Source organism: Anolis carolinensis, chromosome 6 (assembly GCF_035594765.1).
Source record: "Anolis carolinensis isolate JA03-04 chromosome 6, rAnoCar3.1.pri, whole genome shotgun sequence".
Taxonomy (NCBI): Eukaryota; Metazoa; Chordata; class Lepidosauria; order Squamata; family Dactyloidae; genus Anolis; species Anolis carolinensis.
The window spans coordinates 34,061,443-34,115,983 of NC_085846.1; the positions used below are offsets into that span (position 1 = coordinate 34,061,443).

Here is a 54,541-nt window from a genome sequence, read left to right on the forward strand (position 1 = left end):
GGCGTTCAAACCACTATATCATAAGGACTCTAATAATCAAGGTAATTCTAGTTTGATATTGTTCAGAATGTTTCCATAGCAGCTAGTCAATAAACACATATGGTCTTACAGAATGATAGGTTTAGGATTGTTTGTAAAGAGGTATTAACAGTGCAAAAGCAAAGGGAGGCCAGGAGAAATAAGGTCCAACATTGACATTCAATTCAGAACTGCTGTAGGGATACTGGCAGTAAAATCCAGAGTGAACCTGTCCTGCTGCCACATCTGGTATCAGCAGAGAAGCAGAAGTTACTCTGCTTGAAGAGGAGCTGCAGTGAAATAGTGCTTTCCCCCATCCTACTATCTTTTGTTGAACTGCTTTTTTAAAACTAAGCCTTACAAGTGACGAAAATTGAGCAATCATCTTAAATTGACACATACACCAAGCCACTGAGGTTTTTCTTATTAGATTTTATTAGATTAAGTCACAAAGATTTGATGCAAAAGGCATATGTGTTATTCAAGTGGCTTTTCAAATGAAACGGGGAGATCCACTCCCCACGCATGTCAAGGAAAAGTTAAGATTCACGAAGTCCGCAAGCTTCTTTTCACAGTCAGTCTGGAACGCTTACCGACTACCCAAGGCGATTTAACAATAGGATCTCCTGCAAGTCTCTCATGGTGGCAAAAAATAATAATAAAGGCTTGAAGGTGAATAGTTTGAAGACATTGATCCAAGTAGTGAACTTCTCGTTGTCTTTTCCATGATTGGAAGGTCATCACCATGTCTTACAGCTTTTGCCATAGTGGGCAAAGGCCAAGCTAACAAAGATCCCAGATGGTGGGAAATGTCCTAGCTACAAACCTCACTCTACATAGGGTGCAATTCCAACTGTCCCATGCAAATCGTAAAGGATGGAGGCAGGGATTTCCAAGGCTGGGAGATATAGTAGAATGCAGAATAAAGGATCCTGAGTGCTGAAAACAATCAGCCCTAAAGCTTGCTGGGGAAATCTGGTAGGCTTGATAATGGCCTTGCTTTGGGGAAGCTAATCATACCTCACCTAATAAATCTACTTTCTTATAACTTTCTGACTTAGGACTAGCCTCGTGGCCTAGAACTGCACTAGAGTGAAAGCAGAAGGCAGGCTTGTCCCAGTTCAAAATACATATCTGAATTTGAGTGACATTTTAAATTTTATCTAGCTCAGGAAACCCCTCAAATGGTCAAACCAGCAAAACCAAAGTCATCCCTGGCTCCTCATTCCCATGTTCACAGCCTTTGCAAATGTGCAGATACAGTAGGTTAGTTTGGTGTGTCAGGGATATTGCACTTATTGAAACCACAAGCATTAAACTGCTGTCTGAAGTTTTCTCCTTCCCTCTCCCCTTCACAAACCAAACTCTTATCCTGAACCCTACCTTTTTAAAGGTGCTGAAATGTTGTGGCAAATATCTAGCAATGACACACAAAGATCTGCAGAGACTTCTATAGCCCTTGCACCATCACATAATCTGTCTACCTAGTAATAGGAGTAGGGTTAGACAGAGAAATAATACTTCAAAATTAAACTTTGCTGGGTTTGCAAATGTGTTTGTTGGACAATGCAATTTTTCAGACAGGAAATAAATGTACCAACAAGTTCAAGCAGCAGATGAGGGCAATTTAGCATGTTTTGGTGGAGGGGGCAAAAGGAAGGTCTAAACTGCCTTCTGAACACTTGCTTTGCTTATGGCTCTGACCTAAGTAAACTCCACACATTTGGATGACATTCCCATCCCACAGTGAGGGACAAGAGGAAGAAGCAGACAAGGTATCCGATGAGAAGTTTCTAAGAAAGCCTACTCTCTCACACACACTCACGCATACAAACTATAGTTAAAGAAAAGGGGCCTTAAAATTGTGGATCTTGGCATTTGTTTTCAAGACAATTCTGACAAAATAAAATTAGGAACTCCAGGGACTGTTGCCACTGTATAAGGTTCACTTTAGGCGGAGATACTTGCTTCACAGTCTTTGTTGTGCAGGGGACAAAAGACAAATTAGAAAAAAAGTATTGTTGAACAATACAATCAGGACAGATATCAGCCTGATGTCCCTTTGAAGTTCAGGTACATGACTGGGAGCAGATATTCCTTCCACTAATTGTTTCCTCTTCAAGTATATGTCCAACAAACTATGTCCATATGTTTGGGTAATTGATCCTCCAAGATGCAATGGTAAATATGCTGAACAGATAGCCCTTCAGGAAGGATGGAGTTTTGACACAATAGTGGGCTACAAAACTGGCTCAGAAAGCAAACCTCCGACCTTTGCACCTTAGCCACATCATGGAACGTGCAGGATTACCTGATGCCATTCTTCTGTTATGGAAGGCATTTGAATAATGTTATGAAAACACAGCAAGGACAGCATGATCATGCCCAGGGAGGCAGGGGTTTTGAGGAGATAACAAAGGCAGAAATAGGACTAGAGAGGTGAGTACACAGCAGATTCTGGAAGCATGTTCATGAAGGAATTTGGCACATCTTAATCCAGAAATGGCTTGACTTCTAGTAGCAATGCTATCTATGATCATCACAGAAAGACCTGAAGAGGTCTCCTTCATGCTTCTAATTTGTACTGATTCAGAATTTGGACCATCAGTGCTCTTGCCTTCTGCGTGTCCTTTGATCATCTTTCCATCCTTTTCATTGGTCAGTCTCCTGAAGACAATTCAAAAGCTCTTCAGTTTTACCCTCAAGATCAGCTGTAAGATACAATCTTCCCATCTCAGTTGGAAGAAAAGAGAATCCAGTTCTTTGGACCTTGTTGGTTTGTTTGAGCATGCTCAAAAGGCAACGTCACAGCAAGCTGCTGAGAAGCTAAGACCGTGTCATGATCTCCATAACCCGCTTGCGTAGGTGGAACACAAACTCTGTCATGGTAGCAGACAAACTTTGGTTGATAAGGTACCGGGGGAGCCGACCCTACAAGAAAAAAACAGAGGTAGTCGTCATGTTACCATATTATATTGTTTATGTTTTTAACTGTGTCTCTTTGCACCTCGTTTATACTGAGTTTGGTCCCCATGTAATCCCCCCCCAGTCCCTTTGGGGAGATGGTGGCAGGATATAAGAATAAAGTTGTTGTTGTTATTATTATTATTAGAACCAACTTCGTGTTCAGATGAATCTTACAAGAACATACTGGTGTATTTAGCCTAGTATTGGATACTTTCACTTATAACTGTTTTTGAGGGCCTCAAAGAAGAGATATGTCTTCTCATGCTCTGCTTCCTAACACCATTTTCACTGGCAATACCATGGACTAACACTTTAGAAATTTGGCAGGCAAAGGGGTGTGTGTGTGTGTGTATGTGTGTTTTAGCTACCTAACAATGAATGTTTTGAAGAGGATGGAATTTTACTAAGGAAGCCAAAGGAGGTTAAGAAAGAATGGAGGGGGGAATTAGAGGAGTTGAAAAGAACGCTGAAATTATCTGCCAGTCAAAAGAGCAGCATAAAAGAGATTTTCGATAGGAAACTGAGGAGATGGAAGTAGGAGAAAGTTCAAAAGGAGGACTTTATGACCTAGAGAGAAGGGAGGGAGAAGAATGCAGGAGGGAAGGTGGAAACTATTGTGGAGAAATGGAATGAGGATAGATAAGAGGTGCCAAGAGAAGAAAGACAAAGGAAGCAGAGAGGTGTGGATGGAAAGAGGGAGCTTAAATGCATATGTTTTAGAAACTTTAAGAACCTGTACTATAAAAAGGCTCTCTATGATGGTAGAAATTATTTAAAATGGTAGCCCCCATATAAAATCATAACATTATTTTAGAAAAGTGAGGTTTTTTAAATGAACTGCATATCACCCACTCCACATTTCATAAAGCATTTGTGGTCAGAGAACACCACCTTATCACTGAACCCTAACAAGAGTCTGAAAATTTGATTTTTTTGACTACAGATCCCACTTCTTCTTTGTTTCAGCTAAAGTTCAAAAGGGCAAAAATTGCTTTACCTTCAGGTCTGTATTGAGAATCCAGAACAAAGTGCAGATGTTTGGATTAGTGGGGCATTTCAAAGCGACAAAACCTCCAGGACCATTCTCCGCTCTGGGAAAAGACAATGGCAGAAGAAATGGTGAGAGAGAAGTCACAACAGAAGCAAGGAGATGATCGAAGTAGTTTATTGTGGCTTTTAAGTAATGTAGTTATTAACCACAAAATCTTGGTTTCGGTCCTTAAGAGTTGTGGCTCAAGGTAAAACATTACAATAATGAAAACATAAAATACAAATACTATTTTCCTGCCTCATACATCTGGGTGAGTATTTTGAAATGTATTTGTAGTGCCATTGTTTTAGAGCTATGCATTAAAAGTTCAGATACCTCCCACTTCCTCCTACTTGAAACCCAGCTAAGGCCCCTTTCTACACTGCCATATAAAATCCAGATTATCTGCTTTGAACTGGATTATATGGCAGTGTAGATTCATATAATACAGTTCAAATGCGATAATCTGGATTATCTGATTTGATAATCTGGATTATATGGCAGTGTAGAAGGGGCCTGAGACTGTTCTTATGATGGCCCACCATAAGAAGAGCCTTTAAAGAATAGGTTGCCAAGAAGAAAGGGACTCACATACAGATCTATTTATGGGGAGATTGAATTGTCATTAACACATTGAACTGAGTTTAGAGCACTAGGAATTTTCAAAGTTATAAAAGACTGTGTATGCTATGGAGGCTGGTGGATGAATGTCTTGGCTCAAATTTCCAACTTGGTGCAAGACTGACTGTTTGCCATGTTTGTATTTTGTTTTGTACAAAAAACAAGTATTGAAGCTTTAATAATTTTCCATCTTTCTGTTGGAACTTGCCACAATAGGGAACAGGGGAGAATGACAGTATCTCACCAACAGCCAGGAGTAAACTAAATTCTTTCCCGGAGCTTGTTGGGGTTAAGAGCTGCCTGCATTTGGTTTCCTACTCCTGATGTTACATACAGAACACTTATTCTCATTTCTCAAGTATTTCAAATGCTATTAATCCAGTCTCCTTGAAAAAGACAAGGAGACTAGACACACCATATTTCATCATGTGCTCTGATGTGAAAAAAGGACACTGCCCTCTTCACAAATTTTCCCAGAAGCTGCATTTTCCGTGAGCTAAAGGCCAATGAGTTTTTAATGTTATTACTGAGAAAAATGAAGATGGTAAGCAAAGACCCACCCTGGCAAGTCACCAGAGGCAAAGGCTTTGAGAACAACAAAGAGACCTTGTTGTTGGGAGATGCTAGGCAGAAGTTGAGCTTGTCACAAGATAGCAGCTAGAAAAGACCAGATACTCAGTAGGCATTGCTGGAGAGAGATCTCACTGAAAAGCAACCCTTGGTGGATATCCCAAAATCCTGTACTTCTCTAGGATCAAGGCTTATTAACTGCTCAAATAAAAAAAAAAAGAATATTACAATCATAGACGAGGCTACAAAGGCCATGCAGGAATACTCAATCAAAGCACTGCTGACAGATAGCCATCCAGCCTCTGTTTACAAACCTCCAGAGGACGAGGCTCCATCACAAGCAAATATTCCACTGCCAAACAGCTCTTACTGTCATAAGTTTCCCCCCCCCTAATATTTTAGGTGGAATCTCTGCTCCTACGGTTTGAATCAACTGCTATGGGTCCGATTCTGAAATTCTCAAAGACAATGAGCATTCAATTACATGTGATGAACAGTTTCTGGCTATGGACATGTGCAGATAGAACATAACTATTACTCTCTGAAAAATGTATCCCTAGCCTAATCATTTTGTAAATATTTATATTGATTTTTCATCTGTTGTCGAAGGCTTTCATGGCAGGAATCACTGGGTTGTTGTGAGTTTTCTGGGCTGTATGACCATGTTCCAGAAGCATTCTCTCCTGATGTTTCACCCACATGTATGGCAGGCATCCACAGAGGTTGTTGAGGTCTGTTGTAACCCAGGCAAGTGTGAATGTTTCAATTAATCACCTTCATTAGCATTGAAAAGCCTTGCAACTTCAAAGCCTGGCTGAGTCACACTTGTCTCCAACAGACAAGAGTTCTTTCTCCCAACCTGGACCTTCCACAGATATATAAATCTCACTTGTCTATTCCCAACACTTCTTGAGGGTACCATGTTTGGGGAAAGTTGAATAATCAAAGAACTGAAGTTTATAACAGTGAAAAGAGAGTAAATAATGTTAGTTTCTTCAACCTAGCAAGCATCCCATATTTTGATCCATATGAGGATAAACTAGACTGATTTCAGCCTAGTATTACTCTTGTCTGTTGCTCAAGTATTGTTCTTCCACATAAAAAGCAGTGCAGTGTTCTTTTTATTTTATTGATGCAATTCTATTGTTCCAAGCACCTCACACCCCAATCAAAGGTAAAGGTTTCCCCCTGACATTAAGTCCAGTCATGTCTAACTCTGGGGGTTGGTGCTCATCTCCATTTCTAAGCTGAAGAGCCGGCGTTGTCTGTAGACACCTCCAAGGTCATGTGGCCAGCATGACTGCATGGAGCGCCGTTACCTTCCCGCTGGAGCGGTACCTATTGATCTACTCACATTGGCATGTTTTCGAACCCCAATCAAAACTACTGCTAAAACCAAACAAGGTCAGGAAAAAATTCTGAAATATGGGACTGGTGGGTTTCACTTATCTCGACATTAATCTATATATATAAAAGAGTGATGGCATCACGGCAATTCACAAAACAACAAAAGTACAGGCCCCCTAACCTCAAAATTTGACAACACAACCCATCATCCACGCCTCAAGGTTGATACAACAAAAAGAAAAGAAAAATAAAGTCCTAATTAGAGGGAGAGCAATAATTTTTTTTATCCAATTGCTGCCAGTTTAGAGGGCTAATCTCTGCCCACTTGGTTGCCTAGCAACCAAGGGACAGCCAGGTTTCAGTTAGGGGACAGGCAGATTTAGGCCTCACTTAGACTTCTTCCACAGATTATCTAATTTGCACTGGATTATATGGCAGTGTAGACTCAAGGCCCTTCAACACAGCTATATAACCCATTTATAATCTTATATTATCTGCTTTGCACTGGATTATCTGGACTCCACACTACCATATAATCCACTTCAGTGTGCATTTTATACAGCTGTGAAGAAGGAGCCTCATATAATCCAGTTCTGAGCAGATAATATATGATTATCAATATACAGTAGAGTCTCACTTATCCAACATAAACAGGCCGGCAGGATAAGTGAATATGTTGGATAATAAGAAGGGATTCAGGAAAAGCCAATTAAACATCAAATTAGGTAATCGTTATACAAATTAAGCACCAAAACATCATATTATACAACAAATTTGACAGAAAAAGTAGTTCCATGCGCAGTAATGCTATGTAGTATTTACAGTAGAGTCTCACTTATCCATCACTCGCTTATCCAACGTTCTGGATTATCCAACGCATTTTTGTAGTCAATGCTTTCAATATATCGTGATATTTCGGTGCTAAATTCATAAATACAGTAATTACTATATAGCATTACTGTGTTCTGAACTACTTTTTCTGACAAATTTGTTGTCTAACATGATGTTTTGGTGCTTAATTTGTAAAATCATAACTTAATTTGATGTTTAATAGGGTTATCCTTAATTCCTCATTATCCAACATATTTGCTTATCCAACGTTCTGCCGGCCCGTTTATGTTGGATAAGTGAGACTCTACTGTACTGTATTTACAAATTTACCACTAAAATATCACAATGAATTTAAAACACTGACTACAACAACATTGATTATGAAAAGGCAGACTGCGTTGGATAATCCAGAACATTGTATAAGCGAATGTTGGATAAGTGAGATTCTTCTTCAATATGAAATAATTACTGGGATAGAATAATGCAGAACAATATAATCTCTAAAACCAGGACAGTAAATAAACAGGGAAATTCCACACAGGAAACAATCAGGGCCAGCTAACACCTCCCAACAAAGTATTCCCATCATCAAAGTCTGGCAAATCCTGTTTTCTCAGGGCCACAGACAGTAGAAGCACATAAAATATCGCAAACAACACCACTCTGAAAACAAGGGAATTCCAGACAGGAAACAATCAGGGCCAGCTAACACCTCCCAACAAAAAATTCACTCAGGGAGGAAACAGTCATGCTTTAAAGCTGCAAGGCCATTACATCCTAATCATTTTTCCTAATTGCAGCATTCATACTTGCCTCCAACAAACAAAAAAAAACCAATCAGAAATATTGTATATTCACAACCTTTAGGAAATAATATCCCCTGATGGCGCAGCGTGTTAAAGCGCTGAGCTGCTGAACTTCTGGACCGAAAGGCCACAGGTTTGAATTGGGGGAGCGGAGAGAGCCCCCACTGTTAGCCCCAGCTTCTGCCAACCCAGAAGTTCGAAAACATGCAAATGTGAGTGCATCAATAGGTACTGCTCCGGTGGGAAGGTAACGCCGCTCCATGCAGTCATCCCACATGACCTTGGAGGAGTCTACGGACAACGCCGGCTCTTCGGCTTAGAAATGGAGATGAGCACCAACCTCCAGAGTAAGACATGACTGGATTTAATGTCTGGGGAAAACCTTTACCCTTGACCTTAACTACCACCAATTCTTCAATACTTTATTTCCCATACCACCATACTTCGCCACAGCAACGCGTGGCCGGGCACAGCTAGTTACTTTATATAAACTGGAGGTCCACCAGTAGGCTTCAGGAACTGCTATGAGCACCTTGTCTGTTCACATTACATTAAAAAAGGCAGTAATAGTACAATTCTTCAGACTATTGACAGAATTGATTGAAACTCTTTATGGTTCTATTTTTCCTGAGCGAGGTGCCTAATTTATTCTTGTCATTGGCTTTCTCCTATCACTTGTTTTTAATCCTGTGAGCTGCCTCAAAAGAGTGTTATCTTAAAAGATGACAAACACATTTTGAAAATATGCAGATACATACCGGACGTATTTGGAAGTAGGTGGACGTGAATTGTGAACAGTTGCCATTCCTGATGAAATGTATCGATCTCTTCTTCTCTCTATCCGACGTACATTTACAAAATCCCTTGGAGAACAGAAAAAGAGGTCAACCACTCACTCAGAAAGAAACTTGCCTGAGATGTAGTCCAAATAAAATCAGGACTCACCTGGGTGACACAACGCCGCCTGCGGCCCCAGCTGCCACATCATAAGATATCGATGTGTTATCATCAACTCGTTGCAAAATCTGAAAAGAAAATAAGTCTCTGCTGATACAAATCAATGTGGAATGCAAGAAATTCAAAATCTGTGATGATGCCAGAGATCTGACAGTCATTTTCTATCTTCCTCACTGAAAGGATCTCCACTTACGGGGGGGGGGGGGGGGGGGGTCATGACATTTGTTAATTATGGCTGCATTTCTGGACTACAATTCCCAGATTCACCAGTTACCATTGCCAGTGAAGTTTGGTCTAAAAGAAGTTACATTTTGCAAACTCTATTAGACTTTACCTGAAAATGTATAATCAAATTAGATAATACAAAAGGCAATTATTCCTGCTGGCAGGAACTCATGAGTGCAGAATGAGAGCCAAAAACAACAAGAAATTTGAAGTCAAAATGATGATTGCATTTATTCATCAAAATATTTATATTTGTAAACCCTTGCCACATTTCACTTCTATTTCATCTTGGAGTGCAAATATTTGTCCTCCATAAGTATTCAACTTCCCCAAAAACTGCCAAAACCATGTCTTTATATAAATCTAAGGTACGATCATATCTTGAATACTGTATACAATACTAGTCATCACATCTCAAAAAGGGTATTCGAGAAGTGAAGAAAAGGTCAATCAAAACGACTGAGGGCTCATCAGAGGGGCCCAAAGAAGATTTACCATGTCTTAGCCTTACAACTTAGAAAAATAAGGCTAATAAAATAGAGGTGAAACTTGCATCATGCAGTTCTATTGGATAATAGCATCCAGAGTCATCCTATAGAGCTGAATGGTACAAGATTTGAAATAGATAAAAGGGAGTACTTCCTCACATAGGACTGAATTAAACTATGCAATTCATTGCTGCATGAAGCAGCAGTGGCTGCCAACTTGGATTGCTTTAAAAAGGAATTAAACTATGACAGCTAAGACTATCAATGACTAGTTCATATCATAATATGATATGAAAATACTTACAATAACTACTAGTCATTGATGATCTTTGCTGTCATAATTTAATTTCCATTATTGGCGGTAGTATACCGGTAAAAACCAGTTGTTGGAAGATGGGCATAACATGCTATGCTATTGCACTCATGTGCTGTTTGTGAGTGGCCACTGGCATTTGGCTGGCCACTGTGAGAATGGACTGTGAGGAAAATGAGGTGTTAAGGTCTAAAGCCAACTATTTACAACTAGAGTAGATTGTTCAACAGTAAGCCAACATTTCTATGATGATTCAATGAGTCCCATGCAGTTTCTATGCTGTTCAAGAAAGTAAATAGAAACGGAAAGATAAAGAACCAGCAATAAAAGCCCTTGCGTGCCAACAGTTATCTCCAAAACAGAATTAAATTTAACTCAGCACTTCCTTTCTTGCAGATAACAATTCAGAGAAATGGAAGTCATGTACAAAAGTTATGGTTGGAGGCTCGGGCCAACTCATGCCAGAGGTAACTTTAGCAGAGGAAGACACAAAGGAATTCAGTAGCACCTTTATCAATGTGCAAGAGATGTTTAGAGCTATTTACCTGGCATGCCAACAACGTTTTATTCCACAGGACCATCTTTTCTGGCTGGAGGATCATCTCCTGGTAGATGATCTCAGGAGGACATTGTAGAACTGCCTGCAAAGAAAGGAGCATTGTTCACTGCAAAAATCTTTTAGTAGTTCTGTCTAAACACTTCTATAGGACTGATTTAAAGAAACACACTTCAACCAAGTACCTTTCATATGTAGTGGACTATTACTGGTTGGGAATAATGATTGTGGAAGTCCAAATTTGCCTGGTTTATAGTTTCTTTAGAGAACAAGACCCAAAATTTCAAAGATTCCTAAGAGGGAACTGAAGTTGATTCACCAAAGCCAATGGAAAATGAACAAAAAGCCCTGGTTAAATATCCCATGCCAGTAGCCTATAATTTTCCAACAGTGACAAACCTTCCCTCCCCCATCCCGGCAATTAAAAAGTAACTTAATTTTAAACCCCTCAAGCAAAAGCTTGAACATCAAGAACAGAGGGAGTCTCAAATGGAGGCAAATTGACATGTTTTCAGCCACACTGCTCACCCTGGAAAAGTTATCAGACAATGAACTGGCAGCGAGAAGCAAAGTAACTTTCTTACAAGAGGAGAACACTGTTTGGTTAAGAACCAAGCACCAAACATTCCATCCACACCATTCCCTCACCTAGAGACCCAAGCAAAGTGTTTTTAGACTTATTTTTTTAATAAGTTTTAATGTTTATATTGGAAAGTGCTTATAAAGGTTGTATATTACTGATGTCATGGCCTATGGCTAGTACAATAAACAATTCATTCTATTCAAGTGTTTCTAGACCTTACTTCATAATCTGTCTGTCCCAATTACCTACTCTTCTCACTTAAAGTGACAGGAGATGAGAAAGAAGAAAAAACAATCGTGGCTTCAGAAAGTCATCTGATTCAGGGCAAACTCTCTAGAAGAAAGGCAAAAGCCATCCAAGCACCTTACCTTGAGAATAAAAATCTTGCCATGGTATGGCATTTCAAGTGAGTGAACTGTGTCACCAAATTCCTGCAACAAAAAACATGGAAGGCGTGTTGAGTGCTACAGGGCAGAGCAGCTTCTCAGTATCATTTTAATGAAAACATGCAGGGCTATATCACCTTGCCTTTCCCACATTCTTGCTATTTCCCTGTGTTTTAGGATTTCCCCCCCCCCTTTATTATTATTTTTTTTAAAAACTTGCAGAGTTATTATTTCAGCCTATATAAGTTTTGTAATCAAAATTCTGCCAAGTGCTAAAATTGATGGGTGGATGGGATCACCCAGAAACCATCAACTTCTTCACCATTTTTCCTTTTCACCTTTCATATAACTTCTTGGGCTCCATGAACCAACTTCCTCCTCCCATTTAAATTTAAACTTTAGGGTTGTGGAACAAGCAGCCTAAGATAGCACTGGAAAGCACCTGGTGTCTTAGGTCAGGCTGCGGTGCCAAAATGGATTGAACCCTATTGACCTGAAGGTTGGCAGTTCAAATCTGCAGGACCGGGTGAGCTCTCGCTATTAGCTCTACCTTCTACCAATGTAGCAGTTTGAAAACACACAAATATGAGTAGATAAATATGTACTGCTTCAATGGGAAAGGTATAAAAACGCTCCAAGAGGTTGTGCCGGTCACACGACCAGGAGGTGACAACGCAGGCTCCTCAGCTTGGAAATGCAGAAGAGTACCTCCCCCACAACCAGAGATGAACACCGCCTCCAAAGCCAGAAATTAAAGGAGAAGTCTTAGCCTTTGTCTGTGTATGTGTGTCTCATTGTATTGTAACAAGGCATTGAATGTTTGCCTGTATCTGTTTATACTGTAATCCGCTCTGAGTCGCCAAGGGGAGAAGGACGGAATATAAATCAAGTGTTATTATTATTTTAAACAATGGTTGGGAAATGAAAAAATGCCTCCACAAAAGTCTAGTTCCTCAGTGCCACTTCATGACCCAAACAGCCTTAGCAGGTCCTGCCTAGAGCTGAAGAAGCCTCGGTTTCCAGCTCCAAATATGAGTAAAACACAGGTCAAGATCATGGAAATTTTCAAGCTATCTTTGTATCATAAATAATCCACTTTTCTATCAGGAAAAGAAACAATCTGTAACATGAAAATCTTTTCAAAATCATCTTAGGGTGAGATTGGGTTGAGGAGTAGACATACATATCCAGAAAGATTGGAACAACCCCTCTCATTCTCTGGTTCAACAGCATTTATTAATACTTCCATTCTTAAATCATCCAGGAATCACAAACTTACAGTGCACTTCTCAAATGTCCAGTTCTCTTCCTGAGCTAAAATTTGATCCATCACCTCCATTGAGACCTTTCCTTGCCGAACATATTCCCTCTCCTAGGACAAACCATGACATACAGTTAAGCATTACCCAGTACCAATTCCAATATATTTTGATACCTCAGATTTCATAGACTCCATGTCTATTTTGTCTCGGAGGACAGGGAGGGAGGAGGTACTGTGATGCTTGTTAACATTTACACAAAAGTTACCACTGCAGGTTTACTAAAGTACTGTCCTCAGTGCAAATAATAACTTTATGGGGGAAAGGGTTTTAAGCAAAAGCTATTTGGCTAAGAAACATTAATCAGCCATACAACTTTGTCAGGTGATTAATTATGTTTGCAAAAATAGAAAACAGTGCTCTACAGGGGAAAAAACCCAAACATACTTTATTTTTAGAAGTTGCACAGGAGGATAAATTCCTTTGTCTCGTATAGACTGCAATGCTTCTTCCAAAATGGTGATTGCTTTATGCAGTACCTAAATGTGTGTGTGTGTACACATGCTAACCTACTAACTGGGAATACTTATTAAGCAGGATATTTGTGACTCCTGATACAAGTTGTACCATTGTTTCTGCAGTGAAGAAGTAATGGAGGATACAACTACAGTGAAGGATGCAACTCAAGCTCTTGACACTAGAAACAAAATGGCCCTTTCTGAACATAGCCAAGCCCCCAAATAATGGCAACACTGGCATCTCAACTTATGATACAGGGATAAAGCACCAATGTAGCAACTTTGAGAAGATTACAGTCACTAATTTAGACTGCGGTGGAATTATACTGCCCCCAAGTGGCAAACAGGATGGCAACAGCTCAAAGAAAGGTGAGCATACTTTTCAGCCTCTTGAACTGGCCAAATAAAGGCATATTTATTCTGTTTTACGAAGCCAAAGACCCAGATTTCAAGGAGGGGAATAGCACTGAGGATTTTGCTGCAACCATCACTTTCCTATAGAATTTCAGATCTTGTGAAACATTGATACAATCAATATTTTATAATAGTTATGCCGAGGGCATAAACAAATCACAAGAAGCCATGGAGATTTTCCCTGGAAGTTGTCTAGTTCAGAAAGCAATAAAGGAAACATTCATCCTTTGTGTGCAAGTATAATAATGGATAGTTATTATGCCTGCAGTTGTATTAAATTATGAATCCAGCGCGCACACTTGTACAGGCTTATCGAAAGTTATTAATTACAGGAAGGGAGCAAGAACAACATCTAACTAATATCAGAATCCACAAACAGGGCAGGTTTTCAGCTTGTAAGCATCAACTTGGATGCCATGGATGCCAGGGAAATCAATAGTGAATCTGTAGTTTGCATGTCAGGCCTCTTATTATCAATGCACAGACGTTTCAGAGAATACAAATATCAAGATAGGGTTTTGTGGATGGCTACAGTTAATACAATATTTACTGATGTCTGGACTCTCTGCATCTTCTTTTCCTTAATCTCATTGCTTTATATTTGCTATCTCTTCAACCAGGAATACACTCATGCATCTGGTAAAGTGGAATGAGGACAGCTAAAACTTATATTATCATGAATGCTTTTGAAGACATAGCTATGATTGTCTACATCAGTGTAAAAAGGAATAAAGACATTCTGTAGCACCTTTAGAGACTAAAAGAGAGAAATGAATTTCTACCATAAGCCTGCATGGATCCCTGCCCACTTCATCACTGATGAGGCCATACATGCTTATGTTAAAAATTGTTTTCTCTGTTAATTTCAAGGGTTCTACAAGATTCTATAGTAAAGTCTAAAAGTGCTGCAATATATTAAGTTAACTTTGTTGTGTGCCTTCAAGTCATTTTGAGTTATTATGACCCTGGGGCTGAGAGTGTGACTTGCCCAGGATCATCCAGTGGGCTTTCCTGACTGAGAGTATTTCAAATCCTGGATTCCAGAACTGTAGTCCAACATTCAAACTGCAATGCCATGCTGGCTCTCTTGATTTTTGATATATATGCAGCAATTTTTGTAAGGTTCTAAATGCTACATATCATATTACATAGTTACTTATTTCATTAAGGCAAGTCAATATTATACCTGTATTACAGGTGAAAACAGATAAACAGGCATTTGACATATCCTAGTGTTTGTATAGCTAAGCTAAACTTTTAACTAGGTATTCCCTGGTTCACAGCTGACGCAATATCAATCTTACAGCATTCCTCACTTTAAGAGAGACTGCAAGTCAGATTGGTGATTAATTTTGTTTGGACAGTGTTTGAATGTATATCTTTCACTGTCAATTTTAGAATGAAAAAGAAATCAGGCTCTCGCCTTCTCCTATACCCAGAAGTAGGGTCATGTTTCAGCACTCCTATGCCTCATATAGAGAAAAAGATCTAAGGTAGGCTTGGGGAAATTGTGGCCTGGCAGATATCAAAGAATAACCCCACCATCTCTCACCAACAGTAATGCTGAGTAAATCTGATTGGGGATAGCATCCAGTAACACGTGGAGGGTCACAGCTCCCACAGTCCTATGTTCAAAGTCAAGATATTAATTTTCAAAGGATATTCAAGGATCTGCACTTCTGTTTTCTCACACCAAGACCCTAATGCTTTGGTTAATTATTTTGAGGACTAGCAATAGTTAATGTTCCACACTGCAGCCTGATTGGAAGGAAACACAAAAGGGTCTTATTACTGTTCACTTGAACATACCTCATCAGTTAACGCCCTTTTACCCAAAAGTTCATCATCTGAATCATCTGATCCTGTAGATGGAGACAAAAGAGAGAAAAGTGTAAAGTCAAGAGATATAGCTTTTAGAATTCTAAAGTTCAGTACAATTGCCAGCAGTTCTTTATTTCTGAAATCTCGTGACTTCTTGGCCACTCAAGAAGTCTTTAGGCAACAATGAATTGCAGCTATTTACTGCTCCCCTAGTTGTTCCACAGAAAGGGCTATCAAATGATGATTTTGTTTTAGAGTGTTACTCACCCTCAGAGGAACCAATTCTTTGTGGTTTCAGCATGTGTCACTGCCCCAAAGTAAAGGGGAAGGCCAGAGCAAGGACTAAGAAACAGCACCAAACTTGCAGTATGTGGGATTTTAGGATTTTTCTAGATTGACTAAAGGCAGAAACATGTCACAAATCTATTCATTCAAATTAACTTCTTCTGAGGTCAGGTATGGTAATAAGAGTGTTGAATCCCACAGAGCAAGGGTGGGGAAGTTGAAGCTTGCCAAATGATGTTGGATTGCTAAGCCCCAGCAATGTGGCCAAAGGTGAATGGGGTGGAATTAGTAGCCCAGCAACAGCTGAGAGGCCATCGTCTTTCACATGGGGATATAGAGGACAGCTTCTTGTGCACTTAAAGATTTGGGCCTTTAAAAAGCTTTTAATTAATATATTCCTTCAACTCTCCAGTATGCTGCAAAAAAGCAGTTGGCTATGACTGATGTAACCCTTTGCTTTCTCTCTGGTGAATAAAGGAATGACAGACACATGAGTACTGCAGAAACAAGGCAAATGGGCTGATGATTTATGCCTGTTCCTTTGTTAATCATTTCACCAAGAGAAGAGAGCCTGCTCACATCAGCTATGACAACAGACTTCTTTGACAGTTCACAGAAGAAAGCTGTAATGTCATATAAATAAATCTGCAGCTTCCTTATCACTCTGCTCTGAATGGCTACTAAGTTCTTCTCCTAACTTGTAAGTAATTATGGCAACTGATTGCCAAATACATCAATATGCAAGCTTGCTAGTATACCCTCTTCTGCCCTGGAGGAAGAAATACCTGCAACAGATTCTGGAGGAGAGTAGAACTGGCCATCAGAGAGTGCTCCTGAGAAAAGACGTGGCCCACGGGCCACAGCAGCCTGAGCTGCCAAGTACCCTGGAAGAAAACAGCACAAAGAGTTGGTTTTATTCAAAATTACATTACATCCCTCATTCAGCCTGTAAGTGGGAAAGTTTAATAAGGAAAACTTTCCTTGAGGAAAACTGGCCATAGTCTTAGAAATTGCACATCCCTATACAAACTGGGAACAACTGTGATGTTGCTGAAGCCAGGTTCGAAACCCTGCTTAAGAAAAGACCTCAGATTGACAGATTATGGAGGCTCAGTTGACTGCACAAGGGCTGGAGAAAGACAAAAACTGATCTTATGTCTGGGATTTTAATGTCAAGATCTATCAGTGTTGGGAGGAAAGCATAGTACAGAGAGAAAAAATACAGATAACACTTGGCAGCCTTTCAGACTCAACAACTGCAGTTAATAGATTCTCAACAAAGAGCAGTCTGTATGAAGATACTGGCCAGCATTCTGGAAGATTTGGTAACTTCTAATCTAACATTTGGAGTGACACCTCAAAAACAGAGTGTGGTCTACTTTTTAGGGTGCCAAGTTGCTAAACTCCTATTAATTGTGGTTTGCTCCTACTAGCTGTGGTAGAACAACAGGGATTTTTCCTAGCTTTTTCCAGTAGCTTGGGATAAAATACCCTTGTCCGTATTCAAGCATTTTATCCTTACAATAGGTTAGGTCAAGCACACAGTTTATAAACATTACTCTAAAAAAAAAAAATCCCAGAACTCAGAATCCCTCAGCTAACATGGCCACTGGCCAAGTTAGTTGCATGACTTTCAGGAAGTTGTAGTATGAAAGAGTTACTTTTACCGCCAAGGAATCTACTGTCTGGCCTAAGATCCTCCAGGGATCTTGATGGTTTTAGGTCTTCTGTCTGGGTCTCCCCTATTCAACCTATGGTTTCTCTATATATTATGAAACTGCAGATGTTGGACTGCAGATGTTCCTAGTAGCCCTAGCCAGCAGAGTCAATACTGAGGAATGTCAGGAGTTACAGCTCAACATCTGCAGGGCTATACCACGTTCATCCCGGTGTGTTCTACGCACTGAACTACAATGGTATTTCACATCAGAATGCTGCTTTGGTGGGTGGAAAGAATGTGAAACACATAAAGGAACAGAGGACCTTGCAGTTTTCTCCAAACTTATACTACAAACTTCCAGCCTTCTAGTCTTCAAAGGCAGTAACCTTCATTTTCACAAAAGTACACTTGGCCCTTCCTTCATCTCCTCAACCCCTTCTGCATTTCATGCTATTGCTAATCCGCACAACAGAAATAAAATCATATAAACTCCAAAGAGACCCAGTTAATACAGGATTAATTTGGACAGCAACACAGGATGAAAGTTCCTTGCTGCTCGAGACAAGCAAACACCTTTGCACAGAAAGCCTTCTTATCTCTGCCCCGTAGGGGATCTGGCCAAGCTGTTTACTTCAGCCTGTTTGAAATGTTTTATCTCAGTAGGCCAATGGCCTCTTTACCCATCATATCTACAAAGCAATTAAGCATCTGATGTTTTTCTCCCGTAAGCAATCCGGACTGTGCTCCTAATTTAATAGCAGTTTTAAAGTGCTTGCTTAGTTCTAACATACTCGTCACATAATCTTTTTTTTTTTTGGAGGGGGGGGTCAGGAGTAAAATGTATTCTAGGGCTGACAAAATGCCATTTAACATTAAACAACCCTCTTTTTTCAAAATGTGGAATTCTGGGTACTTTCAATTTTTTTTCTATTTTCTGGAGTCTGTGAAACCCCTGTAGAATTCTCAAAGCAGAAAATCTGTCCCAGGTGTTTCCTTCCTGTCAACAACCAGAACATTATACATGTAAGACTGTCCAATGCCAGGTGAGAGGGGAGATTCATACATGTTCACTCAAGACTCACATTGTTCTTCCTCGGACTCCTGAGGCAAGACTTTGAAATCTAGGAACCATGTTTCTAGCCAGGCTAGAACAAATGAAACAATAGGCAGAAGGTAGCCAAAAGCGCCTTTGTTCAGCAGCTGTTGGAGGGGTAAAAAACAATTTTAAGTTTCAAAGCACATGACAGAAATCACTGAAGATGGACTAGATACTCCAAATGCTCTCAGAACACCACTGATAAGTGAAGTTTGTGCCCAAAAGGTACCAAATCAACCTGAACAAATTTTACAGGAATAGAAAAATGTGCTGAGGATTCTTTTGCTATAAAATGCAATTTTTCAAGCCATGTTCTGAAGTGATAAGAAACAATTTGATAGTTTTGATCTGTACATAATATTCTACTCCTAGCCAACAATGTGCTGTCACCTATAACTCATTTTCCAATTTTGGGGGAATTTGGTACCTTTTGGAAACTAATTCTGCATATAGCTTACAGACTGAAAGCATCTGTAACCACACTTCTATTCTCACAAACAAACAAGTTGCAGTGTAAATATTTTAGAACATTATAACATTTGCTAATATTAACAACTGCAACATGAAATCCCACATTTGTTTTTCAAAAATGACCACAAATTTTCGACTGGATGCTACATTACCACAAACTTACCTCTGAGAAGATAACTTTCAGTATCAGGAAGGCACTACATATGAGTGTAGTGATCTTGAAGAAATAGGAAAGAAGAGGGAAGAGAAGAAAAAAATCCATAAAAACCAACATCAGAAACATCTTTCTAACAGCTAAAAATGTCTCTTTGGGTGTAACTGAATGACAAAAGCAAGTAGTCTCTTACCGCTATCACCCACCAGTGACGGAGTCTTAGGACAGCATATCCGAGAAGCAGCAGCGAGAACCGGAAAAAAGCCAAGATCTTATATAAAAAATACAAGACCATGAAGAGACAACAGTGAAGTTTTCCAAGATACACAATAGTTTAAATTCTTTATAAATCAAGCACAATTATAAGAAGCATACACATTTTTCAGAGCTTCACAGAACTATGGCAAAGACAGACAAAGGGTTTTACAAAACCAGCTGATTGTTTAGTTTTCTATCCACCCACATGGAACTTTTCTGATCTTTTACCTACTTCAGAAACATCATTTTTCTCTGGTCAAAAAGGTTTTTTTTGGGAGGGGGGGGAGGAGAAGAAAAGTTTACTTCAATCTACTGCTATGCAATACATCTTCATCAGAATACTTACAAATATGTCAAAAAATGATGTTTTGAAGTTGTATTCGACAATTTCTTTTTCTAAACTCTCCTTGATACTCTGGGATGTCTGTAAATAAGCAAGATTAGAAACAAGGGCATTAAGAAAGAAGGAAAATAGCTAATTAAACGTTAACCTAGGGCTTTCCCATGTTGCATGTGATCTGGTGAAATCAGGAAAGGCTTCCCCTTTCATGGCACCCACTGCTCCTAAATCAGCTGTCCTTACCCAGTGACTTCCACCTGTATTTGACCACAACTCCTGTATCTTCAGACAACGTGACCCATGGCCATGCTAGTTAAGGACAACGAACACTGTAATTCAACACATGGAGAATGCTGATTTAAACTGATTTAGAAAACAAGTTTTAGATTCTTATTTTTAAATTTAGAAAGGAAAGTCAATTCCGAAAAAAAGAAAAACTACTAAGACATGATAGAAGGCTGTGAAAAATGAAAACTTTAGAACTGAGGACTTCTTTGTGTGTGTGCCTTTATGTTGCCTGTCAGTTTATGGCAACCCCACACATTTCATAGAAGTTTCTTAGGCAAGGAATACTTAGAGACAGTTTTGCCAGTTCCTTCCTCTGAAACAGACCACTTGGTATGTATCAGTTATCTCCCATCCAAGTACTAAAATGAGCTGGCCATGCTTAGCTTTCAAGCTCAGACGAGATCTGGTGCCTTTAGGGTTAGATAAGTCCAAATACTACTAACACTCACTTTCGGGTATAGATCCTTACGGCAACTTCACATAAATCATTGCTTTGTGCCTTTTAGGAGATCAGTTACTCATTTGGAAAACTGATAGGTAAAGACACTTTTGTACTTTGTTTACCATTTGAAAGAAAGCCTCTTCTAAAAACATCTTAAATATTTTTCATGGGTGGGGAAAGTATGGCTGTGGACTGCATGATGTCCCAGAGCCTCAAACAACAGCCTGCACAAGGATCTTTTACTCACAAAACATTTGCCTGCCTTTTACTTAGGGAAATTTCTCAATATTTCCTCTCCAACTACAGTAGAGTTTCACTTATCTAACACTCGCTTATCCAACGTTCTGGATTATCCAACGCATTTTTGTAGTCAATGTTTTCAATACATCGTGATATTTTGGTGCTCAATTCGTAAATACAGTAATTACTACATAGCATTACTGCGTATTGAACTACTTTTTCTGTCAAATTTGTTGTATAACATGATGTTTTGGTGCTTAATTTGTAAAATCATAACCTAATTTGATGTGTAATACGCTTTTCCTTAATCCCTCCTTATTATCCAACATATTTGCTTATCCAATGTTCTGCTGGCCCGTTTATGTTGGATAAGTGAGACTCTACTGTATTTAAGTCCACAAGAAGGCCCTTTCTAACTATGGAGCAATCTAGAAGTTAAAATGTGGTTTTCTTCCAGGTTACAAAAAGGGTCTAAATTAGCTCAAACACACCAAATGTACCAAATTAAACCAAACCTCTGGCAGTTGGCCCTAAGTAAGCCCTAAAGTCAAGGTAGTGGGCCTTGCCAGAAGAGATTGGGTCTGTATTCAGTTCATCTCTATTTCAGAAATCAATTGGTCTGTTGACAGAACCACCTTAACCTCATTCGCTGAGATCTGCCCATGACAAGGGAACTGTGCGAGGCTCTTTTACTCACAGATCACCATCTGCCAGCCCAGAACAGAAAATCAAATTAAATGTATAATAGGCTGCATATGTCAGGCAGGATATAAGCAAAGACAGGCCAAATGTTACCATGGCAGCCACAGAACCCTATGCTATACATGACAAGGGGACTGCAGCTTGAATGTTGAACTCCTTCAGAGCAAGAAGCGTAGAAGGTCTTCACTTGAGTATCTTTTCTTTCTGTCTATTGAGATGGGCACATCTGGCAGAGATTTACTTGGCAATGCCTGCCAGTTCTGTGGACTCATCCAGGATTGAGTCCTGGAGTACTGCCCATTCACCAACTTGGCATGCAGCAGTGGAGCCTTAAAATGCGTAATTTGCTGAAATGCCCAGTAAATGTTCCAAAAATGATTGGAAGACGACAGATCCCCAATATCTATCATACTCTTTTCCAACCAGTATGTTAGATGAGAACTCTCCGAAATCCTTGCCTAGATTGAGAGTCTCAAATAATTATAGTGAAACACACTTGGTACGCACCCACTGGAAAGTATGCCTAAAATAAAGAGGAGATCAGCACACAGGCTATTCTGCCTCCTCTGCCACCACATTTTCCCAAACCTGGAACTTTTCAGCTATAGTACTAGGTCATACTCATGACCTACCTGCTTCCCTCCTACATTATCACATGGAAAACTCAATAAAACCAAAAACCAGTATAACAGTCAAGCAAAACAAACACTAGGCATGGGAGGCACAGACAAGGTGCAGTAACAATAAAATCCCACTATAAAATCTACATAGCTTATTTATAGTTATTATATATAGTGCATCATGCCATAGACACCATTTAACAAAAATCACTTTTAAAATATCTGTAACACCTGTGATCTAAAAGGTACATTAACCAACTTTTGCTCTCATCTAAAATAGTTGTTCCACCTCTGGCTTGAGAGGCAGGTTTAGTTGAGGGTTTAAAACAAGAACTCACAAGACAACAGCTGCCTCTAAGCTTGAAATTGATGGCTGGCAAATGACCCATAATGTGCTTCCCCTGCTCCACAACTCCATCTATTCCTGTGTCCTGCTCTGTACAGTAGTAATATGTGGCTTCTATTCCTTAATTCTCCACCCCCTTTGGGGAGCACTGGAGCTGCCAATTTCTATCTCATGGTTCTTTCCTAATGAACTACCAGTGAGGATATAGACTGCTTCTTTTGCTCATGATGCTGTTGTTTTTCACTGTTGCTTATTCTTCTCTTTGGCATAAAAGCTTATTTCTGTTATAAGCAGGCTATGTAAAATAAGGACATCTGCATGTGCTCAAATACATTTTCCTCCCAAAACAGTTATGGAATAAAGGCATTTAGATGTCAGACAGCGGCAATTTATAGCCTTGACAACCTGAGGCATAGGAACATGCAAAACCTCCTCTGCAAGGATTCCTAGAACTATGAGTTTTCAGGTTGATCTTGTCACAGTAGTTTATATAATTGAGCAACAGCAGCAGGCAACATTGGGGCTGTTTTGGACAAGTTCTATTACCCCTAAGTATTAGCTATATCAATTGTGCTGATTGGTGCTACAAGGTTGGGGCTAGCCAGCTCTCTCAAACATCCTGGTAACAATATTTTTCCTAACCCAATTGCAAGTCTGAATGCTGGTTTATGTCTGTTGTGGGGAAGAGTGTAAGCACAGATATGTTTGGCCTTCACCATATGTGCAGAATGGATCTTACTATTCTGGGCTATACAGTAATTACAGCTGGCATGCCCATTGCATAACTGGCATGTCTTGCCATCTGGTGTAGATATGCCTGCTTTTTTTAAATACTTCTATTGTGTTTTGAAAAAGAAAGTTACAAAGTGAGGATGAAGAAAAGGGAGTGAGCTATAAAGAATAAGACTGAAAACTGGGCATATAAATTAATAAGATAACCACAAGTCATTGTGCTTTTTTCTTTATAATATTGTCAAAATTGGCTTTTTCTATCTGCTTCCTCTGCAAAGACTTTAGTTCATGCCTTGGTCATTTCCTGCCTTGATTGCTGCAATCTTGTTTAGACTGATCTGCCATTACATCATCTTAGCCATCTGGTTTCCATTCAACATTCTGCTACTAAGATTATCTTTTTGGCCCAATGGGTTTTTTAAATAGTGTTATTTCACTTTTGGTAGCTCTTCATTGGGTGACTATTCCTTTTAGGATTCAGTACAAAATAATTTGTTTAATTTTAAACCTTTATACAACCTAGCTCTCTCTATATTTGAGCCTTCATTTCTCTTCATCAGACTGTTCAGAACCTGCACTCTAGGATTCTCATCCATCCTTGCCTTGGATAACTTCCTTTTCACTTTCTTTTTCATAACTCCTGGAATTGCATCCCTGAACATTTGTGGATCTCACTTTCCTTTCTTGTTTTTAATTCTCATTTTAAACCTTTCTTGTATTCCAAAAGGTTTGGAATTTTCATTTAACATTGCTTTACTATCTTGTATATTTTTATATGTGTCTGTCAATTTACTTTATATTTATTGTATTAGTTTTGTATTTCTGCCTGGATAACTTATTTTACAATTGTACTGCATAGTTTAATATTTCTATTACTCCTAAATTTTTATTTCAGATGGGCTGAGCATCCTTTACCTGACATCCAAAATACTCTAAAGTGGCCCACATGGGTGACTGAGAGAGTGACACCTATGCCTTCTGATGGCTGAATGTACTCAAACTTGTTTTCATGCACAAAATGATTTAAAACATTGTGCATAATATTGCCTTCAGACTATGTATATATGGTGTATATGAAACAAATATATCTGAAAAAGGCCTGGGGCAATGATAAATTGCTGTTGGGGAGGGCACATGTCTTGGGGTTGTAACTGCCATTTGGGGGCAATTTTTCAATAGTAGAAAATCGAGGGAGGCAAAAAATGACCCTGGATCAACAGACACAGCTAACCCTGATTTATACTAGTTGTATTACTACTACCAGCTGCTGCTGAGACATTTGCTTGAGTCATCGGATCCAGGGGATCACAACCAGACACAATGAAGACATCTGCCATTGCGCTTTGCTACTCTGCTGCTGAATAAGCATGCCCAGTGTGGAATACATCTCACCACATTAAAACAGTGGATGTGTTGCATTATCACAGGATGTCTATGCCCCACACCACCTGAGAAATTATACTGTTTAGCTGGCATTGCAGCACCTGACATCTGCCGGGAAGTAGCAGCCAACAATGAAAGGATCAAATGCAGTGACATCTCCAGCCCATCCCCTGTTCGGATATCAGCCAGCATGCCAATGCCTTAAATCAAGGAATAGTTTTCTAAGATCTACAGAGATACTCGCAGGAACACCACAGCAAGCGAGAGTCCGAAAGTGGCAGGCTAAAACCTGGAAACTCAACCCACAGCTGATATCAAAAGAGAGACTCCCTCCTAGGCACACAGAAGACTTGGAAGGCAATGAACAAACTGCACTCTGACACCACGATATGCACGGCCAACCTTAAGAAATGGGGCTCCAAAGTGGAGTCTATGACATGCGAGTGTGGAGAAGAGCAAACCACAGACCACTTACTACAATGCAGTCTGAGCCCTGCCACATGCACAGTAGAGGACTTTCTTACAGCAACACCAGAAGCACTCCAAGTGGCCAGCTATTTAGTATATAGGACATTTAGTATAATACCAAGTTTTTAAAAACTAAATACATTACAACTTGTACCCTCGATTCGCTTCTGACACGATAAACAAATCAGATCACCTGGCCCACACAATTCCGGTCTCAGCCTTTTGTGATTATTTTAACTGATATCAATAACTTGACTACATTTGGTTCTGCTTTAGCCGTTTTAGGTTGAAAGGAGTCAAGAATGAAACAAAGCAAAAAACTCCCAATAGGAAAACAAAGGGCTCTTTTCTTTCATTCTATGATAAGCCATTGTGTAAAAAGGGACAGATAATGGGCAGGCTGCCAAATTTCTGATGGCTTTGTAAGCTTCCCCCTCCCCCTTTTTTTCTTTTTGCAAGTGGGAAAGACAGCTGCTGGTCCAGCACCTATTGTGCAAATTGGCCAACATTAGAAAAGTTTAAGAAAAAAACAAGTGCAGGAATCTGCCAGCTAGATAACAACTGGTAGAGGGATTCTGGAATTCGAAGTCCAAAAAATAATACATTTCCATTTTTTTTTGCCAAAGCAGCATCAGTTCATGAGCAGTTATAGGTAGATAATAATGCTGCATAGGCCAACACAGAACCATCAGGTTTTGGTATCTGACTGGCAGGGAACCAACCAACAAACTTAAAGGAGTCTAGGATACCGCTATTGTCAGAAGAATGCCTATTCTCTACACAAATTCTGCTCTTCTTAACAATTTCTGGGCTCTGAATACATTAGTTCCTCTACACTTGCAGTTTAGATTTTTCCTGATTTGATTATTTGTAGATTTGTTTACAATCTACTCTCTAGAAATCTCTAGGTCTTCAAGTGTGGCTATACAGTCAACCTCTTCTCATTTTGCTGGAGCAGCTAAAGAATTCTAGAGAGAACACTTCTCTAACTTTATTGTAACAATGGGAGACAGACAGGCTTTCCTGTTTGTTCAGGCAGACACTAAGGACAAAGGCAGCATCCAATTTCCAATTTCTTCGAACTCACATTAAGTTCAATAATCCAAAGAAGCGAGATGAAGAGCAGGTCAAAAGTCACAAAAAGGCAGAAGGTCCGCCGCACATCAGAGATGGCTCTTCTTCTCTCAGGGGAGAAGTAGTGGTGCGGAGAGAAACCCTGCGTGTATGACAGTGAGGAAGCAATGGCAGGAAGGCTCTGCTCCAGGTCACTGTTCTGCAAGCTCAACGGCTTGCTCATCCTCAGACAGAAGGGGTGAAGTTGTGGGCCCTCGCCTGCAGACCTGTCATCCGTGACCTTGTCAGTGGTTCATCTGTATGGATGAGAGAATAAAGAGGAAATAACATGTAGATGAAATCACAGAAATGCTTAAAGACATCCTTCGTTCCAGGCTACTAAGAAGAGCACATGTGACGTTTACCTTGTTTTATGCTCAACAAGTGCATCGGATAGGTCAGTCTGAGACAAGGTGATTTAGTGAGCTGACATGTCATACCATTAATGCAGAAACACAGACCAGAGCAAAAGCTTCTAAAATAATATGGAGAGCTGGCACGGTGTAGGACCTACAGTGCTGGAACAAGACTTGGGACTTTGGTTACAGCTTCCACTGAACCATAAAAACCTCACTGTGCAACTTTTTCCTTCTCTCACTGTAACCGACCTCAAAAGGCTGCTGTTTGCAGTGAAAGAGAAAGGAGTTCTGCACAAATACATGAGATGAATATATGATGTACATATAACAAAGAAACAAATAATTAAGCCTAAGTACAACCACCTCCATGTCATTCTTACTTTATCTATACATAGTAGGAATCAAAAAGTGTGGCTTGTGGCTACATGTGGCCGTTCAGGTTATTTTGTGTCTATACCACTCAAATATTTTCCATTTTTAAAATAAAATGCCCCCATGCTGGTTCATATTCTTGTAAATTTCTGTTCCTTGCCTGGCTTTGGAAAAAAGATCTCCACTGGTTCTAAAGCAACCTAGGGAAGCCCAAACACATGGCATATTTTCTCGCGTGATTCCTGGGCCTACAGAGAGGACGTAGTATAATTTAGTATAATATTTCCAGCCCTTCAATGTTTTATGAGAGTTGCCTGTTCCTGATGTATATGGTTGCAAGTTGGCAGCTTAGTATTGCCTCCTCTCCTTCTTTCCTGAGAGAATAGTGGAAGAGAAAGCAAAATGAAACCAAGGATGCTATCAGAACCTTGGATACCAAATATAAGTAACACTTTTGGAGAATTGGTGAAAGTAGATTACCTCTTTCAACTTAACTGTGGCTCATCTTTGTTCTATATGCACTATAAACCAAATAGAAAGCAAATATGAAAAATGCTGGGCCTCCTTATTCCAGGTTTTATTCCTTGAAGCCCAGATGGGGACTGAGAGAACAATGCCTCCCTCCCCAGTAGCAGCAACTGTTGTATCAGATGGTGCTTTGTAGACTTGGAAGGCACCAAAGGTCATATAATCAAATTCACTATCCAAAGACGGCAGGGTTGGAGGACTTTTTCCTGCAGTAACTAAAACTCAGCAACAGACCAATGAGGAATCTAAGCTTTTCCCTGCCTGCCCCCAAAACATTACACCAGCCCCAAAAGATCCTCATTCTCTGTTGTCTCCATGGAGTTAGGTTCTAGAAAGGAAGTAGCAATGATTCCATCCACATGAAAGGAGAAATGACAAAAGTAGATTTGAGGAAATGGTTCTCAAAGTTCAAAATATACTGCAACCATAGTTTCATTATTAAGTGATGGCTTTCACCTGTCTAATTTTGACCACAGCAACCAAGAGAAGAGAGAACTCTATTTCTGAGTATTTTTCAAGGTAACACCACAGTCCGTACATATCATCATTCATTACCTGCTTTCCTCACGGCCCTTGTGTTGTGTATGTGTTTCATATTTCTATTGATGATTCCTAAGCAACATGCAACAAACAGAGCACAGTATTTTGCAAACATGGGAAAATCACATTGTACCACTGGAAAAAAATGGGGATTCCACTTCCTAAGGGGTATGAAAACCTAAATTGAAGCAGTTCAACTATCTGTGATCATCCAGTATTGCACCTCTGCCCATCTGCTTGCTATGTACTTAAGTAAGTCTCACAGTATCTCACAGTATCTTTCAATTATCTTATACTATCCTGGATTGGAGAATCGGCAAGTTAAAACCCTAAAAGTTTCCAAGTTCTGCTAATTAAACTACTACCCTTGTGTAGAGAACAGCATTTCTGGATGATAATATAGAGTTTTTATGTAATCATAAGGAGGAGAAAATAAAGGACATTCAGACCTCCACATGTGTGGATTTGATTTTTACAAATTTGCTTGTTCCCAGATTTGGTTAAAATGTTGTCTTTAGGTATCTCTAAGGACCCTTCTACACAGCCATATAACCCAGAATATCAAGACAGAAAATCCCTCAATCTCTGCTTTGAACTTGATTATCTGAATCTCTACTGCCATATATTCTACTTCAAAGCAAATAATGTGGGATTTTATTCAGCTGTGTGGAAGGGACCTTTGTCCTTTAGTGCAACTTATTTAAAATAGTATTATTCAAAATACTTTTTCACAAGAAAATGATTTTGATTACAACTCTATCATCTTCAGTCTGTATGGCCATTATCAGGCTGGAAGAATCCTATTCTATATTGTGAACAGTAAGATTCTATTTCAAAGGGAAATGTAGGTAAATTCTGAACAAAACTGGGATTAGAAAATCTCTTCTTTCCCTGCAGGTCCATTCATGTAATTTCAAACACTTACAGCAATTATTATGTTGTAGCTTGTAGAAAAGTTGATTTCCAGCTTTCTAATACAGTACTCTTTCTCCTATAAGTATATGTTTTATTTTTTTTTTCTATGGCAACCATTTCCTAAACAATTTAACAATGATAAGGCAGCAAATCATAAGCTTCATTCACTATTTGATGACAATTATAGCCATTTGGCCATAGCATATTCAATGTGGTGGGAGGTCCAACAAAGTTGGTAGAATGCCACTTCATTTATCTTTCCAGAATGATTCACTTCACATATCTGATTTGCTCTTTGGTGATTCAAGCACCATTTACACCACCTTATACTGGATGGCTCTCAAAGTGGATGATGTACAAAACACGTCAATGAATTTATTATTCTTTTCCAACCTCTCATACTGAGAAACAGTGTGCCTGTATATATCCTCACCATCACTCCAAACAGTCTGTAAAAGAACTGGCACATCTGACACCTAAAAGTGTAAGATTGGCATCTATGAACTGTGACTGTCCCCTGCGTCCCAGTGAATTAGTGCTGAATGGTGAACTGTACCATTTCATATAGCAGATGCGGAATCACGTTTGGGGCCTCTCCCATCCAGTCATGAAAACTTGAGAAAACAGCTAGTCTACCAAGCCAAAAGGATTCTAGGCTAACCACTAACATTTTATGATTGTGCATGTGGTTACAGTGAAAAAGCGCAGCCCAGATACAAGTTTACCATCTTGCTCATGAAGGCATGACCTCTAAAATACAAATCTGTCTATTCCAATTCCTACAAAAGCTTTTAAAAAATACACAGTCTTGCTACCTGTCTGAAGGTTTGAAAGAGTGAACCTGGTTACACAATGAATCCTGGAGATCATTGCAAGCTTGGATGGTTTTGGATGAAAAAAATGGACAAATTATTCCAAGCATATCAACTCCTGCCAGGATTACTTGCCATGATAACTTAACAGAATGTCGAAATACAATTCTGAACATTAACTGCTGGGATAATCAAGAGAAGGCGAACACTTTCGTGTCTTGTTTATCTGTTATTGGAGCCCAGAGGAGAACCTCGGGTCCTGCAGATCTTTTTTTACTTTAACTCCCAGAGAGCCTGGAAGACATGGTTACCATGAACAGTTGGTACTTCTAGCAGCACATGCTACCAATAGTGGTAGCATGTGCTGGACTAAGCACTGGGCTAAGTATAGTAATGTAAATCTTTGTGTGTATGATCTCAGGTTCATAAGGGATTTCTTTCTGTGAACTGTGGGCCCTTCCAGACATGTCCTATATTGCAGGATCTGATCCCAGGTTTTCTGTTTATCCCAGATTATCTGGCAATGTGAACTCATATAATCCAGTCTAAAGCCGAAAACCTAGGATCGGGGATACAGGGCCTGTCTGGAAGAGCCCTGTGTTAAAAAAAGAGTGAGTTTGGTTAGTCATTTTAATTTTCTCCCCTCTCTTTCTTGACTCTGTTTAGTCCTCTTTGACACTGGCCCACATAGCCAGTATTTTTAGCTTATGATTTATGGCGATTTATATAATAAATATAATGTCTAACAAAAAGGGCTGTTATCTCTAGTTTACAAGATGGAGTGAATGACAGAATTCCTTAGAAGCTGGAAACAAAAAAATCTATCTTTTTTTACTCTCAAAGTACTTGAACAACAATCCAGTTGCTGTTAGGACAGAAAAAAGGGATAAGTCAAGAACTGAGTGACTCCCTGAAAAGAAAAAAAATAAGGTTTTGTTGGGTGGAATACAAGAAAAAATAGTATCTTTTTATGAACCAGGATAAACCTCAAGTTTGCTATTTTATATTAGGACAATGCCATCAGGAGTGGATGGAGAGCAGAAAAGACACAGGTACATTAAACGTCAGTTGACACATACAGCATTTCTGATGAATCCCACACATAAGAACATCTGGGACTTCAATGTTCTTTTGTTATCATGGAGAAAGGACTGTGGAAATTGAAAATGCACTCAAGTGTGATAGCTACAACAGGACTGACTTTACATTTTGGAACTGTCCCACTACAGAGGTTATATATAGTGGGGGCCAGCGTGGTCTAGTGGGTAGTGATGGTTTGGATCAATGGGTAACTGTGAAACAGTCACTCTCTGTTAGCCTGATCCACATGGCTGTTGTTGGAATCAACAAAGGAGAAGAGCCAGGTAGATCACTTTGGGCTAACTAGAAGAAAGGGATAATATAAACATAGCTAATAAATACAATTAAGTAATAGTGTACATGCCAAAGACAGATAGCATGATGTAATGATTTGAATATTAGGACCTTGTTACAGTACAGTTAAAGAGTAGGTAAAGAATGTGCATCCCACTTGAAACCCTGTGGCTGACTGCTGAAGAATTCTGGGGTTTGTAGTTGAGTGGGGCCCAGGATCTCTCTGGCTGAGCATTTTAAAGGTCCCTCCCTATTGTGTCAACTATATAGGTAACATTTCTGCCTAAGCAACTGTAGTACAAGAAACACAATGATACCTCACTTGGATCTAAAATTAGGAAGGCTGAAAAGATAGGCTCCTCTCTCACACGTCTTCATCCTCATCATGCCACTTTCCTCTCTTATACAAAACTCAAAGCAACATCACTTCCTATTTTACTTATTTTAGGTTCTTGTAAGTCTCTGAAAATTCAGCTACCTTGTGCTCATGCTTCCAACATCACCTTCCCATTGTTTTTCTTTAGGGTCCATAGCCTTTCGAAAAGGTTTCAAGCCATGGAGAAAAAACACAAGTCCTTTCAATGTTCTTTTTTCTTTTTCTTTTTTTGGAGCGAAAGATGAAAAACATGGATTTATTTTTAAGCACCCTTTATAGATACAAAACCACTTTGTTCTGTCAGGAGCATAAAATGTATTATGCATGACTTGATCTGCTCATTAAATTATCATGTTTGGTATATTAAATCTGAAATATAGCTTAGTGAGACAATAATTGCAGATTTACTAATTGGAATTACCTTTAAATGCTTTAAATTCTAGTTAGAAATGAAGCTACAAGCAGTTGAACGCTAAGTAATGTAGCAGCTCTTAGGTTTTTGACAGTTTATGAGAAGCAGCCTGTGGGCAATACCCAACACTGGTGTTCTGCTGGTGCAATGGTGGGATATAGCAAAACTGGAAGACTGACCCCCTCACCCTCCCCACTGCAGCCCCATTACCAGCTCTATGGAAATCAGAATCCTACAAACTCTGTTTGCAACCCCAGAGAAAGCTCATAAAAAGAGGGGGGAAAATTTATTGCAACTACAGGAAAAACTCTTTATTTATCACGGAAGAGTCACACTGACTGCTATTATCAACATTAGAGTAACAAAGATGTTACTTAATACCATATCTCAATGCCAAGCAAACACTAAAAGCAATCCTCATTTTCGCAAAATGAACTGAGAAAAAAGGGAAACCTCTTTCTAAAATTTGTTGAATATTATATTCATTTTAGTGTACAAAATGTCAAGTAATCACTTTCATTTTCTAAGAGATCACATTATCACCACCAGCTGGAGGAAGGAACACCAACAATATAAGATATGCATATGACACTATACAACTAGCAGAATCATAGAATCATAGAACAGTAGAGTTGGAAGAGACCACATGGGCCATCTAGTCCAACCCCCTGCTAAGAAGCAGGAAATCGCATTCAAAGCACCCCCGACAGATGGCCATCCAGCCTCTGCTTAAAAGCCTCCAAGGAAGGAGCCTCCACCACGGCCCCGGGGAGAGAGTTCCACTGTCGAACAGCTCTCACAGTGAGGAAGTTCTTCCTGATGTTCAAGTGGAATCTCCTTTCCTGTAGTTTGAAGCCATTGTTCCATGTCCTAGTCTGCAGGGCAGCAGAAAACAAGCTTGCTCCCTCTTCTCTATGACTTCCCTTCACGTATTTGTACATGGCTATCATGTCTCCTCTCAGCCTTCTCTTCTGCAGGCTAAACATGCCCAGCTCTTTAAGCCGCTCCTCATAGGGCTTGTTCTCCAGACCCTTAATCATTTTAGTCGCCCTCCTCTGGACGCTTTCCAGCTTGTCAACATCTCCCTTCAACTGTGGTGCCCAAAATTGGACACAGTATTCCAGGTGTGGTCTGACCAAGGCAGAATAGAGGGGGAGCATAACTTCCCTGGATCTAGACGCTATTCCCCTATTGATGCAGGCCAGAATCCCATTGGCTTTTTTAGCAGCCGCATCACATTGTTGGCTCATGTTTAACTTGTTGTCCACGAGGACTCCAAGGTCTTTTTTGCACACACTGCTGTCAAGCCAGGCGTCCCCCATTCTGTATCTTTGATTTCCATTTTTTCTGCCGAAGTGAAGTATCTTGCATTTGTCCCTGTTGAACTTCATTTTGTTAGTTTTGGCCCATCTCTCTAGTCTGTCAAGATCGTTTTGAATTCTGCTCCTGTCTTCTGGAGTGTTAGCTATCCCTCCCAGTTTTGTGTCGTCTGCAAACTTGATGATCGTGCCTTCTAACCCTTCGTCTAAGTCGTTAATAAAGATGTTGAACAGAACCGGGCCCAGGACGGAGCCCTGCGGCACTCCACTTGTCACTTCTTTCCATGATGAAGACGACGCATTGGTGAGCACCCTTTGGGTTCGTTCGCTTAGCCAATTACAGATCCACCTAACCGTAGTTTTGTCTAGCCCACATTTTACTAGTTTGTTTGCCAGAAGGTCGTGGGGGACTTTGTCGAAGGCCTTACTGAAATCCAGGTACGCTACATCCACAGCATTCCCTGTATCGACCCAACTCGTAACTCTATCGAAAAAAGAGATCAGATTAGTCTGGCATGACTTGTTTTTGGTAAATCCGTGTTGACTATTAGCAATGACCGCATTTGTTTCTAAGTGTTCGCAGACCACTTCCTTAATGATCTTTTCCAGAATTTTGCCTGGTATTGATGTGAGGCTGACCGGACGGTAATTGTTTGGGTCGTTCTTTTTTCCCTTCTTGAAGATAGGGACCACATTCGCCCTCCTCCAATCTGCTGGGACTTCTCCCGTTCTCCAAGAACTCTCGAAGATAATTGCCAGTGGTTCTGAAATAACTTCCGCTAGTTCCTTCAGTACTCTTGGGTGTAGCTGATCTGGCCCTGGGGACTTGAATTCGTTTAGAGAGGCCAGGTGTTCCTGGACAACGTGTCTCCCTATTTGGGGTTGGATTTCCCCCAATCCTTCGTCCATTCCGTGTTGCTGAGGTTGAAGATGGCTTTCTTTTTCTGAGAAGACCGAGGCAAAGAAGGTATTGAGCAGTTCTGCCTTTTCCCTGTCCCCTGTCGCCATCACCCCATCTTCTCCTTGCAATGGCCCTATCGCCTCCTTTTTCTTCCTTTTTCTACCAACGTAAGCAAAAAAGCCTTTTTTGTTGTTTTTTATGTCCCTGGCAAGCCTGAGCTCATTTTGCGCTTTAGCCTTGCGAACCTTTTCCCTACAGGTGTTGGCTATACGTTTGAATTCTTCTTTGGTGATTTCTCCCCTTTTCCACTTCTTATGCATGTCACTTTTGAGCTTTAGCTCAGTTAGAAGTTCTTTGGACATCCATTCTGGCTTCTTTGCACTTGTCTTATTTTTCTTCTTTGTTGGCACTGTTTGCATTTGCGCCGTGAGTATTTCACTTTTGAAAAACTCCCATCCATCCTTAACTCCCTTGTTTTTTAATATCGGCGTCCATGGAATGCCGCTCAGTAATTCCTTCATTTTTTGGAAGTCAGCTCTCTTAAAGTCCAGAAAGCGTGTTTGAAATTAGCAAAGATCCGTAATGATTACTAAAGAAAGTCAAGAAAGGAAGTACAAAGGCAAATTTACAGTTGAACATCAAGAAAAACAATAACCATCAAAGATTATACACATGACTTTCAAGATTTTCCAAAGCCTGGTTCAGTCATTAGTCAGACAGGAGACTGCAGTCAAGAATCCAGAAGGAGACTAGGATTTGGAAGGGCAGCTGTGAAGAGTCTGAAGTGTAAAGATAAATTATTGAATGCAAAAGTTAGAATAGTCCATGTCATCTCACTTCCCATTTCTATATATAGCTGCAAAAGGCTGATCAATGAAGAAAGCTCATAAGAAAAGAAAAAAAAACAATTCATCTGAAATGTGATGCTGGAGAAGAGCCCAATGGATACTATGGACCATTAAAAAGACCAAAAAAAGGGCCCTAAAGCAAATAAAGCCTCAGCTACCCCTAGCCAACACAACTAAACAGAGACTGTTGTTCTTTGGTCATATCATAAGACAGGACTCTCTAGAAAAGATAGTAATGGATGGCAAAGTAGAATACAGCAGGAAAAGATGAAGACTGCATTCCAAATGGATAGACTCAACCAAGGAAGTCATGATCCTGAGTTTGCAAGATTTGAGCAGAGCAGTTGATGACAGTGTAACAGAGAACTGTCATTCATAGTCATAAGTAAGCTTGAATTAACAGCAGTTAATAACATCTCACTGAAATGTCTCATGAGAAGCAAGGATTACTTTTTTGTCCTTCTCGCCACCTTTTGTCTTCCCTCAAGTCTGAACAACATCACACATTTCCTTATCATTCTGCTTTGAGGAGGTGCTGCAACCTTACTCTTGCAAGTGAAATTCCTCTTGTATTATCTTGAAAACAAGTTCTGAGCTAAAATGTTCCCTGAATTGCCTTTGATTTTGATTTTAAGGCACACTTAGCCTGACTGTTTTATATGAAGGGGTCTACTGCCATAAATACCTGCACTGAGGTAACAGCCAACTGGTTGATGGAAACAAATTTTGGCACAGGGTACTAAAAGCGCTTGATAATTTGCAACAAAATATGAGCAAGGGTGGTCTTCCATAAACTAGTGCCTGTCAGATTTCCTGATCTTCAATTTACACCAGCCTCAGTCAGCAAGACTCCATACCACATTTTGCCAAATGTCAGTGTAAATCTAAAAATGTGCAGTTGCATCTAAATCCTACAGTTGTTCTTGGAGTTTTCCACCAAGTGCAGGAGTGCTAAATATATATATATACAGTAGAGTCTCACTTATCCAACACTCGCTTATCCAACTTTCTGGATTATCCAGCGCATTTTTGTAGTCAATGTTTTCAATACATTGTGATATTTTGGTGCTAAATTTATAAATACAGTAATTACTACATAGCATTACTGCGTATTGAACTACTTTTTCTGTCAAATTTGTTGTATAACATGATGTTTTGGTGCTTAATTTGTAAAATCATAATCTAATTTGATTTTTAATAGGCTTTTCCTTAATCCCCCATTATCCAACATATTCGCTTATCCAATGTTCTGCCAGCCCATTTATGTTGGATAAGCGAGACTCTACTGTATGTATAACGTAGGAGGAAGTTTACACAGTTTGAAGAGCATGACATGGCTTTGTACTTTGCCCAGGCACCAACGGTTATTTTGCCCTTTCATGGATTTCAAAGGTTATTTCCAGCCCCAAAAGATAGCATTCTTTGTGCACCCTGCAACTAAACTTTGAATTTGAGATTCTGGAACAGAAAGTTGCACTGTGCCACCTAGAATAGTGTCATTGAGGTGCACACACTGAAGTTGGTCCTATCTATGAAAGTTCCTTCTTGTGCTACATCTCTCAAATTCTTCAAGCTAACATGGCCCCTAGCCATGTTGCCTTCCGGGAATTGTAGTCTGAAAAAAAAATACTGGCAAGACTGACAAGCAACCCATCTTTAGTGCTCAAGCTCTGGTGCTGGCCCAGATTAGAGGTGGGGAATGATTTAGGACTGGATGGTAAAGATGCGACAGTGAGATGAGGACAGAGATATGAATGGTTTTGATAAACAAAATGGGGCTGGCATTTTGGGTGAAGCTGCTGTTAACAATCTCAAGTATAAATAAGCTAACAATTTAATTTAATAAGAGACAGAAAGAAAGGGTGGGGGAGGGAGGAACTGTGCAGAACTGGATGCATCAAGGATGAACAAGTCATATTCAAAAACATTTGCTTTCAGAACATAGAGCATGATATTAGAATGGAAACTCCCCGTCTCAGGCAGGGCTGTGTAGACCTAGAGCATGACAGTTGGAGAAGAAAATAATACTCCTGCTTTAGGTGGCAGCAGAAAAGCAATCCATTCTGTTTGGAATGTGAGAAAGAAACTGGGGACCACTGCCCCTGGAACGAGTCTAGCATAGTGATATGATTATAACATTCAGTAATGACATTTTGTTGAGGGATACAAAACAGTGTCAAAGACGGACTTGGTGCTCTCACAATACCATGTGATGTATGGTATCGGCAGGGATCAGTTCACCAGCTTTTAGGATTTCTTTGGTTCACCAATATGTCATCCATTAATATAGATCCAACAGTTTAAGCCACTTAAGATGCTGTGGTGACTCTATTAACTAGTTTGCAAAAGCTGCTATGGGACAATTTCCTCTTGTTGGCTAAGATGTGACAAGTGTGTCACTTCTCAAGCCAGTCAAGCATCACATTGGGATGAGGAATTCAGATGCTAGCAATACTGCAAGCCTCAATCATAGATATGAAGGAGCAGAAGTACAGCATCTTAAGAGCATGTCCAGTGGGTACAATACAGCTTAACCAGTCTCAAGACTTATCTGAGTTCAAGTACAACTGTCAAGTTTGCTGATCAAGCAATGACAATGAATTCAGTCTGGGTCCTTAGGATGTTTAGCACCTAGGCCAGTGGTTCCCAACCTGTGGGTCCCCAGGTGTTTTGGCCTACAACTCCCAGAAATCCCAGCCGGTTTACCAGCTGTTAGGATTTCTGGGAGTTGAAGGCCAAAACACCTGGGGACCCACAGGGTGAGAACCACTGTCTTAGAAGATAGAACAACCCAAGTCAAATTGAACAACCAGCTGGCATAGAGGCAATTTAAGCCAATTTTAGCTTGCTTTCAACAGAGCACAACATACATTGCATAGTAAAATGATCAACATTTGCCTAGGAACTAAATACCCTAAAGGCACCAGATCCTGTCTGATCTTAGAAAGCTAAATTGAGTCCACCTAGGATAGTACCTGGATATGAGACTGCCAAACAACACCAAGTGTTGTAGGCTATATTTCAGAGGAAGGAACTGGCAAAACCACCTTTGGTTATTCCTTGCCTATGAATTTCATGAGGCCACTATAAGTCTTCAGGTATTTGACAGTTGTGGCAGGCTGTTATCCCAAACATATAGGGATATGTTGGCTTTTTCAACATCCTGAAGAATTCCTCACTCTTGGGTAAGGAGTGCTCAGTGATGAGGCTATGTAACTACATTTCTCAGTGCACCAAAGTTGATTGAGTGTGACAAGAAACTTTTGATAAAACAAGCCCTGGAACACTTTTGTTGTTAGGTCTTCTGTGATCAGCTTCATATTTTACAAACAGAAATTCATCTGAGTGGATTGTATCCATTTAACAAATCCTTTCCTTTCACTTGATGTTTTTTGCCGATTTAGTGCTCTTATCTCCTATTGACTTTTTCTACTTCTCTTTTCTTTCTGGTCAAAACAATTTGCCAGATTAACTTTCCCTACCCATTTTAGCTGAGGCGGCTCACAGGTCATCCAAAATAATAAAAGAAAACCAAAATAGGCAAAGAAAGTCCCCCTTTGCACTGCTAAATAATCCAGATTATCAAAGCAGAAAATCTACATTATCGGATTCCAACTAGATTATCTTAGTCTACACTGCCATATAATCCAGTTCAAATCAGATAATGTGGATTTTATATGGCAGTGTAGAAGGGGCCTAAGAGTTAAATATAAACTAACATACAATGTAAACACCATAATAACAGCCAGGGAGCAATCATGTCAAAAGTAAACACTCAAGACACCAAAGAAGCTGAAGGCCTATTGGAACAAACAGTCTTCAGCTTGGAACAAAGTGTCATCAGATATGAAGCAAACTGAATTTCAGAGCAGAGCATTCAACAACAGAAAAGTCACATGCTTCTGCCAAACAAGCCTCAAATACAAGTGGGAGGCATAACAGAGCATTTCCTCCAAGGAACTCTGGAACCAGGCACAATAATATGGTGGGAAGCAGTCCAGGCAACCTGGTCGTAAATCATTTAGGGCTTGTGCAGCATAATCATACATCTGACAGATTCATAAATTAGTTCAATGGGACCCTCTCCTAGATAACTATATACAAAATTGCTGTCTAAATATAATAACCTGGTCTTGGAATTCAGCTCAGATATAACCAGTGAAAACAGAGCAGGGAGGTCAAAAGCTTGCTGTGAGCAGCTTTAACTAGACCTCATGTACACTCAAACCACTCACCTGGTTAGGACAGGCTTACAAGGTGATAGTAAGTTTAGATATTACTACTATATCTATTTTTCAGTCTACTACACAAACCTTGGTCGTTATAGCTCTATCTTTCCATCTGTGGCAGCTTCATTCCTCCTTAAGTACACTTTTGTAATTCTTCTTTACACAACTAACTTTATACCAGAAATTATCTTACTATTCCCATGGAGTTAGTACAAAGTGGCACTGGAAAAAGCAAGAAAGATAGCTCGTTTAGCAAAATTTTAAGAATTGGTAATATTACATTCCTTCATTTTTATTTTCTCTATTTTTTTTTCTTTTGGAACCTTTAGTTCAGTCAGTCCATGGGTCACATAAGACACTTTACAGTATGCAGTTCTATCCTATGAAATTCTGGGATTCGTAATTTAGGAAGGGGCACTTATAATTACCAAACAACAAATTCCAATATTCTAAATGATGCAACTATGGCAGCTAAAGCCAAATCATAGAACTGTATTATAATTTTATATTCTAAAAGTGCCTGATGTTAGCTCCTTAGGATGACTTACAATGAGAGAACAGATATGATATAAAGATTAGATTCCTGTACGGAGGTCAGAGAGATCTAGGTTCAAGTGCCAACACAGTTTGATTCTATATTAGATTCTGTCTTTGTAACCTACTGCATCTGGCTTTTCTGAGGATAAAGTGGAGTGCAATGTAGGCTGCCTTGAGCTCACTGGAAGAAAGATACACACTTAAAAGCTAAATATAATAAAAGGTGCTACTTCTCACAACAATCACGTCCATAAATTGCTGCTCACCTCAACATAAAACATCCAGGCCACAGATCTTGCCAAGATCCCCTTATCACTTCCCTCTCAAACTCTCAGAAGTTTTCAGTTCTTCTTACACAAAATTCCCACAAGTCAAAGTATGAATCAAGGTCACTCAGGAATGGAAACCAATGGTCCCTGGAGAATTTTTTTGAGCAATCTAAACTTTTCTCTCTAAATTGTCTCAAGTTGATGAAGACCAGGAAATTTTAGTGGAACATGTTGTATTTATTGTGCTGTATATGACATATATAAGGAGCCCTGGTGGCGAAGTGCGTTAAAGCACTGAGCTGGAGACCGAAAGGTCCCAGGTTCAAACCCCGTGAGCGGCTGCTGTTAGCTCCAGCTCCTGCCAACCTAGCAGTTCGAAAACATGCCAATGTGAGTAGATCAATAGGTACTGCTCCGGCGGAAAGGTAACTGTGATGACTCATGGGCCTTGTAGTCCTGTTCCTAGTACTATTGTGGCAGACGAAGAGGAAAACATGGGATTTCCGCCGTTTCAGCCAGAATCGGAGCCTCTCCACCTGGAGGATGTTTGTCCTCAAGAATGTAGCCAAACAGGCCTTGGGCAGAATTTCCCCCCGTTTTCCCGGAGGGACAATTATAATAGAGATAGAGGAGCCAGGGAGGCTAATCGCCGGAGCCTGAGAATCGCTGCCAAACAACTAGCTGATTAGGTCTGCTTCCCTTGGGAAATTCTAAGGAGTCATGCATCTGGACAGAGTTGGGTTTCGCTTCTCGTTCTCTAGGGAAAGTGTTCTGTTGGCGGGAAAACGAGACCTAATATAGGTGCTGGCCGCAAGGGGAACTTTGCGGAGTCAATTGTTCAGCTTGAGGAGTGAGATCGTGTGTGGACTTCGTAACCCCAGTTCCTTGTTTCCCGGATCAAGTTTCCAGCCTTGCCTTGTTTCACGGACTTCCTTGGACTCTGTTCATGTTTCATGTTTGCCTCGTTTCAAGTCTTTGATCTAGCCAAGAATCAAGTTTATTTTCCAGCCTTGTTGTCAAGCTACATTGGACTCTAAAGACTCAGTCATTCCCCACACTATTGCTTGGCAAAGTGTGTGTTTCGGTCAAGTGGATTATAACTTTGAACTCTAATATCTTATATTGGACAATACATTTCTGGACTATATTTGACCTCATCTGAAAGGTCTGCTTCTGAACTATATTCTTCACTTGTTTTTATTGACTTTATATATTTCTATAATAAAGATATTAGATAGATTCTGGTCTCTGCGCATGGTTATTGGTGCTCTGCAGCCTGGGTCCTGACAGTAACGGTGCTCCATGCAGTCATGCTGGCCACATGACCTTGGAGCTGTCTATGGACAACGCCGGCTCTTTGGCTCAGAAATAGAGATGAGCACCAACCCCCAGAGTCAGACATGACTGGACTTAACGTATGTAGATGGGTATACATAGAAATAATTGTAGTAACAAGAAATTCTTGATAGGATTCAGTTTGTCTGGTTATGCTGGTTTGTGATGACAACTACTGTACAATACATAATAAATGTTCATTTTGTTTGTTTGTTTGTTTATTTATTTATTTATTGGACTTGTATACCGCTACTCCACTTTGTTCAACAATAAATGTGAATTCTTCTTCATGGAAAAGTAAGACATTGTCTGAAAATAAGACCTAGCACGTCTTTGGGAGCAAAAATTAATGTAAGACGCTGTCTTATTTTCAGGGAAACACACGTTTTTATTTTGCCTATTCTCTCACATTCACTTCCAGATTCTCCTTGACTGGACTAGACACAAAGACACTAGAAAACAAGAAATAGGAGGTAGGAGCAATTGATTATTTAGTATATGCAAAAATGAAGAATGATCTGAATAAAATAACATCCAGATCCCTTTTTGACACTTAGAGATTGATCTTTTAAAAACAAACTTTCTGACAGGTGATCAAAGGATTTCACAATAAAGCAGGAAGTCCTCATCCTGCCTTGAGAAATCTTACCTCTACCAGGCCAAGGCAATGAATTCCCTCTGCCACAATTATTATCGACAGCCTTCCTTCCTAGGCACAACCAATTATGATAACATCCTTCTTGTCACAACTTCATTTACATCTGCCCCTTGCATTTCCTAAAATGTTTTTGCATGCACGGATTATGACTCATTAGATAATCTCTGTCAACAGTGCAGTTCCATGTTGCTTTTAAGCAAATCAGTAATCTCTTCTTCCAGTTTGTTTAACCATTATTCTCTTCCTCTTTTCCCCCTTCTCTTTTTATTGTTAAAGGTACATGTGTCAAGATAATTCAATTGACCTTTCCCTCTAAGTGAGAGATTCTCATAACAGAAAAACATCCAACTGTTCAGAAAGTACCACCATCTTGAAAACAGCATCATTTGACATGTATTATAAAGTCAAACAGATCTATGAAACACAAGGTCCTATTGTCAAATTCTGATTCTGTCACAATCTTCACTAGTTAGATACAAGAAAACCACACAAGTCATATAAAAACTTAGGCTACAATAAATCCTTTATCTTGAAGATGTTGGCAGACTACTGCAGACTAACAACCCCTTTAGAAGTTACAAATGTAGAAGGCTGTATAAAATTGCATACATAAAATACTCTCAGTACACTGAAACATGAGTAAATATACTATTTATCTTTTGAAATATTAAGTAACAGACTTTTGTTAGGCAGACTTTTGCCCTAATTAGTGGGACTTTGTATAAGAGACACACAGTATACTACGGCCTTTCCACACTGGCCCTTTATCCCAGGATGTGATCCAAGATTATCTGTTTATTCCAGGTTATCTAGCAGTGGGGACTCATATATTCAGGTTTAAAGCAAATAATCTGGGATCACATCCTGGGATAAAGGGCAGTGTGGAAGAGCCCTCAGTTAACTAGAACTCAAGCAATGGAAACTCTCAAATATCTGGCAAAAACAGAAGAAATCATAAGAAATAAAATTACATGATTTCAGAAGAAATGTCACACGAGGTTAAGTTTGTCTTTATTTGATCTTAATTACTCCATTTCAATATTGATATTAAGTCAAGACAGGGTTTATGCTATGAGACCATATGGGGTATAGTATTAGAAGCATCGACCCATAGAGTTGGAAGAAACTGTGGCTCCTTCCACACAGCTGAATAAAATCCCATATTTTCTGCTTTGAACTGGAATATATGGCACTGTGGACTCAGATAACCCAGTTCAAAGCAGATATTGTTGGATTTTCAGCCTTGATATTCTGGGTTATATGGCTGTGTGGAAGGGCCCTAGAAGGGCCATCCAGTCCAACCCCCTGACATACAGAAACCCACAATCAAAGCAAAAATTGTTATTATTATTAGTTAATTGTTAATAGTTAGTTCTATTCTAATAGTAACTCTCAAGTAACCAAAAACAACATTTTTCCTGCACCTATCAATCCCTATGGGAGCCAGTTCACTGGGGGTCCTTCACACAGCCATATAACCCAGAATATCAAGGTAGGAAAACTCACAATTTCTGCTTGGAATTGGGTTATCTTGAGCCCATACTCAGAGAATGTGGGATTTTCTGCCTTGATATTCTGGGTTATATGCCTGTGTGGAAGAGCCCTGAGAGCCTACTACATATGATGACACACTGCCACTATGAATCCGTTTTGTATATCCCCTATCTCTTTCTATCTGTTAACACATAAAAATATTTCAGATCATATGAAGTAAACTCCAGGCCACTTAAGACATAACATGAATCTTCCAAGGACTCTTCTTCAGAATAAAAACATGTACAGTAAGTATATTATGTGCATAGTACAGTGTCCCCTAAAAACTGAATTACAACCAGGGCTCCTTTCACACAGCTGAATAAAATCCCACATTCTCTGCTTTGAACTGAGGTGTATGGCAGTGTGAACTCTGATAATCCAGTTCAAAGCAGATATTATGGGATTTTCTGTCTTGAGATTCTGGGTTATATTGTTGTGTGGAAGGGCCCCAGGAAGCCCCAAATACCCTGGCAGAAGAGCACAGTAGTTATTATTATTATTATTATTATTATTATTATTATTATTATTATTATTTTACTGACACAAAAATACAGTATGACATAGCAAATGAGATATATATGCTGGATTTCATATCACAAAATCACAAGTTGAACACTTCCCAAGTATTTAGGACTGTGTGATGTATTTTCGAATGATGTGCGCAGATCCAAGTAAGGTGGCTTTTTGTAGTTGACAGATCATGATTTTGTCAATGTTTATTGTTTTCAAATGCCAGCTGAGATCTTTTGGCATGGCACCCAGGGCCCTTCCACACAGACATATAACCCAGAATATCAAGGCTGAAAATCGCACAGTATCTGCTTTGAACTGGGTGATCTAAGTCCACACTGCCATATATTCCAGTTCAAAGCAGATAATGTGGAATTTTATTCAGTTGTGTGGAAGGGGCCCCAGTGTGCTGATTACAACTGGGACCACCTGTACAGGTTTATGCCAGAGCCTTTGCTGTTTGATTTTGAGGTCCTGATAATGGCCGAGTTTTTCTTGTTGTTTTTCATCAATTCGACTGTCACCTGGTATGGTGACATCAATAATCCAACCCTTTTTTCCCCCACAACCGTGAGGTCTGGTGTATTGTGTTCCAGAACTTTGTCAGTCTGGATTCAAAAGTCCCACAGTATTTTTGCATGTTCATTTTCCACTACCTTTGCAGGTTTGTGATCCTACCAGTTCTTTACTATTGGCAGGTGGTACTTGTGACATAAATTCCAATGAATCATTTGGGCCACATTATTATTATTACAGTAGAGTCTCACTTATCCAACATAAATGGGCCAGCAGAACGTTGGATAAGCGAATATGTTGGATAATAAGGAGGGATTAAGGAAAAGCCTATTAAACATCAAATTAGGTTATGATTTTACAAATTAAGCACCAAAACATCATGTTATACAACAAATTTGACAGAAAAAGTAGTTCAATACGCAGTAATGCTATGTAGTAATTACTGTATTTACGAATTTAGCACCAAAATATCACAATGTAAACATTGTAGTCAATGTTTTGAAAACATTGACTACAAAAATGCATTGGATAATCCAGAACGTTGGATAAGCAAGTGTTGGATAAGTGAGACTCTACTGTATTACCATTATTAGACAATTCCTCTTCCTTCACACCCCAAATCTGTCATATGGGATACTGAGCTTGAGCAAGTCACACTCTCTCAGCCTGAGACGAAGGCAATGGCAAACCTTTTCTGAACACATCATGCCATGAAAACCCTGTGATAAACTGCCACCTTAGATAAGAAATTACTTGAAGGCACAAAACAACAACAGTGATCTACCTTGCAAGGCTGTTGTGAGGAGCCTTAAATTAACATCTTAACAGGCATCTTGACATGAACAACATATCTATTTACCAGCGTCCTGTGCTCTCTTCCTAGGAAAATCCCACCCATGCCAAAACAACGCCACTCTCGTTGCTGTTCACTTTACCTGGTCAGTAAAATCCCATCAAGGCCTCAGTTTCCCTCAGCAACAGGAACCAAGCGTAAAATAATGCGGAAATAGCCCCCTTCCCTTCGGGCCGGACATGACTTCCGGTCACATGACCTGCCCATGCCCGGAGAATGAGCCGGCAAGCAGCCCTCCACCTCAGCCTCTTCCCCGCCTCTTTTCCCTCCTCTCAATTCCAAAAGGGGTGGAGTCAGGAAGAGAGTTCCCATTGGCCGAAAGGACATTCGACGGAATGCCCATTGGTGGAAATGAAACCGATTGAGTACGTTGCTGATTGGCTGCGGGAAAGAAAGGAGGTGGGTTTAGAACCCCAGACGAAGCAAGAACGTGTCAGGCAGGTAACATGCGCTCATTGGTTACCGAGAGATTGAACCTGACGCGGTGATTGGTTTAAGAAGAAAGGGAAGGCCTCGTTATGAGAGAGTAGGAGAAGCCTCGACTGGAGCCGGAGGTACATCGGTTTCTATTGGCTGGAAGGCGGGCGAGAGCGCGTGGCCAAAAGAAATCAGAATGCTGATTGGCTGCTGTGTGAGGCGACTTGCGATTGGCTAAAAGGAAAAAGTGCGCGAGCTACTCGAATCTTGTGTGGGTGGAAGGAACTAGGAAGAGTTGCTGTGAGTTTTCCGGGCTGTATGACCATGTTCTAGAAGCATTCTCTCCTGACGTTTTGCTCACATCTATGGCAGGCATCCTCAGAGGTTTTGAGGTTTGTTGGAAACTAGGCAAGTGGGGTTTATGTATCTGTGGAATGTCCAGGGTGAGAAAGAACTCTTGTCTGTTTGAGGCTAGTGGGAATGTTGCTATTGATTATCTTCATTAGCATTTAATGGCCTTGCTTCCTGCCTGAGGGAATCCTTTATTGGGAGATGTTAGCTGGCCCTTATTGTTTCATGTCTGGATTTCCCCTGTTTTCAGAGTGTTGTTCTTCATTTACTGTCCTGATTTTAGAAGTATTTTTTAATACGGATAGTTTTTGTTCATTTTCATGGTTTCCTCCTTTCTGTTGAATTGGTACGTTCACACTTGCCTCAAACAGACAAGAGTTCTTTCTCCCACCCTGGACATTCCACAGATATATAGGGCCCAGTTTTCAACAAACCTCACAGCCTCTGAAGATGCCTGCCATAGATGTGGGCGAAACTTTAGGAGAGAATGCTTCTGGATCATGGCCACACAGCCCGTACAACTCACAGCAACTCGGTGATTCCGACCATGAAAGCCTTTGACAACACATAGGAAGAGTTCGTTCTTTGTAGACTCACATTTAAGCGGAAATCTCAAGGAACCAGCAGGTAAATAGTGCTGGTTTTATTATACCATAAAACTGTGTTACTTGAGTTCTGTGCTTTTCTTAATATGCATTTAACTGGTGTATTGCAACGTGAATATCAAGGCAATACAAAGTTTATGATATGGTACAGTATGTAGTACAGTATAAATTGGGCCTATTTGTAATAGTAACTTGGACAAATAGAAATCTCATTTATCTGGTATCTACCAGTCCCCTGTATAAATAATAATAATTTGTTGTTTATTTGTTGCTTCTGACTCTTCGTGACCTCCTGGATCAGCCCACGCCAGAGCTCCCTGTCGGCCATGGCCATCTCCAGTTCCTTCAAGGTCAATCCAGTCACTTCAAGGATAACATCCATCCATCTTGCCCTTGGTCGGCCCCTCTTCCTTTTTCCTCCCATTTGCCTGAGCATCATTATCTTCTCCAAGCTTTCCTATCTTCTAATTATGTGGCCAAAGTTCCTTATCTTTGCCTCCAGTGAGCAGTTGGGCATTATTTCCTGTAGTATGAACTGGTTAATCTTCTTGCAAGGCACTCTCAGAATTTTCCTCCAACACCACAGTTCAAAAGCATCTATCTTCCTTTGCTCAGTCTTCCTTATGGTTCAGTTCTTGCATACATAGGTTACTGCGGGGAATACCACTGTCTTAACTATGCAGACCTTCATTACCAGTGTGATTTCTGTAGTCTTAACTATTTTATCGAGATTGGTCATTGCTTTCCTCCCAAGAAGTACAAGTCTTCTGATGTCCTGGCTGCAGTTTGATTCTGCAATAATATTTGCTCCTAGCAATACGAAGTCTGTCACTGCCTCCACATTTTCTCCCGCTATTTGCCTGTTATCAATCAGTCTGGTTGCCACAATCTTGTTATTTTTATATTTAACTGCAAGCCAACTTTTGCACTTTTTTCCTTCACCTTGGTTATAAGGCTTCTCAGCTCCTTGTTTTCAGCCGTCACAGTGGTATCTGCATATCTAAGGTTGTTAATGTTTCTTCCAGCAATTTTAACGCCAGCCTTGGATTCATCAAGCCCCGCACATCGCACGATGTGTTCTGCATACAAATTGATTAGGTAGGGTTAGAGTATGCAGCCCTGCCGTACTTCTTTCCCAATCTTGAACCAATCTGTTCCGTGGTGTGTTCTGACTGTTGCTACTTAGTTGTTATACAGATTCTTCAAGAGACATACAAGGTGACTTCGTATCCCCATACCATCAAGAACTTGCCACAATTTTTTATGATCCACACAGTCAAAGGCTTTGGAATAGTCAATAAAACAGAAGTAGATGTTTTTCTGAGACTCCCTACATTCCTCCGTTATCCAGTGGATATTGGTAATTTGGTCTCTCGTTCCTCTGCCTTTTCTAAACCCAGCTTGTACATCTGGCAACTCTCGCTCCATGTATTGCTGGAGTCTACCTTGCAGAATCTCTAGCATTACCTTGCTGGTATGTGAAATAAGCGCCACTGTACGAAAGTTTGAGCATTCTTTAGTGTTTCTCTTTATTGATATGGGGATATAAGTTGATTTTTCCAATCTGATGGCCATTCTTGTGTTTTCTATATATGTTGGCATATGCCATGCATCACCTTGACACATCATCTTTCAAGATTTTACACAGTTCAGCTGGGCTCCCGTCATCTCCTGTTGCCTTGTTAGTAGCAATGCTTCTTAAGACCCATTTAACCTCAGGATGTCTGGTTCTAATTCCCTCACCACACAGTCAAAGCTATCCTCAATATTATTATCCTTCCTATCAGATCTTCTCTTGATCTCTTCAGCTTTTGTTAGTTCTTGCCATCTTTGTTTTTGATCATGCCCATATTTACCTGAAAATTACCTCCGATATTTCTAATTTTCTGGAAGAAGTCTCTTGTCCTTCCTATTCTATTGTCATTTTCCACTTCCATGCATTGCTTGTTTAAAAATAGTTCCTTATGTCTTCTGGCTAACCTCTGAAATTGTGCATTTAATTGGGCATATCTTCCCCCTATCACTGTTTCCTTTTGCTTTCCTTCTTTCTTGGGCTACTTCCAGTGTCTCAACAGGCAATCATCTTACCTTCTTGGTTTTCTTTTTCTTTAAGACCAGCAGCGCAACAAGGTAACAATCCTTTGCAAGAGAATAATAACACTATGTAACAAAATTTTAAAAAGTTTCTGTTCCAGGTTTGAAAGTGTTATTTCCTGTTTAATTGTGCAGTACTTACTTTGAAAGTAGTTGTTATACTCCATAAACTTTGTTTTTGTGGCACAAACTATGTTGATTTGGTTAAGAGTCTATGGGATAGTCATTGAAAAATTATCATAAAATATTCTGCAGGATGTCTCGCAAACACAAAGTGTTATTTAGTAAACCTTTTCCATGTTTTTATGATAGAACCAATTAGGAAATAACATGTATAATCCAGGAACAAAAATTGTATTACCTAGTGTAATTGTAAAGCAACAACACCCAGGATTCGATAATCCTGAGCCAAAGCAGTTCAAGTGGTTTCAAACTGCAATAATTTTCCAATTGAGATGTTTTATTGCTGCAGCCCTTAGCCTTTGGAAGGCTTTCTCTTGGATATGAAGAATTTGTGAATTTTCAGATGTTCTTAGGCTCTGTTTCTTATCAGCCTCAGCCAGCCTGGCCAATGCAGATGGGAGCTGTAGTATTGTAATATCTAGGGGGCTAGAGGGCCCCTACTCCAATTTTTTTCTATTCATACAAGGTGACTTGGATCACCTCCTGCAAAGGCTTTAAATATTTCTACTTAATTTATTTGGTGAGCAGTTGCTTTTTAAACACTATTGTTTTGTTGCTTTTTGGCTTTGTTTTAAGATCTATTTTTATCATTACAAGCTGCTTTGGGAAAGCAAGATGGAGTGAGTGGAAAGAATCATCTCCAAAAAGGCTAATAAACACCTTGGATGTGCAACACAGTAATTTGCAAAACTGACTGTTTGATTGAAAAACATTTTTGTTTTGCAGGAATTCAAAATCTCATTGTGAACTTGGTAAACCAGAGCATTTCACTAAGGATTTATTTCCAGGCAAATAGCCATATTAGTCTGTTGGAGCAAAACTAATACAGTATCTTGCGACAGTTTGATGACTTAATAAATATTTGCCATTGCATTAACTGCTGTGAACACTGTGTACTTTTATCTGTTGCATGAAGTACTACTTCAGCTGGCAGATTTATGTATTTAATTACCAATGTATATGAATTACATTCCTTTAAAACATCTAAGCAATGTATAAAGAACCTGTTTGAGGCAACATCATGTAAGATATAAATAGGTGCTGAGAACTCAGAATGCTCAATGAATACATGCTTTATATTGGTAGGGAGTTCTAGAGATTGGGTAAGGCTCCTTCTACACTGCCATATAATCCAGATTATCAAAGCAGATAATCCTTATAATCTCCTTTGAACTAGATTATATGAGTCTACAATGCCAGATAATCCAGTTCAAAGCAGATAATCTGGATTTTATAAGGCAATGTAGAAGGGGCTAAGTGATACGAACTAAAGGTTGCATTCTGAGCTGCCATGGACTGGCTCTTAAATGTCTTAAACACGCCTAGATCAACCCATTAATGTGACGTCTGTCACAGGAAGGCATATGTCAATTAGTCTCTTTCTGATCCTGAGCTGTGGGCTTTTCGAATTAAGTACCAACATCTTAAACCTGGCCCAGTAGCATAGAGGTAGCCAATGCAGTGTTTTCAGGACAAGTATAACATGTTTCTGTAAGCCGTGCCTGGATGCAACATCCTCCATCCAGAATCTGCACCTGATGTTGGATGTTACGCACCCACTACAGGTTGTTACTGTCTGGGTATAAAACTCATGCCATCATTGGAGATAAAATTGTACTGTCCCAAAGCTGAAAAATACTCCCACAATGTTAAAAGCCAATCCTGTAGAGACTACAGGAAGCACTGAAGAGCAGTACTGTAATTTTTATTGATACAAACATAACAAATAGCTCATCACAGATCCAGAACAATGAGATATACTGAGTTGATGATTCTTGACTAGCGAAATAAATATTCTATTGACATTAACATATTTGAACTGAAGACCTTTCTCTTCTGGTAGGCCTACCTAGTGAATTTTCAATTGTATATTTTAACCTGGGTTTTATTGGTAGTGGTGATGGTCATCCTTGTGTATTTTGGTACTGTATATGCATTTTAATAGTGTTGTGTTTTATCTGTCTGTGTTAACTGCAAGGAGAGGCAGGTAACTATTATTATTATTAATAATTAATGATAATTAATATAATATAATAATGATGATAATCAAGGGTCTGGAGAATAAGTCATGGGTCTGGAGAACAAGCCATATGAGGAGCGGCTTAAAGAGCTGGGCATGTTTAGCTTGTAGAAGAGAAGGCTGAGAAGAGACATGATAACCATGTATAAATATGTGAGGGGATGTCATAGAGAGGGAGGGAGCAAGCTTGTTTTCTGCTGCCCTGAAGACTAGGACGCGGAACAATGGCTTCAAATTACAGGAAAGGAGATTCCACCTGAACATTAGGAAGAACTTCCTAACTGTGAGAGCTATTTAGCAGTGGAACTCTCTGCCCCGGAGGTGTGGTGGAGGCTCCATCTTTGGAGGCTTTTAAACAGAGGCTGGATGTCCATCTGTCGGGGATGCTTTGAATGCAATTTTCCTGCTTCTTGGCAGGGGTTGGACTGGATGACTTATGTGGTCTCTTCCAATTCTATGATTCTATGATTATATATCCAAAAATCAATATATGTGCAAGGAGGAGTGAGAAGACTAGCATTTTCATTTGTACAAACTGATAAACCTGATAAAATGGTCTTGGTTATGTCCCATATTCTTTACTTTTTAAAATCAGTTTTTACTTTTGCATTATTTTAATAATTCTAACCACAAAGAACGTGATGTGAAGAATAGTGCCTTCAATACCAGGTCCACAAAACCATGTGGGAGGAATACATGGTTAATAATATCAAAATCCACCAATTTATCCACTAAGGACAAAAGAGTAGCAGTACTTCCAAATTTCATAGCAGGGTACAAACCTAGGCTGCTAATGCCAACAGTATCTCCAGGTGACAATCCTGGATATGAATTTAGACAGGAATGGATCTAATGATAAATCTTTTCCAGTAAGGTTTGTATTCCCCCCCCCCCCCCCAATATAGTATTTGTGACTGGCAGTCTAGTTTTATGGGGGCCATAAATCACTATTTATGGCCAGGTGGACTAAACAATGAAGTTACGCAAAAAGTACAACTATTTATCACTGTCTGCACCCATTTTTTGCATTTAATTTACCTGCAACTGCTTATAGTCATCCTTTCCACGGAAGCATGTGTATAAAAATGCTGGTTGAAGTAATACTTTACACTTCTGCAAAGTGTAACCATGCAAACTTATGCCATCAGAAAGGTGATAGTGTTTGCAGTGGAACCAGATTCCCTGTTGATTTAGTTATGGAATTTCCTGCTTCTGTTTTTTTCTGTCATTAATGTTTATAAACCTTTATATAATGGGCTTTTATGTACTGTACTAAGAGGATTGCGTTTCTCATGCATATGAGGAAGTGAACTCTAAGCCATGGAAGTGCCTGTCATTACAACTGTGGTAGTCTTTTATGACACCAACATCTTTATAGTACCAAAAACCTTTGCTCCTACATCTTGAGTAGCTGGAGTAGACCTTGAGTCACCTTCCCACAATCTGAAGAAATGGCTGGAATAGCCAAGTATTGATCTCCATCTTTTAAGACGTTCTGAGGTCCAACTCATTATCCCTTACCAACAGCCAGGTTGCCTGGAGCCAGCAAGCCATTTGTGCTTGCCCCAGTCTTGTTCTAAGAATTATGTTCCATTAATAAAACAGTTCTTTGATATTACAAAGGAGGATGCATTTGAAAATATACTAGACTTTTTATTAAGTTAGGTAAAAGTTTTCTCCTGACAGTAAGTCTAGTTGTGTCTGACTCTGGGGGTTAGTGTTCATCTCTATTTCTAAGCTGAAGAGCCAGCATTGTCTGTAGACACCTCCAAGGTCATGTGGCCAGCATGACTGCATGGAGCATTGTTACCTTCGCGCCAGAGCAATTGATCTACTCACATTTGTATGTTTTTGAACTGCTAGGTTGGCAGAAGCTGGGGCTAACAGCAGGAGCTCACCCCACTACCCGGATTCAAATCGTCGACCTTTCGGTCAGCAGTGGTTTAACCCGCTGTGCCACCATTACAAATAACTAATCTACAGTACGACAACCCCATATCTGCAGAGCTGATATCTGTGGGTTCACTTATCCATGTCTGACAAAATATGTCCTCTTTGGATATTTTCTTGGTACTTGAATATGACTCTGGTGTACTTAGGCCAGAAGTCCTTTATTTCAATTTGGTATGCTATTATTTGCAGTTTTGTATATCCATGTGAAGTTTGGGAATGTAGCCTCTGCAGATGTGGGGATTATACTATCCTTTAAAAAAAAAAATCATCGACTGTTTTTGTAACAGATCTCATGATAATGGATGTAGAACCACAAATGAGTTTTGCTCTTAACGTGAGTTTTGAGATTTTTTTTATTCTGGAATATTTTTTGAGGATCTACATGGGTGACTTTTTATTGTGTCTGGAGATTTAAAGTAAGTTTATATATTTTTAATTTTTTAAAATCATGTCAGAAGTGACTTGAGAACATACTGCAAGTTGCTTCAAGTCACTTCTGGTGTGAGAGAATTGGCCATCTACAGAGATATTGCCCAGGGGACGCTGGAATGTGATAGCTGGGAGGCTTCTCTCATGTCCTCACAAGCTAGAGCTGACAGATGGACGCTCATCCCATCTTGCAGATTCAAACCAGTAACCTTCAAGTCAGTAACCCAACCTACAGGTCAGCAGTCCAGCCAGCTTAAAGGTTCAACCCATTGCGCCACCGTGGCTCCACTGTTTTATAATGCAGTTAATCTTCTATGCATTTGAATTTGGAATGATACAACTTTTAGTCAAGGAACATTTAGGAGAGCCCATGTTAGCAGTGAATTAAATAGTGTTTGTTTAAAGTTTCTGGAGCTGTTTAAATTATAATTTATGTTTTGCTTTTTATACGACTTCCTTTGTCTTTGCTTCTATTATTGGTGTAAATTGGTGAATTATTTTATATACGCAGAAATGTCACATTGAAATATTTTTTGAAAATCCCACTACTTTTTAAAAGTATACAAAATGAAACAGAGATAGCAAAGGACTGAGTTCCTGCCCTCCAGTTCATGACTCATATAAGAACACCTCCACAAAAACAGGAACAAATATGGTGGGTTTGCTGAGCCGGAAAGAACCATAATTTCTCGGTGACTTGGTCGAGCAGTTTAATTTCTTGATTATGTTTTGAGGAGTGGGATTGGCTAATATGTATGCACTAAAAAATTGTATTAGCTAGGAAAGTTTCAAATATGCCAGGAGATTTCTGCATTCTCAGTAGGGATGCAGCTGTGAGGTATGGATGTATGGTAGCACTGCCCCAACAAAGAGGAATATCCATCCACATCCCATAAACCTTTCCTTCAATCCCCAAATCTCTAGCACGAAGAGAGTGGAAACTGGTCATACCTAAAACTGGACAATGGAAACTGGTCATACC

General features: G+C 39.7%; 1 protein-coding gene across 1 annotated transcript; it reads right to left on the bottom strand.

Moving 5' to 3' along the window:
* Positions 1–430: 430 nt before the first annotated feature.
* stard3 (StAR related lipid transfer domain containing 3) lies at positions 431–45,774 on the bottom strand. The gene is made up of 15 exons (XM_008113330.3): positions 45,590–45,774; positions 26,283–26,565; positions 19,981–20,058; positions 19,570–19,647; positions 19,386–19,439; positions 18,738–18,855; positions 16,781–16,879; positions 15,699–15,751; positions 12,978–13,070; positions 11,681–11,743; positions 10,719–10,814; positions 9,136–9,215; positions 8,949–9,053; positions 3,983–4,076; positions 431–2,949 (listed from the first exon to the last, which is right to left on the bottom strand). The coding sequence occupies exons 2-15, from the start codon at positions 26,490–26,492 to the stop codon at positions 2,845–2,847; spliced, it is 1,326 nt and encodes a 441-aa protein (XP_008111537.1). The 5' UTR covers positions 26,493–26,565; positions 45,590–45,774; the 3' UTR covers positions 431–2,844.
* Positions 45,775–54,541: the final 8,767 nt, after the last annotated feature.

Coding starts and splice junctions, on each gene's coding strand:
- stard3 (XM_008113330.3), bottom strand. CDS start 26,492: ATGAGCAAGCCGTTGAGCTTGCAGAACAGTGACCTGGAGCAGAGCCTT. Junction 13,071..15,698: donor AAAGGGCGTTAACTGATGAG/GTATGTTCAAGT, acceptor GGTTTGTCCTAG/GAGAGGGAATATGTTCGGCA. Junction 10,815..11,680: donor GCAAGATTTTTATTCTCAAG/GTAAGGTGCTTG, acceptor CTTTCTTTGCAG/GCAGTTCTACAATGTCCTCC.